The 72,089-nt window shown below is 39.5% G+C and overlaps 3 protein-coding genes across 4 annotated transcripts; 1 reads left to right on the top strand and 2 right to left on the bottom strand.

Moving 5' to 3' along the window:
• Nucleotides 1-7,627: 7,627 nt before the first annotated feature.
• On the bottom strand, nucleotides 7,628-12,487 carry CALHM4 (calcium homeostasis modulator family member 4). Its single transcript, XM_003404269.3, has 2 exons — nucleotides 11,099-12,487; nucleotides 7,628-8,717 (listed from the first exon to the last, which is right to left on the bottom strand). The coding sequence occupies exons 1-2, from the start codon at nucleotides 11,654-11,656 to the stop codon at nucleotides 8,331-8,333; spliced, it is 945 nt and encodes a 314-aa protein (XP_003404317.1). The 5' UTR covers nucleotides 11,657-12,487; the 3' UTR covers nucleotides 7,628-8,330.
• Nucleotides 12,488-20,348: 7,861 nt separating this feature from the next.
• On the top strand, nucleotides 20,349-67,639 carry TRAPPC3L (trafficking protein particle complex subunit 3L). 2 transcript variants are annotated; one of them, XM_003404270.4, is made up of 5 exons: nucleotides 20,349-20,898; nucleotides 23,949-24,046; nucleotides 27,834-27,933; nucleotides 62,830-63,015; nucleotides 66,001-67,639. In XM_003404270.4, exons 1-5 carry the CDS (start codon nucleotides 20,857-20,859, stop codon nucleotides 66,118-66,120), a joined length of 546 nt encoding a protein of 181 aa, XP_003404318.1. In that variant the 5' UTR covers nucleotides 20,349-20,856; the 3' UTR covers nucleotides 66,121-67,639. The 2 variants fall into 2 exon arrangements, with proteins under 2 accessions (XP_003404318.1, XP_064146203.1); XM_064290133.1 differs by lacking the exon at nucleotides 20,349-20,898 and adding an exon at nucleotides 23,291-23,589.
• Nucleotides 54,764-61,513, bottom strand: CALHM5 (calcium homeostasis modulator family member 5). Its single transcript, XM_010597334.3, has 2 exons — nucleotides 59,898-61,513; nucleotides 54,764-55,884 (listed from the first exon to the last, which is right to left on the bottom strand). The coding sequence occupies exons 1-2, from the start codon at nucleotides 60,699-60,701 to the stop codon at nucleotides 55,495-55,497; spliced, it is 1,194 nt and encodes a 397-aa protein (XP_010595636.3). The 5' UTR covers nucleotides 60,702-61,513; the 3' UTR covers nucleotides 54,764-55,494.
• Nucleotides 67,640-72,089: the final 4,450 nt, after the last annotated feature.

Here is a 72,089-nt window from a genome sequence, read left to right as displayed (position 1 = left end):
GACTTCAAAGTTAGCAGCTAACATCTCTGGTGTTGGTAGGAAGAGTAGTACCTCTGGTGTTGGTGGTATTACTCCCCTAACAACTCTGATGCTAATGACCTTGATCCATGTAACAAATGGGAGCCTTGATTGTGGACAAAAACAGAGCAGGAATAACACTAATTTTAAGTGGGCTAACTTCTAACATTACCTCACCCATAAAGACAAAGTATGAGGTGGGCAGAAAAGATATACAATTTGTACATGCACCTTTTCTCTAGCTAGAGCAATGACTATTTTGGTCTTCTTCCTAACTTTCTCATGCTCTTTCTTCTCCTCTCTCTCTCTCTCACACGCACACACAGACACATACACATGCACACACACACACACATGTTTCTTGGGCTTTGGATTTTCAAGGGACTGAAGGGGAAGGAGGTGAGAAAATGAAGGAGCAAAAAAGATATGGAAGAAGATATTTTTAGTGAAATGCAATATAAATAAAAATGTATAGGAGGAAAAATAGATGGGAGTTAAAAGTGCAAAATTAAAATTTAAGCCAAATCCATTTATTTGACTTCCTGCAAGAAAATATAGTGAGGAATTGAGTCTTGGTTACCCCTAAGATGTGCAGGGTCATGGGCAAACCTTTTTTGCATCATCCCCTTCTAGATACAAAATTTGATTAAAAGATTCAAGGGTTCATCTATGACATAGTGATTTATTGATGAAGAAATAGAATAATAGTAAAGAAGAAGTACTAATGCTATTTGTTTATTATTGTTAACCAATGCATGTGAAGATTTTCATAGTATCCAGGCACCATTTCTTCCTGTTCGAGTCATGGAACCATCTCTTCATATATTCTGTTGTCAAATACACTGTTCCTGTCTGCTTTCATATCCCTCTCCATGAGAAAGAGGTAGCAGCACTGTTATTACTCACAATGCCATGTCTCTTTGGAATTTGTATTAAAAAATATACTTCTTGCCTCTGCAATATCTTGATACCATTTATATAATATAATACCGTTAAAATCAAGTGTCGATAGGCCTGCCTTTTTTCTGAAGGTTCTAGGAGAGAAACTATTTCCTTGCTTTTTTCAGTTTTTAGAGGCTGCCTGAATTCCTTGGCTGGTGACCCCTTCCTCCATCTTCAATGCCATTTATTTAATGCTAGTTACATCATTACTGATTGTTATGGATTGAATTGTGTCCCCCAAAATATGTGTTGAATTCCTGATCCTTGTACCTGTGGATGTGATCCTGTTTAGAAATAGGTTTTTTTTTTTTGCTATGTTAATGAGATCATACGGATGTAGGTATCCTAATCCCTTCTGAGTTATAAAAAGACCAGAATAGACACAGACGAACACACAGGGGGAGACAGATGACATGTGAGGATTATCTACAATCCAAGGAACATCCTGGGGCTACCAACAAGGAAAGAATCAGGCCAAGATCCTGATTTAGACTTTGAGCCTCCAGAACTGTGAGAAAATAAATTTCTGTTCTTCAAAGCCACCCACTTGTGGTATTTCTGTTAAGGCAGCAGTAGGTAACTAAGACATTCATTAAGCTCTATCATCCATCGCGATGCTCCCGAAAACTGGCTTCAAATGACCTTCTCAAAGGTTGTTACTGTGCTTCCTTGATGATGACCACAAATGCAAGTCCCACCCAGAGTATACAGGAAATGTGAATACTACTTTGTTTTCTGGTCATGTAAAATTTACATTTGGAATTTTAGAGTGTAAATATAAGAAAACATACTTTCCAACCATGTCTTTTCTTGAAGTCTTTAGGCCATGAGTATGCATTCCTAGAACGTAGAATGAGATTTCTTTCAATGTTGATCCTATCCTACCTTCCACACACTGCCACCAGCTCAGAGGACAGGCGAACCTCGCCTGTGGGTGGAGCTAGGAGAGCCGTTCTATTCTCTAGAAAGGAAGGTCCTTGACAACTCCTAGAACATAGATTCACTACAGCTATTAGAAGCCAGACAGGATAGCGATCTGAAGGGCCTTTTGAAAACCGTCAGAGGAGATAGTAGATGCACCAACCTAGCAACTGCCTGACCTGTGTCACCGAGCTTCACCCTGGGTGCCAGCAGGGGTGGTGCACTGAATAAAGAACCTACCATCACCGTGTTGCCTAGGGTGTGTTATGGAGCTGGCCCTCTGATCAGAACACAGATGGTGCCGGTGCCACCTCAAACCCAAAGGTGGGCCATGAATGTCCCAAGCGCGGAAGAGCATCAGATAGCGCCCAAAAGGGGAGAAAAGGACCCCTGCCATTCCATCTGAGCCCTAGTGGTGCAGTGGTTAAGAGCTACAGCTGCTAACCAAAGGTCGGCTGTTGGAATCCACCAGCCATTCCTTGGAAATCCTATGGGGCAATTCTACTCTGTCCTATGGGGTCGCTATGAGTCGGAAGCAACTGGGCAGCAAAGTTTGTTTTTGCCATTCTATCTGGCTCCCAGGCACCAGAGGGCATTCTAGGAAATTTGGAAGAAAGGGCTCAAAGCACAGGACGTGAGTGCAGGCATGGTTAAATTGAATACTAAATTTTACTATTCCATCTCTGTCAGTAATAACATGAATTGTTTTGTTCTTCTACACAAAATATAGGCCTTTCTCATAGGACCTCATACTCTATTAAATCATTATTGGAGCAAAGGTGCATATTTTCTAGGGAGACGTATTTCTAGCCTTTCACCCTGTCACTCCAACAGTCCTTGACATTCCTCTTCTGTCATCACGTTGCCTTCTCCCTGACTGAATCCTCCTGTGGCTCTCTTACAATGACCTTGCTGTTACATAGGGTCCACCCGGATAATCCAGGATAATCTCTCCATTTTAAGATCCTTACCTTGATCATATCTGCAGAGTTCTTTTTGCCTATAAAGTAACATTCATGAATTCCGGAGACTGGGATGTGGATCTCTCTCTCTCTCTTTTTTTTTTTTTTTTGCCGGGCGGGGGCTTGGGGGGACGTTATTTAGTGTACTAAGGTATGTAAACTCTGAAGTATGTGAGCCTGTGTCTGTGTATATACACGGTTTTTCTGGATCATTTTCTCAAAATGGCTTTCCCCAGAATGGCTCTTCAAAGAGATCTGTGACTCAAGATACATTAATCACCCACTCCCATAATTTACTCACCCTTCTCTATCCTGTGTAGGGAAAATTAAGAGATTGGTTTATATAAGACCATACGAATGGTTGGAGACAATGTTTGCCTGACTCCCATTTTGACCCTTCATAAGTATCCAGTAAAACCAACTGCTGTCTGATTCTGACTCATGGAGGCCCCATGTGTGTCACAGTGGAATTGTGCACCATAGGGTTTTCAGTGGCTAATTTTTCAGAAGTAGAGCACCAGGTCTTTCTTTCGAGGCATCTCTGGGTGGACACAAACCTGCCACTTTTGGATTAGTAGCCAAGCATGTTGACCATCTACACCACCCAGGGACCTTCATAACTATGGCCTACAGAAAACAAATGGACAAATTATAGTGGTGGCCTGGCCATGCCCTATAGCTACAGTGAATAAGTGCTCAGCTGCCAACTGAAAGGTTGGCGGCTTGAACCCACAAGCTGCTCCATGGGAAAAAGGTGTGGTGGTTGGCTTCCATAAATATTACAGCCTTGGAAACTCTATGGGGGCAGTTCTACTCTGCCCTATAGGGTAGCTATGTGTCGGAATTGACTCCATGGCAAAGGGTTTGGATTGGTGTGGCCCATCCCCACATAAGAGAACACCTGAGACGTTTGGGCAGCCTTGGATTAGTCTGGCTAATGGAGTCAGTGCCACTGGGGTTGGGCAGCCTAAGTCCAAAGCTATGCTCCAGTGAAAGTAGACAAGTCACTCTTGAAGAAGCACAGTGTCTTGAAGATGCACTCCTTTGTATGCAGGGACAGTAAAAGTAGAAATATAGGTACTCAGAAGCGATAAGGTACCTTATGTTGGAGCTCAAGATGTTTTAGTTATTCACTGACAGAAGTGGGAGCAGAATCTTCCTAATGCCTGTAAGGTCCTGGCAGGTTGATACGCTGCCTCCATGGCTGTATTCTAGCACGGTGCGCTGGAGAGCAGGTTCAGAAGCCAGACTGCTGGGTTTGGATGCTGGCTCCATCACTTATAGGTATGTGGCCTTTGGCAAATTGCCTGATTCCTTTGTATCTCAGTTACCTCCTCCATAAAATGGGGGTAACTTACTTCATTGAGGTTAGACAGACCTGGATTCCAATTATGACCCATGGTTCACCAGTTAGCTAATACAATAACTATATGAATAAGAAAACATTTTATTTTTATAGGATTTTTCACAAAACTCCTTCACATTCTCTATGCTACTCAATGTCATTCCAGCAAGTTGTTTTCTAATATGTGACTCTGTATGCCAGTTTGTTGTAGGGAGTAAATGGAATGATTCATTTAAAGTAGCCAGTTTATAGCAAGTACTTTATTAAAAAAAAAAAAAAAAACCTTTGCTGTGGAGTCCATTCCGACTCATAAAAAAAATTTAAATATAGTTACTATTTTTACTGCTACTACTATCACCACAGAGTCCCTAAGTGATACAAAACCCTGGTGATTTACTTGCAAAAAATCAGCCATCGAAAACCCTACGGGGCACAGTTCTATCGTGAGTTGGAGTAGACTGGATGGGCAACTGTCTTTGTTTTTGTTTTAATCAGTGAATAATCCAACCCCGGAAGCTGCCTCCAGGATGGCCCCCAGTGATCCCACTGGCATTCACATCCTCCGGATAATCCCCAAATCTGCTCTAAGGCAACTGGTTACTACCATCACCGCCACAGATAGGCGCAGGTATCTGTCTAGACCACTGGGGGGCAGCAGAGGAAACCATACTTAAATCCTTTTACTTTCTGACTTTCTGTGTATTGAAATTAGAGAAATTTAATCTTGGCTGTTAGTACAAAAAACAGTACAAGTCAATAATAATGTTTCTTGCCTCTCTGAAAATGTCATCCATTGCTCTTCTGTTCCGGAGTCACATTACGGATGTGTGTCCCACATCTCAAGGGGGACACTGTGTAGCAGTTGTAGGTCCTTCTCAGACTGCCCCCATATCCCAATATCTGTTCGTTAGTGACCACTGTTAATTTTGGCCGACTTTAGTCAAAAGCTGAAGCTGTGTCTTCTACACCTTGTATTTTGAAATAACAAATAGTTACCTAGTCTTGCATTCAGGAAGACTTTGGTTGGTTGGTGATAATATTTCAAAAAAATTTTAGGATTAATGTGATTTCCCTTTGTGCTACAAACAGAATGCAAGCAATCATTTTGTAAAATCACATTGTTGTGTATCACTGCAATTGTGTATTAGAATCTTTTCTTTTTTTAAAAGGAATTGGAGAAGGAAAACAGAGAGGAGACAAAGAAGATGACAATGTGTAATGTGGTTCCACAATTCAGCATCAGGAAACATAAAGAAAACTGAGTAAAACACATCTAATCTAAGCATTGGAATTGTATTTGTGGGTCCTAGGAAGGAGGTAACTTAGATTGTCATGGTGGAGGGTAGAGGTGAAAAAAATTGAAGTTAAGAAATGAGTAAGTCTGTATATGTGCCAAGCCACAGCACTTGATGTGGTAGCCTAAAGCATTTGGTAGCAAAATGTAAGGTAGCATTAGCACATAATTGATTGTAATTATATGTTTTATAATTATATAAATCCATTAAGCATAAAGGGGAGGAAGTATCATGTTCTTAATGGAAATTTTTGTCTAACTGGCTGTGGTACAAAAGAATACTCTGGACTGAAAAAAAAATATATGGGGAATTTAATTTAATTTGAAATGGATAGTATACAGTGAAACCCAGGAATGTGTACTATCCTTCATATGTTCATGTAGATGCTGTAAAGAACTTTGAAGCCATGTGGAGGAGCCAGAAAATATACAATCTTTTGCTAGAAAGTTATAGAAGAAAATCATTCTTAACAGGCTTAAAATATAAACTGTGTATATCACACCCTTAAAGACTTTGTTGTAGAAAGGGCTTCCAGAAGCGAGTGGAAACAAAGTTTCTTGGTATTAGGGTTTAAACCTGCTGTTGTCCAGTCAATTCTGACTCATAGCAACCCTATAGGTCAGAGTAGAGCCGACCCATAGAGTTTCCAAGGAGCGCCTGGGGGATTCAAACTGCAGACCTTTTGGTCAGCAGCCATAGCTGTTAACAACTACACCACGAGGGTTTCCTTATTTGGGTATAAACAACTATTAACCTTATTTCTAATGATATAATGCTTTAACTTCATACATTCTTAGTTTTTGCTGTTAACTGAAAATCTTACTGAAGAGTTTTTACTGCAGTGTATTCCCAGGACCCTGCTAAACTAATTCTGAGCACAGTGTAGAGTGCTAATTTAAACATGCCAATACAGAGACTTTCAAAAATTCTCAGAGAACTATAGAGTTGGAAGAGACTTTAGAGTGAAACTTAAAGGGGTTGTGACCATGTATATATGGCTAATTTATGTTGGAACAAAACTAGAGCCTTCCACAATATGCCTCTTTTTTTTTTTTTTTTTTTAAATCTCTCTTATAATGTCCTATCAGTACAAGGTATAGAGTTAGGTGACAAACTGAAATAGTTCTCCTTGGCCACTTGAGAAACATCAGTACATTAATCTTCTAAAAATGAAATGCCAATAAATATCTCTGGAGAAAGCTCAGAATCAAACTCATTGATATTTTCCTTCCCAAAAAACCACCTGGGTCTAGTGACAGTCTAGAGGGCTGTACACATATTGACTCATACACGTATAAACATAAACTTAAAAATCTAATTAGATTTGGAAGGTCCTCAAAAACTCATTTAGTTCAGTTTCTTGCTTTCCAGCAGGTAAAGTATGATCATCCCTATTTTATAGATGAAACGATTGAGTCCCAGAAAGACTAACTGATGTGCCCACGGTTAAGTAACTAATAAATAATGGTGAGGGCGAGACAGGTCTCCTGTCTGAGGAAAGTCCTATACTACACAGTCTGTAATTGGTAAGAAACAGAAAACATTTTCTTTCCTTAAAATTCACTTTCTATTTGTTTCTATTAAGAGTTTTACAAAACAGACTCTTTATTCCATAACTGTATAAAAGTAGATCACCAAATAATTAATTGCAGTTTAGATAGTCAAGCTCTCTCTTGTCATTGAAAGTGAATCTTGACAATAAGTTGACCACTGGCAGCTGGTCCATTGCCCAGTAAGAAACCATTACTTTGGCTAAAAAGAAAGAAAAAGCCCTCTGATTGCTTGTTTTGGCCAATGACCCATAGCTTTAATGAAAATGGCAACGATCAGGTACTAAACACTACCCATCAGAAATAATCGAGATAATTTGGAAAGCTGTCAGATACTGGAGGTTCTACTTAGTAAAACCAGGCATAGAAAAGTCAGGCAGGGATTCCCTCTTGGAGTTCTAGGTAATGGATATACAAATATGGGTTGCAGCCTTGGTTCCCCAAATGGATTTTGAGTGCAAAGGTGCAATTTGATAATAACAACTTCGAAAAGGCAGATAGTATCCCTCTAGTGGAGGAGAGTTTGGGAAGTTCTCTGGATAAGCTTTATATGTAGTTGCTATAAAAATGCTCCTAGCTTGTAGGTGTTAAAAATGGCATTTATGATATAACAATGACATAGTGATGCATCGCCTTGCCCTGGTTATGGCAGGATGACTCAAGACCTTCTTGCATGGGCTTCTCCCTCGCATGTTACCATTAGAAAGAGCTGTTTCCCTTACTTCAAAAGGTCATATGTTTAAGCGTGAAGAAAGAGAAGGAGGCAGTAAAGAGTTCCTGGATATGACATAGAGGTAGAAATAGGGAAAATAAGAAAATAGAGACGGGGAAAACCATGCTGGAAGGCATTGGAATGCAAAGAGGAAAGGAGAAACTAACATTTATTAGCACTTATTTTATGAAGAGCACTGTGCAGAACACGTTACATATATTCTCACATTTAATCCTCATAACAGCTCTATGGGGTGGCTACTATCATTGTGCAGATGTCAAAATGACACACAGAAATGTTAATTCTCACACAGCTACTATGTAACAGAACCAAGATTCAAATTTTGATATGATTTCAAGTTCCAGATTGTTTTCATTAGACCAGTATGGGCATTTTAGGCATTACCACAACATCAGTGAAATTTCAAAAAGAGAGAGACTTTGGCACAATTATCGGGTAATTTTGGGTGTCCTTATGTAAATAAATATCAGAGGAGAGGGAAAAGATGAAGTGATTACACTGAAACTCCATCATCATAAAAATAAAGTATCTGTTAAGCCACCTGAACTATGAAAGGTGCTGACATCAAGGTTTTAATTCAATACTTTCTGATTTGCCTCCCTTATTATCTTCATCCACCCTGTCTCCAAGGAAGCTATAGTGACCCTGCAGTTCATCACCCATGCATAGAAAACTAGGTACCGAAATGTCTCGCCAATCCTGACAAGAAGGAATACGGATGTGTCTGACGTTTTCACTCCCGGGAGCGAAGCCAAATATTTTCTTTATGCGCTGCATGATGAGGAGCTTCGAGTGCTGCTCTGCCACTTGTTCAAAGAGCTCCCTCTCGTTATTCAGGTGGGTGGTCCAGTAGTGATGCTGCAGAGAGGTGAGGGGAGAGCAGCACCTAGCCAAACAGCGGGAGACTAGAGCAGCGATGATTGCCAAGGTGATCAAAATCCAGCCCAGCATCTTCACATGGTTATTAAAAAGAAAAACAGAAAGCATTAATACATCGAAGAGTCAAGAAACAGGCATGGCAGGAGAGATTCCTACAAAGCTGAATGCTGAAATGTGGTAAGAACTTTATTTTTCCAGCCTCTATCTAAAATGTAAACAAAGGGGCCCTGGTGATGCAATGGTTAAATGTTTAGCTGCTAACAGAAAGACTGGCTCGAACCCACACAGCTGCTCCACAGGAGAAAGACCTGGTGACCTGCTTACATAAAGACTACAGCAAAGAAAACCCTGTGAGGCAGCTCAACTCTGTTGCATGATGTTGCTATGAGTGAATTCATTCAATGTCACCCAACAACAGCAAAATATTAACAAGAGGAATTTGCTGATCATTTCATGCAGATATAGGTCTGAAAGACTATATATGAAAAAAAAAAAAAAGAAAGAAATCAGTTGCTGTCAAGTTGATTCTGACTCATGGCAATCCCATGTATGTCAGAGTAGAACTGTGCTCCAGATGGTTTTCAGTGGCTGAGTTTTTGAAAGTAGATTGCCAGGCCTTTCTTCCAAGGCACATCTTGGTGGATTTGAGACACCAACCTTTCAGTTTACAGCCAATCGTGTTAATGGTTTGTGCCACCCAGGGACTCCAAAAGAAAATATAGGCCTAGCCATTTCAACATGGCTTTTGGATTACACAGGAATTTGACCAGTTTACTTAGAATCAATTCGAGGTACTGTTCTTGAAGTGAAAGACATTATAACCCACCAAATACGCTTGATGTAAGGTACATAAACTACATTCTCTGCTTTTAGCCCGATCTTACTTCTCAACCATCAGATACAGGCTATGCATTCTGTTGGTGCTTAATAAATACTTGATAATGATGGTGATGAAAATGATGATATGATAGATAATGGTAGACTCCTATAGTGTCTTCAATTATGTTCCAACAAGTATTCATTGATATTCTTCCTGAGTTGCTCTTTACCTCCTGTTTTTCGCCACCAAAGAAGAAAATCAGTAAGGAGAATTTATTTCCCTAGACATATTATTGATAGTATAGTCTTTGTGCCTTGGGGTATCAAACAGTTTTCCTTTCCATTTCCCTCCCCTTTCAAATAGTTGTTTGTTAACCAGTTTTATGATTTGTCTTCTAAACATACTTTGAAGGAAAAATGAACTGGGTTTTTCTGTGACTGTTTAGTGTCTAGGAGTCCCTGGGAGGTACAAATGGTTAACATGCTTGAGTGCTAACCAAAAGGCTGGAGGTTCAAGTCTATCCAGAGGTACCTCAGAAGAAAGGCCTGGTGACCTACTTCTGAAAAATCAGCCATTGAAAACCCTGTGGAGCACAGTTCTACTCCGACACACAAGAGGGCACCAGAAGTAAATTTTTATTTAGTGTCTACCTTTAAAGACTGGAGTGACAGATTCCTGCTCTTAGAAATCTTTTTTTCTTTTTCTTTTTAAAATATTTACCAGTTGTGATGTAAAGTAAGAGAAACAAGTTCTACACATTTAGGAAAGCCAGCAGTGTACAGCCACAGTTTGGGAGATGAAGGTCTTTCTGCAGCTTGTGATTCATCAACAAGCCTGGAATTATCAGTGTGTGCACAGTGGGGTAGCTGTACTCTATGGAGGCTAAAACCTACAAAGTGATACTTCACCACAGCTTAACTTAACAGAGGCCAGCATGGTAGAGGAAAGGCCATCTCAAACCTGTTCCATCAAGTCGATTCGGACTCATAGCGACCCTATAGGACAGAGTAGAACTGCCCCATAGGGTTTCCAAGGAGCGCCTGGTGGATCTGAACTGCCGACCCTTAGGTTACCCATTATCTCAGCAACTATCACTTATTGAGCTCCCATTGCGGGTTGGGCATGGTGCTTGGTTATGGGTGCTTAGATGTAAATAATTTAAGATACATTCATTCTCATCACAATCTTTAAGCCTAAAGAAGGAGATAAACCAGAAAACCAAGAAATATGTTATAGTAAAATAGTTTTTGATACAGTAAACACGGATGCTGAAGAAACACAACAGAAGCGAAACTGACTTATTTGAAGAAGAGTATCAGGGAATACTTCGCAGAGGAAATGATGCTGAAATTGAGACTTAAATTATTAAAGAGAAGTTAGCCAGATGTAAGAAGCTGGCAGAGAGCTGTAATAAGGGAAGAAGACAGAAAAATAAGAGCATGAAGAGTTGATAGAATCTTTAGAAATTTGGATTCATGAGGTCACAGGGATCCTGCAGAAAAGTGGTCAGGGGCCAGATATTGAAAGACCTTGTGTGTCAAATAACACAAGAAGCAGCAGGAAAAAGAAAATTTTCCACTGGCTGTATTTGATATGGGATTGTTTTTCAGAAAAAAAAAAATCAAGAACTTACTTGAGACTGGTATCTGTGCAGAAGAGCCACTTCATCTCTTACTAGGATCACGTCAGAAGGAGCCGATCTGCAACATGGAAACCCAGCTAGGATCTCTTCTCGTTTGCTGGCACTGATGTTGTCAAATGCTGGGTAATGGTCCACAGATGTAAACTCACTTGCTGCGCATTCATAGTAGGTGCCCCTCAGTAGGGTCACTGCCAGCCACGTTAATGGAGCAACAAGTGCTCTCCCGGTGATGCTGAAGAACCTAAGGCAAGCCAGCTTGCGTTCCAGGGGGCTGATTTGGCGGCATGGAGGGGCACAACTACAGCAGTATTCGCTGGTAATTGTCCACATTTGGCTTCTCAGAGCATAGCCAGCAATCAGCAGGATCAAGGCAGGAATAACTAGAAAAGCAGAACCATAGTAGAAATTTTTCCCAACTTGACAGGGACAACTGAATGTGAAAGAGGAGAGCAGTTGTTGCCCACCAATCGTCAAAATAGCGATTAAGGAATTGATAAATGTTCCACTTCTCTGCAGAGAGGATACAATATCATTGAAAGTTGGGCTCATGGTGGGAGGCTCTTACATGAATCAGCTTGTAGTCCTTTCTGATCGTTAGACTCCACCAGCTATAGCCATTTAATGGGATAGTACTGGTTTAACTGGTTGTGTCAAGTGACCCAGCATCCCTACATGTTTAAAGGATGCTAGCATCTTTCCTTGTGTACTTTGTGAATCCTGAGCTATTAAAGGCACTTGAGATTACAGATGGAAGAAATTGAGGGACAGACTCATCTGTATGAGTGAAGAGGGAAAATTTCTTCAGTGTATCTTCCAACTAAAAAGATGGTAGGGTAGCTTGCTTACAAAGCAAACCGCTGCCATCTTCCCATGTGCTACTTTGTATGGCGTGAAATGCTGAGCACCACCAAATAAAACACTGGAAGCAAAACCAAAAATTCTTACCCTTGTACTACACCAGGATTTAGTCACCATAAAGTTACAATATAGAGAACAACAGAAATGACCACATACAAGAGCAATCCAAAGTTTAGGGGTGGCTGGAGGGTTCATGACCTAAGGATTCTGCCAGAAGATCCCAGAAGCTTTCTCAAAGAAAAATAACAAGGCCTGGTCAGCCTTACAGCCAGATCTCTCTCTCTCTCACTCTCTTTCACACATACATACACACACACAAACTCACACATTTTAACTTTGCATGTTATTGTTGTGGTTAGGTGCCATATAGTTGGTTCAGACTCATAATAACCCTATGTACAACAGGACGAAGCACTGCCCAGTACTACACCATCCTCAATCGTTGCCATGCATAAGGCCATTTTTACAGCCGCTGTGTCAATCCATCTCACTGAGGGACTTCTTCTTTTTCGCTGACCCTTTACTTTATCAAGCATGATGTCCTTCTCTAAGGACTGATCCCTCCTGATAACGTGGCCAAAGTACATGACAAGGAGTCTTAGCATCCTCACTTCTAAGGAGCATCCTGGCCATATTTCTTCCAAGACAGACTTGTTAGTTTTTCTGGCAGTCCATGGTATATTCAATATTCTTTGCCAACACCATAATTCAGCAGCATCAATTCTTCTTCAGTCTTCCTTATTCCTTGTCCATAGATTGAAAATACCATGGCTTGGGTCAGGTGTACCTTAGTCCTCAAAGTGACTTCTCACCTTTTCAACACTTTAATGAGGTCTTTTGCAGCAGATTTGCCCAGTATAATATGTTATTTGATTTCTTGACTGCTGCTTCTGTGGTATTGATTATGGATCCAAGGAAAATGAAATCCTTGACAACTTCAATATTTTCTCCATTTATCATGAACTTCGCATAAAAATTTAAGATTTGTTTGTATTGATAAATATTGCTATGTTTTATTGAAAAGTTAAGTTACAGATTTCTTTATATGGTAACTTTTTGTTACATGAAAATGATGTTTGGTTATTAATAAAGTTATGTATCTATAATCAAGAAACAAAATGATCAAATATGTACAATGTTTGATATGTTTATTTAATCAACAAACATTTGTTGTACAGCTTGTATATAAAAGGCCCTGGGCTAGGCTTGGTTGGGTTTATGCAAAGGCAGATAAGATAAAAATTTATCTTCTTAAGTACACTCTCAACTGGACATGGTTAAATACAGAACTAGCGAGTTTAAACATAGTACTGAGGAATTTATCTGGAATACAGTACAAAAAGACAAAGAAACAATATAAAAAGCAGCTATGAGAAATGGAAAGCAGATTAAGAAACTCCATGATCCATCTAATAGGAATTCCAGAAGGAAAAAATAGAGGGGAAATACAGAGAAGTAATATTTGAAGAGAAATAACTGAAAATTTTGCAAAATCAGAGAAAGTGTTAAATGTTCTGAGCATCTAAGCACATCATAGTAAAACTGAAAAGTGTTAAAAATATACAGAGATTCTTAAAAGCTACCAGAAAGAAAAGACAGCCTACAAAAGAATGACAATAGACTGACAGCAGACTTCTCATCAGTAACAATAGAAACCAAAAGACAATATCTTCAGAGTGCTTCGTGTCAGCTAACCTATCATTCAAGATTGAGAGGAAAATAAAGATACATATAAAAAGACTAAGGTAATTTCTTGCCTACAGAATATAGTTAAATATTATATATTAAAGGATATACTTCAGCAAAAAGAAAAATGTACCCTAAGGAAAAACATGGGAGCAAAAATGACAAACACAAATATATTTTAAAAATCCCTTTAATTTTTAACTGTGTAAATAACTACTTTTTATTTTAGAAGATACAACTAAGACAATACATTGCTACAATAGGATACCACTCCATATCTACTAAAATGACTAAAATTAAAAAGACCGACCATGCTGAAAGTTGTTGGTGATAAAAGTTGTTGATGATACAGAGTAACTAATGGTAGGAATGTAAAATGGTACAACCACTTTGGAAACTGTCATTTTCTTAAAAAGTCAAACATATATCTGCAATAAGATGTACAAATGAAAGCATATGTTCACATGAAACTTGTAGACAAGTGTTCATACCAGCTTTATTTATAATAGCCCCAAACTGGAAATGACTCAAATGTCATGAATAGGTGAATAGATCAACACAACTGTACATATACTGTATATTCGTATAATGGGATTTTTTACTCAGGAAAAAGAACAAACTATTGTTATATACAATAAACTGGGTTTATTGTTATATACAACATGGATGAGTTCAAAATAATTTTTCTGAATGAAATAGTTCAGTCAAAGAGTACACATTTTATATTTCTATTTATATAAAATTCTACAAAATGTAAATTAATCTACAGTGAGAGAAAGCAGACTTGTGCTTGACTAGGAAGGGGAGGAGAATGGATGAGAGGAAAGGGGCAGAGAAAACTTTTTCAGGGGATGGAAATGTTAATTACATTGATTGACTTGATGACGTCAGGAGTATATACATATGTAAGGAGCCCTGGTGGCACAGTGATTAAAAGCTCAGCTGTTAACCAAAGGGTCAGCAGTTCAAATCCACCAGCTGCTTCTTGGAAACCCTATGGGGCAGTTCTACTCTGTCCTATAGGGTTGCTATGAGTTGGAATCAACTCAATGGAAACAGGTTTAGTTTTTTTTGTTTTGTTTTGGTTTATATGTATGTCAAAACTAATCAAACTATATATTAATTCTACCTCAATAAAACTATAAAATTTTAAAGATAATCATTAAAAGAATAAAATATAATGAATAGATTATCCCCCGAACAGAGGGAATAAAAAGGGAATATTGACAGAAAAGGAGATGGTAAACAAAGGGAAAAGAATGGTAAAAATAGAAAACACAAAATAATGGCAGTAATGAGTCCAAATACATCAATAATCACAACAAAAAATTAATAGCTAGCAATTACTGAGTGTTTACTATATACTAGGCATTGTTCAAAGAAATTTATATGTATTATCTCATTTAACCCTCACAATAACCTTACGATGAGGTCCTAATGTTATCCTCAGTTTTTCACAGATGAGACAACCAGGGTGCAGAGAGATTAAGAAAGCTGCACAGGGTCACTCAGAGAGTGAGTGGAAGCATCAGGATTAGAACCAAGGTGGTCTAGCCTGAGCTTTTAACCACTATGCCAAGGCTGGATTAAACTGACATGCAGAGAGATTTAAAACATACAGCCATGCTGCTTATAAGTGACACACCCAAAACTAGACCACATAAACCTTGAAAATACATGTAGCTAGGAACGATGATATTTATATATGGCAAAACTGAACTAAAGGCAAAAAATTGTCAAAAGGGATACTTTTAGACACTATCATAACAAAAGAAAATTCATTATGAAGATATGACGATCATCTACGTGTACGTCTGTGACTGCATAACTTTGACATACATAAAACAAAAAGTGACAGAATTAAAAGAAGATATTCTTATAATCACAGAAGGAGATTTTTAATATACCTTTATCAGAAATGAGTTGATCAATTAAACATCAGAAAGGATATAAAAGATGTGAAGAACAAAATCAGCAGGCTTTGTCTATATTTGTATTTATATTCACACTTTATATATTTCCAAATCATAAAAATAAATATTTATGTAAGTGTCCATCACCACATGCCTGTCAGTTTGTGGTACTATGGGGGCTTGCCTGTTGCTGTGATGCTGGAAATTATGCCATCAGTATTCAAATATCAGCAGGGTCACACCTGGCAGACAAGTTTCGGATGTGCTTCCAGACTAAGACAGACTAGGAAAAAGGACCTGGCAGTCTACTCCTGAAAAGATTTAGCCAGGGAAAACCTTATGAACAGCAGAAGAATGTTGTTTGATATGCTGCCAGAAGATGAGTCCCTCAGGTTGGGAGGCATTCAAAAGATGACTGGGGAAAAGCTGCCTCCTCAAAGTAGAGTAGATTTTAATGACGTGGATGGAGTCAAGCTTTCGAGACCTTCATTTGCTGATGTGGCACGACTCAAAATGAGAAGAATCAGCTGCAAGCATCCATTAATAATTGGAGCGTAGAATGTGCAAAGTATGAATCTAGGAAAAATGAAAGTCGTCAAAAATGAAATGAAATGCATAAATATAGATAACCTAGGCATTAGTGTCTTGGAAGAAGTGCAGCCAGAATGCTCCTTAGAAGCAAGGATGGCGAGACTGCGTGTTACATACTTTGGACATGTCGTCAGGAGGGATCAGTCCCTAGAGAAGAACATCATGCTTGGCAGAGTACAGGGTCAGCGGAAAAGAGGAAGACCCTCAACAAGGTGGATTGACACAGTGGCTGCAACAATGAGCTTAAGCATAACAATGATTGTAAGGATGGTGCAGGACCGGCAGTGTTTCATTCTGTTGTGCATAGTGTCGCTATGAGTCGGAACCGACTCGACGGCACCTAACAACAACAACAGACATTAGTGAGCTGAAATGGACTGCTATTGGCCATTTTGAATCTGACAATCATATGGTCTATTATGCTGGGAATGACAACTTGAAAAGGAATGGCATTGAGTTCATAGTCAAAAAGAACATTTTGAGATCTATCCTTAAGTACAATGCTGTCAGTGATAGAATAAAATCCATATGCCTGCAAGGAAGACCAGTTAATATCGCTGTTATTCAACAGCCACTATTACACAACAGCCACTAAGGCCAAAGATGAAGAAACTGGAGATTTTTACCCACTTTTGCAGTTTGATATTGACTGAACATACAATCAGGATAATTACTGGAGACAGGAATGTGAAAATTGGAAACAAAGAAGAAGGAAGAGATGATGGAAAAGCTCAATAGCTTCAGTCAGAACCAGGCCAGGAGCCAACTTTGGATTAGACCATCAATTGCTCATAAGCAAATTCAAGTTGAAACTGAAGAAAATTAGAACAAGTCAAGAAGAGCCAAAGTATGACCTTGAGTATATTCCACCTGAATTTAGAGCCATTTCAAGAGTAGATTTGATGCATTGAACACTAATGAGGAAGACCAAACGAGTTGTGGAATGATATCAAGGTCATCATATATGAAGAAGGCAAAAGGTCATTAAAAAGACAGGAAAGAAAGAAAAGACCAAAATGGGTGTCAGAAGAGACTCTGGAACTTGCTCTTAAATGTTGAGTAGCTAAAGAGAAAGGAAGAAATTATGAAGTAAAAGAGTTGAACAGAAGATTTCAAAGGGCAGATGGAGAAGACAAAGGAAAGTATTAAAATCACATATGCAAAGACCTGGAGATGCAAAAGAGAACAAACTCTGCATTTCTCAAGCTGAAAGAACTGAAGAAAAAATTCAAGCCTCAAGTTGCAATACTGAAGGATTCTATGGGGAAAATATTAAATGACCAGGAAGCATCAAAAGAAGATGGAAGGAATAAGCAGAGTCACTATACCAAAAAGAATTGGTCAACGTTCAACCATTTCAGGAGGTACCATATGAGCAGGAACCACTGGTACTGAACGAAGAACTCCAAGCTGCACTGAAGGCATTGGCTAAAAACAAGGCTATAAGAATTAACGGAATACAAACTGAGATGCTCCAACAAACAGATGCAGCCCTGGAAGTACTCACTCACCTATGCCAACAAATTTGGAAGACAGCTACCTGGCCAACCAACTGGGAGAGATCTATATTTATGCCTATTCCCAAGAAAGGTGATCCCACCGAATATGGAAAGGTGATCTATATTTATGCCTTTCCCAAGAAAGGTGATCCCACCGAAAGTGGAAAGTATTGAACAATGTCATTAATATCACACACAAGTAAAATTTTGCTGAAGATCATTCAAAAGCGGTTGCAGCAGTATATCGATAGGGAACTGCCTGAAGTTCAAGCCTGATTCAGGAGAGGATGCAGAACCAGGGATATCATTGTGGATGTCAGATGGATCCTGGCTGAAAGCAGAGAATACCAGAAAGATGTTTACCTGTGTCTTATTGACTATGCTAAGGCATTCGACTGTGTGAATCATAACAAATTATGCATAACATTGCAAAGAATGGGAATTCCAGAACACTTAATCGTGCTCATGAGGAACCTATACATAGATCAAGAGGCAGTTGTTAGAACAGAACAAGGGGATAGTGCGTGGCTTAAAGTCAGGAAAGATGTGCATCAGGGTTGTATCCTTTTACCATACCTATTCAATCTGTATTCTGAGTGAATAATCTAAGAAGCTGAACTATATGAAGAAGAACGGGGCATCAGGATTGCAGGGAGACTGATGAACAATCTGCGTTATAAAGATGACACAACCTTGCTTGCTGAAAATGAAGAGGGCTTGAAGCACTTACTGATGAAGATCAAAGACCACAGCCTTCAGTATGGATTATGTCTCAACATAAAGAAAACAGAAGTCCTCACAACTGGACCAATAAGCCACATCATGATAAAGGAGAAAAGATTGAAGTTGTCACTCACTTATTCACCCAAAAGACCTCTCTAAAATGTTGAAAAGCAAAGATGTCACCTTGAAGACTAAGGTGCACCTGACCCAAGCTGTGGTGTTTTCAATCACCTTATATGCATGTGAAAGCTGGATGTTGAATAAGGAAGGCCGAAGAATTGACCACTTCAAATTGTGGTGTTGGCGAAAAATATTGAATATGCCATGGACTGTCGAAAGAATGAACAAATCTGTCTTGGAAGAAGTATAACCAGAATGCTCCTTAGGCACAAAGATGGCGAGACTAAGTCTCATATACTTTGGACATGTTATCAGGAAGGATCAGTCCCTGGAGAAGGACATCATGCTTGGCAAAGTACAGGGTCAGTGAAAAAGAGGAAGACGATGGATTGACACAGTGGCTGCAACAATGGGCTCAAGCATAACAACGATTGTGAGGATGGCACATGGCTTGGCAGTGTTTTCTTCCATTGTATGTAGGGTCGCTATGAGTCGAAACCTACTTGACGGCACCTAATAACAACAGTTGAGTGAAAATGAGGTAATGAAAATGGAAATCATGCTATAAACTGTGATGTTTGTATAAACCAGTTGCCGTAGAGTCGATTTGGCTCACGGCAATCCCATGTGTGTCACAGTTGAGCTGTGCTCCACAAGGTTTTCGATGGCTGACTTTTCAGAATTATATCACCAGGGCTTTCTTCTGAGGTCCCTCTGGGTGAACATGAACTTCCAACCTTTTGGTTAGCAGCCTAGGGCACTAATTGTCTGTACCACCCCAGGATGCCGAAATTTATATACCAAAAAAAAAAAAAAAACCAAAACAAAACATGTTGCCATCAAGTGGATTCCATCTCCTAGCGACCCTATAGGACAGAGTAGAACTGCCCCATAGGATTTCCAAGGATCAGCTGGTGGATGTGAACTGCTGACCTTTTGGTTAACAGCTGAACTCTTAGTCACTGTGCCACCAGGGCTTCAAAGTTTATATAAGTGTACATTATTATTAATCTGCTACTGAAAAGCTCCCTACAACCCACAGCCTACCAGAACTGATTTTCCTAAGAATGGTGTCATAGAACATAAGAACTAATGGAAATTTCTTAAATATTATAGAATTACATTCAATATATTCACCTACAAGAAAAATATATAATAATTAGTGCTTTATATAGTACATTATAATGTGTTTTATGACACGCATTGTCTCTTTGATACTCACAATTATTCTGTGAGGTGGTTATTATTATTGCCATCCGGCAGATGGGGAAGCTCAGCAATAAAATGGCTTGCCCACGATCACGCAGCCAGTAAAAGTCAGAACTGCAAATTTTCCTGGGCCTTCCAAATCTCCCTAGGTTCTTTCAACTATACCACAGTCCTCTTCACAGTGTTCACTAGCCTGTCTCTGTATAGCAAGAATTTTCCAGGACAAATAGGGCTAACAGATTCAAGATGTAAGAAATTGTAAGCTACTCTCTTAAACTGAATTTTATTCTCCTATTTCTGGAATAATTTTGATCCCTAGCACCCTGCCGTTGTCAGGATGAGAGGGTTTCTCATTTGAACTTTAAATATCTCTACTTGTGCATAAATAAAGATAGCCTTACAGCTAACCTCTCAGGCACTATTAAAATAGAAAAAAAGGTAAGGGCTTGTTTTCTCTGCCAGAATCATTATACATTATTAAACTGTAGAACTCCAATTTTGAGCAAGAGTTTTATAGGAAAATGTCACCTAAATTCTATCGCTCTTTGACATTACTGCTTATGAAAACAAAAAGGTTATCGGATATAGCTGAATTTTGTCATCACAAAGGATTGGGAGTCTATGTTTTGGGGACAATGTGATATCCATTAGAGTGTTGATTAGGATTTAGTACCTATAAATTGCTGGTTGTGTCTCTCTACTTCATACAACAATCAATACAAAGACTGGATCATGCTAACATTTAGATCTATCTTGGATTGTGAAGGTTTCTGTTTACGATTTTAAAACAATGCCTTGGCATAAGAACAAAACACCACTTTTGACGTCCCTTGGGTTAAACAATTTTCGGTATCTCAGTGCTTCTGGTTCTGAGCCCACGCGATCAGCTTTTAGCCCTCTACAATCCAGCTTAGCCTCACAAGTGAAGCAGTTATTTGATCTGTGGCAAGTTACGTGGCTGCAAGACAGCTGTATTTTCACAATGTTTTTCCTTGTCAGTTCAACAAAAAGCAAAAGCAGTAGAGTGCAGAAGTAGCACTTCTGTCTCAAAGCAAGGAGGAACTGACAAAACAAAACAAGAGAACACAGACCTAAGGTTACAGGCAAAAAGAAAAGAAACTGAAGATCATAGTCGTCATCTACAAGCACTATGTCTCGCCCTGCACACGGAAGACCAGGATATCATAAAATAGTAAGATCTTTTTATATCATATTCTCAGAGATTGTTTTTCTATTTCAGAGAAAATGTTTTCTGGAGTGATTTCTGATTTATTTTGAAAGGTGATGTTACAGGTAGAATTTTTTCAGTGGAGCAAAGGGAGTGTTTAGCAGAGGGAGTCCTGAATGACAACTGTGGGAATAGTTATAATTATCTCTTACACACTGCAGTAGAATCATTAATTCTTTATACATATTTTAGCATGTTCTTTTCTAACTAATTATGTCCATAGAAGTGACAGATTTTTCTTTTGCCTCTGACAGAAAATATAAAAAGATCAAGAAGTTCTTTGCTGCTGCTTCATGAAACAAGAATGTACATAAAACAGTTAAATTGAATAGTATTAGATAATCAGGAAATTAGGTATTAAATGTTTGCCTTTAAAAATACACTTCCTACTCTTAAATATGTTTATTATCATAATTTGACATGCGTTAAATCCTGTGTATATTTCAGGTTCAGAGTTATTTTTAAAAACTTAATGTTTTGCAGATTATATATTCTCTTTTAATCCTCCCATTATTGTTTTAAGCATTAAGAAGTCGCAGATGTGAAAACTCATCATTAAGTTTAAAGCACTGTTGGTTATTTTAGGAGACTGACAGGCATTGGATAAACTTAGGTAAATTCAGCCCAAGGTACTTAGAATTGCAGCCGACCTGCCGTCAGACTCCAGTTGGGAATGCTTTGCAGGCTCCCTCTGTGGCATGTTGACATCTTGATTCATTTTTCTGTGCAGCTCTCAGGCACTAAAAAAATAGTGTACATAATTATTGTATATATTCATGTCATACCTAAATCATTTGACTTATATATTAATTTAAAAAATTATCCTGAGATCTCCAAAGCTCCTGAAAAATTAATGGTATTCTATTTTTTCTATGTGAGAATGGTTGCTTTTTATTGTTTTAAAAACTGTGAAGATGAAGTTATGTCGACACTTCCTGTGGTCAATGGTACGGATTTGAGACCCAACTGGGCATGTAGTCCAAGGTACAGCCCTTGGCCATGAAGCAGAATGAAGTGAACTGAAGCAAACTGGCTTTTATGGGTATTGAACTTGAAACTCAGCTGGAAGTAAAATTTATTTCAGATATATCCATCAGAAAGAGAAAGAGAAGGAATGCCATTGTTTGACCTTGATTCTAAATGGCACAATGCTGAGTCTATGACTTGTAGGTAGGGTATAATTTTATCTCCTTGTGTCTCTTTTTCAAATGCTTTTGTTTTGCTACTAGTGGCAACAAAAGATTTATGTCCCTGTTCCCATGCCTGTCCTTTCTCCGTTTCTCTCTCTCCTTCCTTCCTTCCATCACCTTTGCTTTTTTTTATGCTTATTTTCGTATGTATTAGGTATAGCAATAATTTGTCTCCTGCAGCTCTTTATATGTTAGGCAGATATTTCACTTATCGTTTCCAGACATTTCTTGCCATTTATGATTGGGTTCTTGGGAGATTTAAATGAGAAGAACAAAACAAAAATTGAATACATGGTGACACTTCAGTGATTTGTTTAACAGGATTTTTGCTTATACCACTTGCTTTACATCCCTTGTTTCCTAGTAAAGATATTAATGTACTCATTATTTTCTTATACCTGAATTGTACATGGTAGTGTTCTTAATGTTTTAATTAATGCATATTCTATATACATTTTGATTTATATCTGCCACATAAATTACTTCCATGTGTGTCATCCAAATATTTAACTTCTATCAGTTGAAAATTCATTTAGTGATAATATTCCACCTGATTAAAGAAACATGTTTGTCATGATATAAAGCCATACATAAGGGAGTAGGCACTGGTGATTTGGGGCCAATTTTGGAAATATTTGGATTAAAATTATTAAATATAATATTGAATAAATAATTTTATGGGTTTGTTGAGCCATTGCTGCCTATGATAAAAAGTATATGTATATATATACACACGTATGCATATGTGTATGTGTATATGTATATCTGTATATGTATGTATGTGTATGCATATATATATATATATATAAAGATAGAGAATGAATATGTAGTATCATCCTCTCTACTTTAGACTGTCCATGATACCTGGTGTAGAGGTGAAAACACCTCTTTCAACCTGAAGTCATATTACTCTTTTATGAAAGTACAAGATTATGTTCGAAGTAAGATTAATTTCCTTAAGCAGTGGTTCCTCTTCCCCTCTCTCCCTCCCCTGTTCACCTCGACTCCAAACAGTACCTTGCTTTGTTCACCCCAGAGATAAATGCTGTCAGAGTAGAAGCCTGGAGTCTGAGGCTCCATCCTGGCCCTGCTACTTGCCGACAGTTGGGCAAGTCCTCAGCCCTCCTGAGGCCTCATTCCCTCAACTGTAGGATGAGAGCATTGGAATAAATTATCTCTCAGATCCCCTTCCCTTTCACAGACAATATTCAAAAGCAGAAGCAAAATAGAAAGGCTTTTAAGAATGGGTTGATTGAGCTTTGCAATTTCTGTTTCCTGTATTCTCAACATATCTAAGCTAAGCCAAACCTCATTAGTCCTTGGTTTTATCTTTTATTTTTAATTTACTCTGAAAATAGGACATATTTTGAAGATCTACAAGGAAAGTGAAAATCCCCCTTTGATTTGTTTGTAAAAAGAAGAAGAAAGAAGTCTCACCAAATTATTCCTTCCAACTGAAAACAGGGTAGGCATATATCACAGGCGATTTTAAAACAATAGGAATTTATATTACCAGTTAGTATAAGAAGGGGCTTCCTCCGTGAAAGTATATCTGAATTTACATAATGTAAGCAAATGCACAGAAAGATGTTCTGATATGAAGACATTTATTTCACAGCTACTTTTCCCTCAGCAATGTATCTAAATGTGAGCGCAATTTGTTCCCAAAAGTGAAAGATTGTGGCAACAATTAGTAGGAGGGTGGAAAACATGAACAGATGATCTCTAAGGCTGTTTCCAACTCCAAGATTTTGTAACAAATAAATATAGTAGTATACTGTTTGTAACTTTGCCTATAAAGTGAAATCATCTCTTTTTCTCCAGAGCAAAGACCTTTTTGTCCTTACTTATGGAGCTCTGGTCGCCCAGCTGTGTAAGGATTACGAAAAGGATGAAGATGTAAACAAATACCTAGATGAAATGTAAGTAGAAGGCTTTCATTCTTGTGCAATGCAAGTCATTTCTTAATATCACCTCCGTTTTGTTCTCCTTTGATAACTTCTTTCTCTCCCTTTCAGAAGCTCTTCTTCCATTTCGGTGAATCATCTTAAAACTGAACATAATTTCGTACAACCGCCACTTGGGGTTGATAAAAACCAAAACCAAACCTATTTCCATTGCCGTCGAGTTGATTCCAACTCATAGCGACCCTATAGGACAGAGTAGAACTGCCCCCACAGAGTTTCCAAGGAGCACCTGGTGGATTGGAACTGCAGACCTCCTGGTTAGCAGCTGTAGCACTTAACCACCAGGCTACCAGGGTTTGATAGCATAAAGGAATAGGAAGGAATTCTTTCCATGAATATCCAACATAGAACATTTTCTTTTTAGTTCTTTGCTAGTCACCTAGAAGTAAAAAATGTGGTAAAACACTTATTGTTCTTTTAACAATGATAGAACATCAAATTTGATTCTTCTTTGCACGTTTTTGCTTTAACACAACTCCTTCCAACATAAATATATGCTTATATAAGCATTGAGCACTTACAGAAGAATATGCAAAAAACTGCCCGCAGTAGTCCTCCCAGGGAAGTGACCTATAGGCCTGGGGGCTAAGGGTGTTACTGTTGGTATGTGCCGTGGAGTCAATTCTGACTCATAGTGTCTCTTTATGGCAGAGGAGAACTTCCTCATGTGGTTTCCTAGGCTGTTTTTTAATCTTTAAGGTAGCAGATTGCCAGGTCTTTTCTCCCCTGGAGCAGCTGGTGTGTTCAAACCTCTGGCCTTTCCCCTAGCAGCCCAGCACTTAACCATTGTACCACCAGGGCTCTGAGGGACTGTGGGTAAAAGGTAGATTTGCTTTTCACTAGGTAGGGTTTTTACTGTTTGGATGTTTTTACCATGATGATGCTTTACTTAAAAAAATAAATTAATAAATAGAAAACCTCATTCCTTCCTTTTTTAAGTAAAGCTCATTCTTTATGTATGACTCTTTGTACATAAACTTTAATTTGTTTTTTTTTTCCAAAATAATTATTTGATCATCAGATTATTGCCCAGCAATAAAATATCTATCAACATTTTTGAGCCTCTTAATTGTGGACAGGGCAATGACTGGAAAATGTGTACCGATTAGAAGATTTTTTTTCTATTTAGGTAGGTTGGAGGGGAAGGTTAGCCCACTTGAGCATTTTAGAGCTTTTAAAAAAGGTTCATTGCATTTTCAATTGGAAGACAGAAAAAGACAGCATAAAGGAAAGCTTGAAGATTTTCTTTTTGAACCCTTGATTTCCTCCCTTCAGAAATGCCTTTTCTATGTTTCTTCTTTTTCTATTTAGAAAGTTCTTTTTTTTTTTAATTGTCCTATGTTTGTTTTGGTCCATGTGGCTTTTTTTTTTTTTTGATGCTGTTGTTAGGTGTGGTTAAGTCGACTTCGACTCATGGTGACCCCATGTGACAGAGTAGAACTGCCCTATAGGACCTACTGGGCCTTTCTTCCATGGTGCCACAGGATGGGTTTTAACTGCCAGCCTTTGTGTTAGCAGTTGTATGGCCAGGGCTCCTTTCTTCTCAATTAGGCTGCTTGGCTGAACCGTCTGTAACTGTGGGAACTGCGTAAGCTTGTGTCTGACTCATGACGACCCCATGAGTGTCAGAGTAGAACTGTGCTCCCTAAGGTTTTCAGGGGCTGATTTTTGGCTTCTGTTGTCTTTACATTGTTTTGTGGAATAACTGTAGAAAGCAAAGGAGCTCATTTAGTTGACTAAAAATCATACCTTTTGTTAGCTAGTTGAGTGCACATAAACAAATATGAAAGAAATATTAGGTAAAGAATAAATTTTGATAGGCTACAGAAAAGCCTTGCCTTAAGAAAAAAAAATAATTCACATCTGGATTTCTTCATAGCTTCTCTTGAGAGCATGTAACATTTTTAATTAGATTTATAAAACATCTGTTTTGCAGAAACATTCTTTGAACAAAGCAAAACGTACATGGACGTTAGTTACACTATTCTAGTGTTCGGACTTCCCATCGCTCTTCCCAGAGGCTATGGATATGCCTCGTGGCCATTAGAAAATACTGAAAATATTTTAAAATCCTGATATCACTATTTGTGTACTGTAGACATTCTGTTCTCTAAGATCTCTTCAGTGTGAGCTTCCAGGCTAGATTTATTAAAGCATTTTTTCTTGAAAGTCAAGTAAGCTAAATTGAATATTTCTATCCGTTCAGAAATACAAATAGAATATCTCAATGGAATGAATCAATTAATAAATACTTTGACACCAAATCAATCTTCCCTCAACCATTTGGTCGCCAAAGATCTCACCTCTTTTTAGACCCCCTGGTACAATTCCGGAAACCCTGCTGGCGTGGTGGTTAAGTACTACCGCTGCTAACTAAAGGCTTGGCAATTTGAATCCGCCAGACGCTCCTTGGAAACTCTTTAGGGGCAGTTCTACTCTGTCCTATAGGGTCGCTATGAGTCGGAATCGACTCGATGGCACTGGGTTGGGTTGGGTTTGCTTCTGGCACAATTCTTATTTGTACAACACGGTGGGGTCTTTATCTTGTTGAGCCTTTTCTTGCTTCGTCCAAATCCTTTCGATTGTGCACACACAGCTGTGAAATTGAAAGACCGATTTTGTGCCAATGGATGACAAAAGCAGTCTTAGTCCTTTTTAATTCCACCATTAAGGCCATATTTCTTCAACTATATTGAACATTTTTATTAGACAGAAACAGAGTTTTTATACACCTCTCAGAAATTTCATAGATTCTCAGTCTATCTTGTTGATGGCGTATGGTGAGCCCCCTCAGCTACATACTCAGTTGTATTATCACATTTCGATAAAATGCTTTCAGAATAGTACTTCAGGTACTACCGCATTTGCTGTGGGAAGTAAATAATGTATGTTCCTTAAGACTCACAGATTCAGTTTCCCTGGAATTAAAAATGAATTTTCTGAATTTGGCTTTTTTTTTTTTTTTTTATTAAGTAAAATTCGGAGTCCCAGTTGCTGAATGAAACCTGCTCTGGTTTAAAAAAAAAAAATTATTTCTCTGTGTTCCTCTTCCTGTCCTCGCCAAGCCCATCCTGGACATGCCGGCCCTCCTACCACAATACTATGCTAATGGAAGTAGGAACATGTAGTAACCACACCTGTAGCAGACAGTAAGCCAGCTAGACTCTCACCCCGTTTCTGTCAGTAGTTAATGGTGAGAAAGTTGCCAATAAGAAACATTAAGCTGCAGGTACCAACCTTCTTTAATTTTAATTTACGCTGTCAAGCCTGGCCCAGTCTTGATTCTAGTAAGACTCCTCTGCTTGTAGACTAGTTAATATTTCTTGGGTGTGTTGCTCTGTGCTTCTGTGGTTAGGGTCTACGGGGTAAAGAAACTCACTGCCGAACATCCATTTGACTTGTCTTCTTTGCTTCAGTTTGTTACACATTTCTGCAAGTGTTAAACAGATGAATCCATTTTTAAACACTGATAAAAAACAAAACCAAACCCATTGCCATCAAGTCAATTCTGACTCCTAGAGACCCTATAGGACAAAGTAGAAATGCCCCATAGGGTTTCCAAGGAGTGGCTGGTAAATTGGAACTGCTGACCTTTTGGTGAGCAGCTGAGCTCTTAACCGCTGCACCATCGGGGCTCCAAACACTGATAAAACAAAACAAAACAAAAACTTGTTGCTGACGAGTTGATTCCGATTGATAGATTTACTGATTATTCAGATGGCATTCTTTCCACTATCCACAGGGGATACGGCATTGGAACACGGCTGGTGGAAGACTTTTTGGCTCGGTCCTGTGTGAGAAGATGCCATAGTTATTCAGAAATTGCAAATATAATTGCACAGGTAAATACATTTTAGCTTTATCAGTATGATTTGAAAATCTTTGAATCTTCTTGGTTTTAGCGGGTTTTTGTTCTGATTGGATAGGTTCCATCTATATTCCTTGCTAGGTGCTGAGAGAGGGGATTCTAATCAAAAAGCATTTGATTTCAGTACAGAGATAACTGGAAGAGATAACAGTGAGCTGAAAGAGAAATACTTCCAGGCACTTAAGCATCTATAGATTTTCTTTACCACGTGGTGTGTGTGGAAAGTATGTCTTAGACTGGGGAAAATGGTTTGAGAAAGTAAACAGAAGGAGCATGTTATTATCGTGATTTTTTTAACAGGGCAACCTGTATAGTATCCGTCTTAGTTTCCTAGCATTGCTGTAACACAGATACCACAAGTGGGTGGCTTTAATGAACAGATTTTTATTTTCTAACAGTTCAGAAGGCTACAAGTCCAAATTCAGGGCACCAGCTATAGGTGAAGCCTCTCTGCCAGCTCTGGAGAAAGATCTTTGTCTCATCTTCTGTAGCCCCAGTGTTCATCCTTTCCTTGACAGTTTTTACCTGGCCTCTATCTTTCCCCCCATTTGTGCTTGCTTATCTCTGTGTCTATGCTGCCTTTTTATAACTCAGAAGTGATTAGGCTTAGGACCCTACACTGATATGGCCTCATTAACATAACAAAGAAAACCCTAAACCTTACCTTCACAGGTATAGGGGTTAGGATTCCAACATACATTTTTGGAGGGGGCACAGTTAAACCTATAACAGTGTGTATGCCCCAAGCCAGTTTCTTTAGATAATCATTTTCAGTGTGTGTAAGGAAGTAGTCTCCAGCTGTCTCAAAGGATATTGTTGTAGTCATTTCTGAACAATGTTTTCTTTCCCAAGAGAAAAATAGAGGCTTTGTAAATGCATGTAGTTTAAGTACTTTCACAGCCCTGATGCCTAAGGAGCAACCTAGCATCATCCAGGACCATCTCAAATTTCTTGTATATAAGACAAAATTGGAAAATGCATCTTTAGCCAAAATTCCTTCAAGCTGCAGGCCTATTGCTATCAACCAAGTGTTCATCTGTGGGAGACCAAGAAAGTATGCATGGCTGGGAGGTATTTATGAGGCCCAGGTATGCTGCTTCTTGGTCTTCAGGACTGACCAATTAAGTCGGTCTCATTCTTCTTTTCTACTCTTAACCTTAATGTTATATATTGCCAAACTGATTCTTTACATGAATGGCTGTTTCTGTATAGTGCTTTGTGATTCTAAATGCAGTTTTATGTAGTTTTCTTCTTTTAGTCTCACTATAGCCCTATGAAATAGGCAGAGTAGGAGTTATTATTCCCATTTGGCAGGTAAGAAAATTGAGTCCCCAAAAGAATAAGATGACAATTGAACAATAATATACAGGGGAAAAATGTGCATTCAAAAACACAATCCAAATGAAATGTTTTTTCACTTAGTGTTATTATTGTTTTTATTATTTTATGACTGGTGATTCAAGTGGTTGAAATTAGAATCTATGTTTTCCTACCCTAGTGCTGTGACTTTACCATACTGTCAAGCAGGTTTTAAAAATATTTTTTCTATATTGACAAAATATAACTAAGATACTGAACCAGTAGTTTGAAAATAGAATTTTTTTCCACTAAACCAATTGTCCAAGAATATTAGCTATTTTAATGGAAAATATGTAGTTGGACTATATAAATGTAGATGGTTGTATTTTTTTGTTGCATTTCTGTCCTGTAGTTCTCTGAGGCCTTTTGACTGGTGGAGCACAGCCTTTCTGTAGTGAGGATGGTCAGATTGCTTTGAGAATGACCCACATGGATCCCCCCTCAAATCCATCCCATGGTTTTTTTTTTTTTTTTAATTAAGCTTCAAGTGAACATTTACCATTCCAATCAGTCTGTCACATGTAGGTTTACATACATCTTACTCCCTTCTCCCACTTGCTCTCCCCCTATTGAGTCAGCCCTTACAGTCTCTCGTTTCGTGCCAATTTTACCATCTTCCCTCTCTCTCTATCTTCCCATCCCCCCTCCAGTCAAGAGTTGCCAACACACTCTCCCGTGTCCACCTGATTTAATTAGCTCACTCTTCATCAGTATCTCTCTCCCCCCCACTGACCAGTCCTTTTCATGCCTGATGATTTGTCTTTGGGGTTGGTTCCTGTCCTGTGCCATCAGAAGTTCTGGGGAGCATTGTCTCTGGGATTCCTCTAGTCGCAATCATACCATTAGGTGTGGTCTTTTAATGAGAATTTGGGGTCTGTATCCCATTGGTCTCCTGCTCCCTCAGGAGTTGTCTGTTGTGTTCCCTGACAGGGCAGACATCGATTGTGGCCGGGCACCAACTAGTTCTTCTGGTCTCAGGATAATGTAGGTCTCTGGTTCAAGTGGCCCTTTCTGTCTCTTGGGTTCTTAGTTGTCGTGTGACCTTGGTGTTTTTCCTTTGCCTTTGCTCCCGGTGGGTTGAGACCAATTAATGTATTTTAGATGGCCGCTTGTTGGCATTTAGGACCCCAGGCGCCACAATTCAAAGTGGGGTGCAGAGTGTTTTCATAATAGAATTGTTTTGCCCATTGACTTAGAAGTCCCCTCAAACCAAGTTCCCCAGACCCCAGCCCCTGCTTCGCTGACCTTTGAAGCTTTCACTTCATCTCGGAAACCTCTTTACTTTTAATCCAGTCCAATTAGGCTGACCTTCCTTGTTTTGAGTGTTGTCTTTCTCTTCACCCAAAGCAGTTCCCATCTACAGATTGATCAATAAAAAGCCCTCTCCCTCCCTCCCTCCCTCCCCCCTTTGTAACCACATAAGTATGTGTTCTTCTCCGTTTTTTCTATTTCTCAAGATCTTATAATATAATAGTGGTCTTATACAATATTTGTCCTTTTGCAACTGACTCATTTCGCTCAGCATAATGCCTTCCAGATTCCTCCATGTTATGAAATGTTTCAGAGATTCATCGCTGTTCTTTATCGATGCGTAGTATTCCATTGTGTGAATATACCACAATTTATTTACCCATTCGTCCGTTGATGGACATCTTGGTTGCTTCCAGCTTTTTGCTATTGTAAACAGCTGCAATAAACATGGGTGTGCATATATCTGTTTGTGTGAAGGCTCTTGTATCTTTAGGGTATATTCCGAGGAGTGGGATTTCTGGGTTGTATGGTAGTTCTATTTCTAACTGTTTAAGATAACGCCAGATGGATTTCCAAAGTGGTTGTACCATTTTACAATCCCACCAGCAGTGTATGAGAGTTCCAATCTCTCCGCAGCCTCTCCAACATTTATTATTTTGTGTTTTTTGAATTAATGCCAGTCTAGTTGGTGTCAGATGGAATCTCATCGTAGTTTTAATTTGCATTTCTCTAATGGCTAATGATTGAGAGCATTTTCTCATGTATCTGTTGGCTGCCTGAATATCTTCCTTAGTGAAATGTGTGTTCATATCCTTTGCCCACTTCTTGATTGGGTTGTTTGTCTTTTTGTGGTTGAGTTTTGACAGAGTCATGTAGATTTTAGAGATCAGGCGCTGGTCTGAGATGTCATAGCTGAATATTCTTTCCCAGTCTGTAGGTGGTCTTTTTACTCTTTTGGTGAAGTCTTTAGATGAGCATAGGTGTTTAATTTTTACGAGCTCCCAGTTATCTGGTTTCTCTTCATCATTTTTGGTAATGTTTTGTATTCTGTTTATGCCCTGTATTAGGGCTCCTAGGGTAGATCCTATTTTTTCTTCCATGATTTTTATCGTTTTAGTCTTTATGTTTAGGTCTTTGATCCACTTGGAATTAGTTTTTGTGCATGGTGTGAGGTATGGGTCCTGTTTCATTCTTTTGCAAATGGATATCCAGGTATGCCAACACCATTTGTTAAAAAGACTATTATTTCCCCAATTGACTGACACTGGTCCTTTGTCAAATATCAGCTGCTCATACATGGATGGATTTATATCTGGATTCTCAATTCTGTTCCATTGGTCTATGTGCCTGTTGTTGTACCAGTACCAGGCTGTTTTGACTACTGTAGCTATATAATAGGTTCTGAAATCAGGTAGGGTGAGGCCTCCCACTTTCTTCTTCTTTTTCAGTAATGTTTTGCTTATCCGGGGGTTCTTTCCTTTCCATATGAAATTAGTGATTTGTTTCTCTATTCCCTTAAAGTATGACATTGGTATTTGGATTGGAAGTACGTTATATGTATAAATGGCTTTTGGTAGAATAGACATTTTTACTATGTTAAGTCTTCCTATCCATGAGCAGGGTATGTTTTTCCACTTAAGTGTGTCCTTTTGAATTTCTTGTAGCAGAGTTTTATAGTTTTCTTTGTATAGGTCTTTTACATGCTTGGTAAGATTTATTCCTAAGTATTTTATCTTCTTGGGGGCTACTGTGAATGGTATTAATTTGGCTATTTCCTCTTCGGTGTTCTTTTTGTTGATGTAGAGGAATCCAAGTGATTTTTGTATGTTTATTTTATATCCTGAGACTCTGCCAAACTCTTCTATTAGTTTCAGTAGTTTTCTGGAGGATTTCTTAGGGTTTTCCATGTATACGATCATGTCATCTGCAAATAGTGATAGCTTTACTTCCTCCTTACCAATCTGGATACCCTTTATTTCTTTGTCTAGCCTAATTGCCCTGGCTAGGACTTCAAGTACGATGTTGAATAAGAGCGGTGATAAAGGGCATCCTTGTCTGGTTCCCGTTCTCAAGGGAAATGCTTTCAGGTTCTCTTCATTTAGAGTGATATTGGCTGTTGGCTTTGCATATATGCCCTTTATTATGTTGAGGAATTTTCCTTCAATTCCTATTTTGGTAAGAGTTTTTATCATAAATGGGTGTTGAACTTTGTCAAATGCCTTTTCTGCATCTATTGATAAGATCATGTGGTTTTTATCTTTTGTTTTATTTATGTGATGGATTACATTAATGGTTTTTCTGATATTAAACCAGCCTTGCATACCTGGTATAAATCCCACTTGATCAGGGTGTATTATTTTTCTGATGTGTTGTTGGATTCTATTGGCTAGAATTTTGTTAAGGATTTTTGCATCTATGTTCATGAGGGATATAGGTCTAAAATTTTCTTTTTTTGTAATGTCTTTACCTGGTTTTGGTATCAGGGAGATGGTAGCTTCATAGAATGAGTTGGGTAGTATTCCGTCTTTTTCTATGCTTTGAAATACCTTCAATAGTAATGGTGTTAAGTCTTCTCTGAAGGTTTGGTAGAACTCTGCAGTGAAGCCATCTGGGCCAGGACTTTTTTTTGTTGGGAGTTTTTTGATTACCGTTTCAATCTCTTTTTTTGTTATGGGTCTATTTAGTTGTTCTACTTCTGAATGTGTTAGTTTAGGTAAGTAGTATTGTTCCAAGAATTTATCCATTTCTTCTAGGTTTTCAAATTTGTTAGAGTACAATTTTATGTAGTAATCTGATATGATTCTTTTGATTTCATTTGGTTCTGTTGTGATGTGGTCCTTCTCGTTTCTTATTCGGGTTATTTGTTTCCTTTTCCTGTTTTTCTTTAGTCAGTCTAGCCAGTGGTTTATCAATTTTGTTAATTTTTTCAAAGAACCAGCTTTTGGCTTTGTTAATTCTTTCAATTGTTTTTCTGTTCTCTAATTCATTTCGTTCAGCTCTAATTTTTATTATTTGTTTTCTTCGGGTGCCTGATGGATTCTTTTGTTGCTCACTTTCTATTTGTTCAAGTTGCAGAGACAGTTCTCTGATTTTGGCTCTTTCTTCTTTTTGTATGTGTGCATTTATCGATATAAATTGGCCTCTGAGCACTGCTTTTGCTGTGTCCCAGAGGTTTTGATAGGAAGTATTTTCATTCTCGTTGCTTTCTAAGAATTTCCTTATTCCCTCCTTGATATCTTCTATAACCCAGTCTTTTTTCAGGAGGGTATTGTTCATTTTCCAAGTATTTGATTTCTTTTCCCTAGTTTTTCTGTTATTGATTTCTAGCTTCATTGCCTTGTGGTCTGAGAAGATGCTTTGTAATATTTCGATGTTTTGGATTCTGGAAAGATTTGTTTTATGACCTAATATGTGGTCTATTCTAGAGAATGTTCCATGTGCGTTAGAAAAAAAAGTATATTTTGCAGCAGTTGGGTGGAGAGTTCTGTATAAGTCAATGAGGTCAAGTTGGTTGATTGTTGTAAGTAGGTCTTCCGTGTCTCTATTGAGCTTCTTACTGGATGTCCTGTCCTTCTCCGAAAGTGGTGTGTTGAAGTCTCCTACTATATATGTGGAGGTGTCTATCTCACTTTTCAATTCTGTTAAAATTTGATTTATGTATCTTGCAGCCCTGTCATTAGGTGCATAAATATTTAATATGGTTATGTCTTCCTGATCAATTGTCCCTTTTATCATTATATAGTGTTCTTCTTTATCCTTTGTGGCGGATTTAAGTCTAAAGTCTATTTTGTCAGAAATTAATATTGCTACTCCTCTTCTTTTTTGCTTATTGTTTGCTTGATATATATTTTTCCATCCTTTGAGTTTTAGTTTGTTTGTGTCTCTAAGTCTAAGGTGTGTCTCTTGTAGGCAGCGTATAGATGGATCGTGTTTTTTTATCCAGTCCGTGACTCTCTGTCTCTTTATTGGTGCATTTAGTCCATTTACATTCAGCGTAATTATAGATAAGTAAGTTTTTAGTGCTGTCATTTTGATGCCTTTTCATGTGTGTTGTTGGCCATTTCATTTTTCCACATGCTTTTTTGTGCTGAGATGTTTTTCTTAGTAGCTTGTGAGATCCTCATTTTCATAATGTTTAACTTTGTGTTTATTGAGTCGTTACGTTTTTCTTGGCTTTTTTCTTGAGTTATGGGATTGATATTCCTTTTTGTGGTTACCTTTTTATTTACCCCTATTTTTCTAAGTAAAAACCTAACTTGTATCCTTCTATTTCGCCTTGTATCACTCTCCATCTGGCAGTTCAATGCCTCCTATATTTAGTCCTTCTTTTTGATTATTTTGATCGTTTATCTATTGATTTCCATGATTTCCTGTTGTGTGTATTATTTTGTTTATTTATTTATTTTTTAGAATTAGTCTTAATTTGTTTGTTTTTGTGCTTTCACTATTTGAGTTGCGTTGATATCAGGACGTTCTGTTTTGTGACCTTGTATTGTGCTGGTACCTGATATTATTGGTCATCCGGCCAAACAATCTCCTTTAGCATTTCTTGCAGTCTTGCTTTAGTTTTTGCAAATTCTCTAAACTTGTGTTTATCTGTAAATATCTTAATTTCTCCTTCATAGTTCAGAGAGAGTTTTGCTGGATATATGATCCTTGGTTGGCAGTTTTTCTCGTTCAGTGCTCTGTATACGTCGTCCCATTCCCTTCTTGCCTGCATGGTTTCTGCTGAGTAGTCTGAACTTATTCTTATTGATTCTCCCTTGAAGGAAACCTTTCTTTTCTCCCTGGCTGCTTTTAAAATTTTCTCTTTGTCTTTGGTTTTGGCAAGTTTGATGATAATATGTCTTGGTGTTTTTCTTTTTGGATCAATCTTAAATGGGGTTCGATGAGCATCTTGGATAGATATCCTTTCATCTTTCATGATGTCAGGGAAGTTTTGTGTCAGGATTTCTTCAACTATTTTCTCTGTGTTTTCTGTCCCCCCTCCCTGTTCTGGGACTCCAATCACTCACAAGTTATCCTTCCTGATAGAGTCCCACATGATTCTTAGGGTTTCTTCATTTTTTTTAATTCTTTTATCTGATTTTTTTTCAGCTATGTTGGTGTTGTTTCCCTGGTCCTCCAGAAGTCCCAGTCTACATTCTAATTGCTTGAGTCTGCTCCTCTGACTTTCTATTGCGTTGTCAAATTCTGTAATTTTATTGTTAATCTTTTGGATTTCTACATGCTGTCTCTCTATGGATTCTTGCAACTTGTTAATTTTTCCACTATGTTCTTGAATAATCTTTTTGAGTTCTTCAACAGTTTTATCAGTGTGTTCCTTGGCTTTTTCTGCATTTATCCTAATTTCATTTGTGATATCTTTAAGCATTCTGTAAATTAGTTTTTTATATTCTGTATCTGATAATTCCAGGATTGTATCTTCATTTGGGAAAGATTTTGATTCTTTTGTTTGGGGGGTTGGAGAAGCTGTCATGGTCTGTTTCTTTATGTGGTTTGATATGGACTGCTGTCTCCGAGCCATCACTGGGAAACTAGATTTTCCAAGTAGTCGGCTAAAAAAAAATGCAGTCAGATCCCTATCTGAATTCTCCCTCTGGCTCCGGGTATTCGGATGTTAATGGGGTCGCCTGGGGAGGGTGGGGGAGGGATCTGAGAGCTAGGAGTGTAGCACCACAGAATATAGAGCTGAACACCACGTTCACGTTCCGCCCCCGTTCGCCAAAATCCGGGCTGGACGGGTCCCTGGCTAGGACACTGCTTTCCTTGCTCGGAAACCAGTCACTTCCTCCTGGGCGCTTCCTCCAGTGCGCAGCACCGCTCGTTGGCACTGGGTGGGCGTTTCCTGCACGAACGGGTGGGCCCGCCCCCAGGGTCTATTCAGGCGATTATAATTGGGTCCCGCGGTCACGCCCCACCCGTGCACGTGCCCAAATCCCAGCAGGATGACTTCCGGGTTGAGACGCTGCTTTCCCCGTTCCAGAACCAGTCACTTCCTCCCGGGGACTTCTCCTTCCGGTGCGCCACACCTCTCGCGCGAACTGGGTTGGCGTCACCTGCACGGCCAGGTGGGCCCGCCCCCTGGGTCAATTCAGGGTAATAAAAATGGACCCGGTGCTCACGCCCCGCTGGTGCGCGCGCCCAAGTCCCAGCAGGACGGCACCCAATCTGGGACGCTACTTTCCCCGCTTCGGGACCAATCACTTCCTCCCGGGGGCTTCTCCCTCCGGTGTGCCACACCTCTCGCGCAAACTGGGAGGGCGTCACTCGCACGACCAGGTGGGCCCGCCCCCTGGTTCAATTCAGGGTAATAAAAATGGACCCCGCGCTCACGCCCCGCACGGGCGCGTGCCCACCCAGATCCCAGCGGAATGGCTGCCCGTCTGGGATGCTGCTTTCCCTGCTTTGAGACCAGACACTTCCGGGAATTTCTCCCTCTGGTGTGCCACACCACACGCGTGGACTGGGTGTGCATCCTCCCGCATGAATGTGTGGGCCCCGCCCTGGGGTCACTTTAGGGAAATATAGTTGCCCCCCCCCCCGCTCGCACCCCGTCGGCTTCTCGCCTAACTCCCGGCGGGACGGCACCCCAGCTGGGACGCTGTTCTCCCCCCTCCCAGATCAGTCACTGCCTCCCAGGTGCTTCTCCCTCCGGCTGCGCCTCTACGCCGCCCGCGCCAACCTGCTAGACTTCCTCCCAGGATGGGTTCGGGGGGGAAGGTGTGGGCCCCCTTTCTGTGCCTTCTGCCCCCCTGGGCTCTGCCCCAGATCAGGCTCCGAAGGTCACCTGCCTGGTGCGCTGGCTCCTGGTTCTGAAAACAGTCGCTGTCTGCCCGTATTTGTTCGTTTTCCGTCTCTAAGTCTGTGCTTGTTGTTCAGAGTTCATAGATTGTTATGTATGTGATCGATTCCCTTGTTTTTCCGAGTCTTTGTTGCAAGAGGGATCCGCGGTAGCGTCCACCTAGTCCGCCATCTTGGCCCCGGGTCCATCCCATGGTTTTAGTGCAGATATAGAATATTAAACAAAAAATGTGTCTAGGAAAAGTCAAGCTTGAAGACCCTCATGTCAACAGACCATTGACTCATAATTTGGAGAGTTATATAATATGGAAAATAAAACCTGGCTCTTACAAATTTAAGGTTGCTTGATAGGTTTTAGGCATCTGAAGGAGAAAGTAACTGCAAGGGCTGATTGGAGATTCCATCCTAAAGATCCAGTGAAAGGGGGATTTTAAATCTATTCATCTAAATATACATATATATATTTATATGTATTCTTCTAAATATGTGTGTGTGTGTTGTATGGTACATGTATTTGTCCATTTAATAATATATTCTCTTATGTTTAAAAAGAGATGACTAACAGAACACACACACACAAAAATCTGTTGAGTAAATCACTAGCAGTAGAAGCATATGTAAATAAACCCCCCACTGAGAATCTGGAATTATTCGCTGACACACGTTGGAAGAATGGGCTCCTCGGAAATGTGCTAAATACTGTAAATGCCCTTGATCCGGAGAATATCGGGTGTTTGTCTAACTGAGCCCCAGTCAGAATAGTGCAGTGACATGGGAGGATTCTTCAGTTTTTTCTTACTGTCTATTCCTGGCTCTGAGTACAGACTTGTAGACTCAAAAGGAGTAGTTTAACAAGTTCAGTTTAATCAGAAAGACACAATGGAAGTAGGTTTCTCTAGTATAAAAAGATCAGTATAAGCAATGACTTCTTAGCAGCACCATTAACCTAAAAGTAGCTGCTAACAAATATTCCATCAAAGTCCTTCCCCGATGTAGCTAAATCGATTGGAAGTCTCATGTAAAACCTTCTAGGTACCTGTAATGCTCTGCCAGGATATGTCTCATGTGCTGTTAGCCACAGGAGAAGATATATAAAGCTAAATGCAAAAGTAAATATGCCAATATGGGGTACATGTTTATGCAGGGCCTAACAGCATTTGCTCTTTGGTAGATGCTCAATAAAAATTAGTTGAAAGAAAGGAAAAGAAGAACAGAAAGGAAAACAGGAAGGGAAATGAGCCAAAGGGAAGAGGAGAGGAAGGAGGAAGAAAGAAACGTAAGTGAACTTTGGTTGAGGACCCTTGGGATGGGAGCTCTTTCTCAGCAGGAAAGAGTCCTGGGAATACTCCTCGTGCTGCCCAGCAACAAATTGAAAGGCTCCATGAGGGCTCTGTGAGTCCCTTCCAGTAGAACCTATGCATGTTAGCTGACAGTGAAGTCTTCAGTGTGGGGAAATAGAACAAGGACTCTTTCTATGCACCAGACAAAAGGAGAAAAGACTGAAAAGGAACTTAGTGAGAGTATGGATATAAAAATAATATAAAAGAAAATATTCCCCAGGATCTCCCCCATTTCAAAAGGCATATTCTGCCTTTGAAAGAGTTAAGGTTCTAAAATACTTGACCGTCAAAGAGAGCATATTTTTATCAACTTAAAAACAAGTCTATTTGATGTAAGTGAAGAGGACTTGAAGCACTTACTGATGAAGATTGGCATGGATTATACCTCAATATAAAGAAGCAAAAATCCCCACAACTGGACCAATAAGAAACATCGTGATAAATGGAGAAAATATTCAAGCTGTCAAATATTTCATTTTACTTGTATCCACAATCAATGTCCAGCAGTCATGAAATAAAACAATGTATTGCACTGGGCAAGTCTGCTGCAAAAGACCTCTTTAAAGTGTTAAAAAGCAAAGATACCACTTTGGGGACTGGGGTGCACCTGATTCAAGCCATGGTATTCTCAATTGTTTCAGATGCATGCAAAAGCTGGACAATGAATAAGGAAGACCGAAGAATAGATGAATTTGAATTATGATGTTGGCAAAGAATATTGAATATACCACGGACTACCAAAAGAACAGACAAATTTGTCTTGGAAGAAGTACAGCTAGAATGCTCCTTAGAAGCGAGACTTTATCTTACATAACTATCAGGAGGCACTAGTCCCTGGAGAAGGGTATCATGCTTGATAAAGTAGAGGGTCAGCGATAAAGATGAAGACCCTCAATGAGATGAATTGACACAGTGGCTACATTAATGGGCTCAAACATAGCAATGATTGTGAGTTTCATCCTGTTGTACACAGGGTTGCTATGAATCAGAACTGACTCAACAGCACCTAACAACAAAAATCATTTTAACTTCTCCAGCAGAATGTTCTTTTTCACGTGGGAGTGACTGACACAGATGAAGGGTCAGTCTTTAGGTATTTACTCACCCACTGATGCTTCACTTATAATTAGCAGCTTTAATTGAAAGGCCTAGCCTTTGTCAGCATTGTCTCATTAATCCTCGTAAACTCTCCTCAGAGGAGGTAAGTGTCAAGTGTTAGTCTGCTTTATTGGGAAGTAGGGCAAGGTCAGAGAAACTGCACCTTGAGCATACTGACATGCTGCCCACAGAACATTGCAGGGTCAGGAATAGCAGCACCTAAAGGCTGTGAATTCTGTTTGGCATTTCTCTCAGACCATATGTTTATGCAGAACACCACAATCACCCTTTCCAAGTACTGAGCACCTACATGCTGTGACTTCCACAGAACTCAGAATCTCTGTTCTGGTTCTAGAGAAACAAAAAGGGGGAAATAGAGAAAAACAATGCAACTGAAGAAAATGGAATAGATGATAAAACCTAAGCCCCTATGGGGGCAGTAATTACTTTAAAAGCTAGTGAGTGAAACAGTGGCAGTTAGGAATAAATGTCCTGACCTACGCTCTACTTTACCCTCCTCTGCCTCTGGGAGAGAATGATCGTGTAACTTCAGTTATTAATAATATTATCCTTTCACTCGTTTTCTTCACTGTGCTTTTTCCAGAAGAGAGGTCACTTTATTACTGGCCTCTGAAAATTTTCTTTTGGTAGGTTTTCAACCCCAAATTGCGCCACCTAGTGGTTTGAAAAGAAATCTCATACCAGAGGCCAAACTTTAGCCAGCCTTATGTTTTTATTCGGCTCTGGGTTCGGTTCGGTTTCGGTTTTATGTTTTTACTGGAAACCCTGGTAGCATTGTAGTTAAGGACTACGGCTGCTAACCAAAAGGTCGGCAGTTCGAATTCACCAGGCGCTCCTTGGAAACCGTATGAGGCAGTTCTACTCTGTCCTATAGGGTCTCTATGTGTCGGAATCGACTGGATGGCAACGGGTTTGGTTTTTTCGTTATGTTTTTATTTAGAAAAGAGGTGACAGGTTAATTCTAGAGTCAACTTCCTGTAACAAAAATGTACTCATTTTTATAATATAATTTTATCATGTAAAAGTCTACATATTGTGATGGTTGCCTTGAAGTAAAACTATAAACATCAAATAAGATAAACTACTTTGCAACGATTATCTGCATTATAAAATGATATTAAAAAAACTTTAATAGTATAGAACCTTTCTTCCAAAAAGTTCCTATTATCACAACAGAAGCCTTGTGAAGTAAAAATGGTCAACTATTATTAGCTCCATTTTGATTTCACCATGAACACGATGGAGCCCTGGTGGCGCAGTAGTTCAGAGCTCAGCTAGTTAACTAAAAGGTCAGCAGTTCGAGTCCACTAGCCACTCCTTGGAAACACTATGGGGCACTTCTACTCTGTCCTATAGGGTTGCTATGAGTCAGAATCCACTCGATGGCAATGGCTTTTTTTTTTTTTATGGACACAATAAGAAAAGCCAGCTTAGAATTTAATTCTTCTGAACCTACTCTAATGCTTTTCCCACAAATTGTTTCTTTAAAGTATAACTTTGAAGATTTTTTTCTATTATGATAATTGTTCTGAGAAAAATGTTGCTGTAAATGCAAATGTGGAGTTTGGTGGTAGAGTTATAATAGCTGGTATTAGCTGCAGTGATGAAGTATAAGAGAGTTTACCAGTTACTTAACAGGCATATTTTTTCAGTTTATTATCGAGGCAAGTAGAAAATACAGTTGTACCCCCTCTGATCTAAGATCTAAAAAACTCCTCTAGTTACACAAAAACACATTGCATGGCTTCCAAACACAGCCATGAGAATAGTTTTATTACTGGGAGAAGCTAATTAGAGATAAACTTTATCATTTAGAGTGAGATGATTATAAAGTTTAGGCATGACTAGAAACGTTATAATGTTGCTCTTTCAAATGTAGTTTAAACCCAAGGAACTCATCCAGGTAGCAGCAGATGAGTACTAGTCTAACCATGTCCAACGTGGTGTTAAAAGAGTCCAAATCCTGCGCAGACACGTTCTGACTGTGTGAGCCTGAACAAGTCATTTAGCCTGTCTGAACCTCAGTTTCCATATTTGTCAGAAGAGAGCCTTTCAGCTATAGGTCTCCTGACATTCAGGATACCGCTTTTCCTAGCTAAAGTCTAGTCACTGAGCTGTACTCAGAAGCAGTGGAGCGGGCAAAAAGCCTCCCTCAGAGCACCCACACTTCCTAGTTATGAACAGTGTTTACAACTGTTTGTCCTTGCACAAACTCTGTTCCTCAAACTTGGGAAATCTTTTATTGTCAGGTCAGTATGATCGTTATGCCAAGGGGCATAGAGGTAAGGTATTATTTTTCTGTGAACACCTCACATCATTGGTGCACAGTAAAAGAAAATTTTTAAATGGAGAAAAACACATTGTAAAAAGTCTTGCAAAACTTTAGCTTCTAATCTTGAGGTTAAAAGATTGGAATTCACTAGGTTGTACTTGCTGAGGGAATCTTAATTCTGTAAAGCAAAAATGAAATCTTTTCCTTTTAATAGTATAAACTGAAATTTTACCTTAATTAAATAATGTAAGCAATGATTTTTTGGTGAGTGACATAAAATCAATGAAATGATTGAAAGAAAATATTTATAGGAGGCAATATAAATGAGGATGCCTAACGCAGGGAAGGAACTCTAAGTGGTGAATAATGTAAGCATAAACTCTAGGGCAAAAGAATTGAGGACATAATCCAAAGAGGAATCTAAATGGCAGAGGGATTTTTTTTATTGGATGAGTTTTTTTTATTTCAGTAAAGTGGTCCATGTAAAATTAAGGCTGAGTCTACACAGAATGACTCCAGAAAATCCTACTGGCCATATTTTTTTTAATCCTGCATCTGGTCTGAATGCACAAGAGTGTCTACAGGAGAAATTCAAGCATTTGAAGCCTAAAACTCCTGAAGCATTTTAGAAGGGTAGCAGCTTTGTGGCCGTAGAATTTCTCCCTCCAGTACAGATTTGTACTGAGAGGCATGGATTTGATACTTTAACAAAGATGCCTGCATCATACTTTGTTAGACATTTTCAGAGGGAGTTTCAAGGTTTGAGAGGACTATCAGTTAGGGTCCAGTCAGGAGACAGAAACCACCCAGGGAAGGTTTAATATGAAAAATTATTAAATATCTACAGGGGATTATCTACTAAAAAAGGAAAAAAAAAAAAAAGGCTAAAGAATAAATTGGGCTGAGACAGAGTGCCCCAAAAAGGAACAAATTTTAAAGGAGGCCCCTCCCCAAGGCTGAAATTCAGACCTCATTGGGGAAGGTGCATTTACGGTTCACAGGATAATGGAGAAGTTCACTGGCTGCCCTGCCAGAGTTGATCCACAGTTGCTGGACTGAGAATGGTGGGCAGGAAGTCATGGGTCACAACTGGCAAACAGGAAACCTCTACGAGGTATAAGGCGGCTGTGGTTACAGACAGGGAACCCTAGGTCTGTGAGTGAGCACCGCTGGGTATTCTGTGCTCTACTGATCACCGTTCGCAGAGCTCGCGCAAACGAAGCAAAGGCATGCTAGAACCAGAAAGAGAAAAGCTCCTTCCTCCCACAGTGTTCCTCCAGTACCTTCTACAGCAGAGGAGAAATGTTTGCAAGATTGAGCTCCAGTATCACAAGCAGGGCAGTAGAGGGTGGATTTGGAGCTGAGAGTCAATAAACTGCCAAGCAGCACAGAGGGCATGAGCCATTGTGATTATTACACTTCTATGGCCATTTTTTATTTTGATGGCCTCGTGTTTCACCCTATCCCACCTGCTTGCCCACACGGGAACTATTCTTGCCTCTAAGTGCAACTCTAACTGGCTAGTAGAGACATATGGGGCCAGCGAAGCCACATTCTTTCCTGCCCAGGGTGGTGTCAACTTTCTGCAGTTGAAGACACAAAATAGACCAAACAGCGCAATTTTCAATGAGCAAACATTTCTCCTGAAATAAGGACTTTCATCTATTAAGTGTTGCAAAAATTATTAGATAAATACTTAAGAGCCACTGCCTACTTTTTTCCTAGAAATTACTTCCTTAACTCCTATAAGCGAATCTGTGTTCTCTCTCAATCTCTCTCATGACCGTTAAATCTACTCTCTCTATTTGATTGTTAGAAGTGCTATTAAATGACATATGACCAGGAACCTTAGGATACCACTGGCTGTTAACTTGGACTATCTTCCATGCAAGTCCAGGGAAGTAATATTCAAGGCACAATGGCAGATTGGCACTTAAGATACTGTCCAGTGAAAGGTGTAGTGGGAGCTAGGTCATAGACTGAAAGCCTAAGTGAGGGTCTCAAAGACTTTAAATCAACTGAGTCCACTTTCTGAAATGTCCATAGGTCTCACTCTGCCAAAGTGTAAAAGTTGGTTTGCATTGTATGAGGCAGAAGTTTTAATGTTGAGATAATTAAGTGAAAATGACAGAACAACCTTGAGAAGATAAGGGAACTCAACGATTAACCTTACTTAAAATATTACAAAACTAAAACTACATAAGTCTGATTTTCAGTTTAATGTTATAATCAGCCTGTGAAATACACTTTTATTGTGTTTTGTGCCTGTTTATCTTCCAAGAATTTGCTTTTGACTGGCTTCTTTTGTGTCTATCCATTATCTAACTAGAGCAAAAGCGTTTAACAGAGCGGAAATAGCACAGAGTTTTCCCAGGCTACAGTAAGACACATGAGCTTTGTTTAACTTGATGCTTTATTATATTATCCAGTGAAGTTCCCTTTCGTTTCTGGGAATTTTCTTCCCTATCTAGTTTATAAGCTTTTCAAAGAAAGGGGTAATTTCAAGCATTTTTAGGATTTGGCCCACTGTGCCATGGCAAACCAGCATATTGTAGACACTTATTAAATATTGTTGACGTGAATTTAGAAAACATCGGAAGATCTTTTCACACATATGTGCATTTCTGTGCAGAGGAGGGCAGTAGTCTACATTCATCTCTAAACCTTGGTGGTGTAGTGGTTAAGTGCTACTGCTGCTAACCAAAAAGTCGGCAGTTTGAATTCAGCAGGCGCTCCTTGGAAGCTATCGGGAAGTTCTACTTGGTCCTATTGGGTTGCTATGAGTCAGAATTGACTGGACAGCAGCCAGTTTGGTTTATTTGGTTTTACCCCTTCCTTCCGCACCCTAGTCTCCACCACCTGCCAAAGAGGGGCCAGAGAGGCCCCCTTATGATGACTATATTGAAAATACAGTACTCCAAAAAATATCTGATTGCCCACAACAAGTCCACAATAACAAGATCTGAACTGGAATAGAATTCTGCACACAAAAATAGCTGTTTCTTCTTAAATAATAGATAGTGAACTCGTCTTGATAATTTTATTGAAATTTTTTTTCCCACTGTCTGTTTATATGAATACAGAAAGTTTCAGGAGAAGAGAAAGATTTATCCCTGCTACTCTAAGGTCAATTGTGATTACAAAATGCAAGCATTAAATAGATAATGAAGTCATTAGATAATACATTTTACAGTAATGTAGTACATTTCCATTTACTGTAGAAAATGTTTCAAATGTATTCTAAAATCCATCATGGAGCCAAATTGCATTTAGATAGACTCCTTTCGGTTGCCAGCATTGGGGTTATGTCAGGTCATAGGGGTTTACAGTAAGCATATTCTGGGACGCAAGAACAACTGGACCTCATAGAAAAACAGAAATTGGAAAATCATTTAGTATGTCTTGTTGCCTCAGCAGCAGGCATTTGTGGTTCCCTCTTTGGTCCTCAGCCATTTTGGTGACAACTGTTCTCTGCTTATTTTGTTCTTGCAAGTACTTACTAATATCTTTCTATTCTTTTTCTTCTTTCCACCTCAGTGCCTCTCTGCTCATTCACAGTTTTTCCTGCCTCATGGCTTCTATTTACTGCTTTTTCTCCAGATACCCTTTGTCTTATCAGTCACCCAAACTGTGAATTTCTATGTGCGTTTCATGTTCAAAATCTTACCAAGAAAGGCTCTAACCTGTCCAGTCAACCACTCTCCCCTCAGTTGGATAGAGCTTTCACGGAGAACAGGAGAGTAATTAGCAAAAACTTTGTTCTTCCTGTCTGGGAAATCAGTAACAGTAATTTATGAATCTTACATGGTTAATGTGCTCAGCGCTAACCAAAAGGCTGGAAGATCAAGTCCATCCAGAAGCTCCTCAGAATAAAAGCCTGGTCATCTGCTTCTAAAACATCAGCCATTGGAAACCTTATGGAGCACAGTCCTGCTTTGACACACATGGGGTTGCCATGAGTTGGAATCAACTCAATGGCAACTGTTGTTTTGTTTTGTCTTTTTACTTTACCTACGAACCCTCTGCTTAGTTTATGTATATCACCTATTTCGCCCACATAAGGCAGCCAACAGTTGTGACTCTGTTACAAAAATCCCCCAATCCTAAAATATTTTGGCTATCTTGCCACCGTATCATACTAGAATAAAATGGATGTTTGAGAATTTAGGCGTTATTGTATGTGTCCCCTCCAAAACAAAACATAATTGAAGAGGGACAGAGGCATTGGAATGGTCCAGAGTTCTCAGAGTCTAGGTTGGGCTGGGGATCCAGGCGCTCCTTACCGGGCATCTCAGGGAGTGGAACTCAAGGGGAGAAACCAGATGAAAGGCGTGGTATTAACGGAAAGGGTCTGTCAGATGTGCAGAATGCAGCTGCACAGCCAGCACGGTGGGAACTGGGTGGAGACTAGATCGGAGGGAGCAGTTTTCAGCGCAGTAGCAGCCAGGGGAGACGCCAAGGGCTGAAGCCCCAGCTGTGTCTCATCCTCAGTGTTTTCCTAGGACACTACCTCAACCACACAATGGAAGCCAATCAGATTAAGCCTACATATAACATCTTTCTTCACTATTACTATTTTTCAAAGCCTAACTCACAAATTAGTGGGGGGGGGGGGGCGGCAGGGGAGCGTCTCTTGCATTGCTTTACTTTTTCCCAACATGGTATTAAAATAAGTGGGAGCCCTTGGTAAACGGATTGAATTCCGACGAAGTCACAGTACAACACAGCACAGCATTCCAGAGAAGGCTGGCATCACAGTTAGTTGAATGTCAGGCCATGTTCATACTTAGAAGCACTGCTGAACAGAGAGGAAGGGTGTGGAGAAAATTAAAAAAAAAAAAAAGTAAAAAAACTCTCAATATTTGAAAAATACTGAAAGCAAAACCAATTTGTAAAATGTTTTGAGACTTGTTACCATTTGGGCCAAAAACATGCAGACAGATTATTAAAAATGAGAAGTTTATCTAAACAAACATAATCATCCAGGCTTGATTCTCCCCACTGAGTAGGCAAGAACTGCTTTATATAAACACCCACACACTTGATTCATTCTCCTTCATACTTCTGGGAGGGGCAAAAGAGGAAAAGTGTAGAAAATTTTCTTTTGCAGAAGAGTGTGTGTATGCACAGGAACAAGGTCTGTGGATTTTGCAAACTAGTTGGATCTTACCCAGAAGACCATATTGGCTACTTATGGCAGAGTTCCAATATAAAGAAAAGGCACCTGGAGGGCAATTACCCTTAAACTTTTATTACTACCATATTCGTGTAACATTGTTTTTTCCTTTAGTCACAGAGAAGTATCTCTTAAGGCTCAATTCTCAGTCAATCCTGTAAGTCACTAGGATAACTTAGCACTGCCTCTTGCCTTATTTACGAATGTCCATCTTCCACTTCTGTTTGTGATCAGTACTTTCAGGAAATCTGGCTTTATCTAGGTGTCTTATCTCCTTGGTACTGTTATCAAAGAGGCTCCAGAGAGAACTTTTTACTCTTCCAGATATCTCAGTGCTTGAAAACCTAGGGTGCCCTAAATTTCCACTGGAGATTCTTAGTTTTATTGCTATTGCTTAATTTATTTGGCTGGAACTCATGAGAGGCTTATGAAACAAATCTCAGTGTGTGGATTAAAAATAGCAGTAGCTTTGGAAGCATTTCATTAATATAACTTTACAATGAAGTTTTTTTACAGGTAGATGAAAACCATGGAATAAATACTCTAGGAAACAAAGCCCTTAAGGCTACAGCAATAACCTATCTGGTCTAAGGATCCAGAGACCCGCTGGGAAGGTCAACCAAACTCTGGGTCAGTCCTGCTTGGTGTGATTCTTAGCTTATGGCAGAGTCTAAGACTAACAGAGGTTCAGACTTGCCCTGACCTTTCAGTGATGCTCTAGGACAGTGGTTTTCAATGCTAGCCTCCTTAGAAACACCCGGGAAGCTTTCCAAAAACTCCTGATGCCCAGGCTCTACCCTTGGCCAATTAAATTATTCTGCCTTGGAATAAGGCCCACCAAGCATTGGAACTACTTAGAGTAGCCTTAGGTTGAGAAAAAGAAAGTCTCCTTTGAGAATAAATAACAAGTCTGCCCTCACAGGGATTGAGGACAGAACTCACACTCCTTATGTGGCCCCAATTCAATAAATGGTTCTGGACATGTTGGGAAAAAAAAAATAGATTTTTAATGTAAAGGAAAAAAAATAATAATAATACTTCTACAGAAAAAGTAATAGACTATTTTTGTGAGTGCAGGTAACAAAATAATTAATATAAAAAAATAAATATTAAATAGCATTGACTATATAAGAAAAAAAAAGGTAAATTTTACTGCTTTAAAATTAAGAACTTGTCTGTTTACCAAAGGGTATCCTAGAGAAAGTAAAAGGGCAAGCCACAAACTTGGAAGAAGATATTTGCAATAGGTAACTGACAGAGGACCTGCCAGAATTCTTAAAAATCAATAAGGAAATTTGAATACCCAGGAGAAAAGACTGGCAAAAGACTTGGACAGACAATGAAAAACATTTCAGAAGAAAAACAAATGACAATAAAATGTGAAAAAATGCCTAACTTTATTAGTACTAAGGAAATACCTTTTAAAAATCACAATGATACTCCATATTGTTCCCAAAAATTTTAAATTAATATATTTTTTTAATCTAAACAGTTGAACGAAAATTAAAAAGTTGGAGAATTTAACAGTTGGTGAGTATGTAGAGCAATAGGAACACTTCTCCACTGCTAGTAGAAGGGTAATTTTGAAACAACAGTTTTAAAGACAATTTGGTGCTATGTAATAAATTTGCAGATACATATACCCTATGCTGCAGCAATTCTGCTCACTCCTGGATACATACCCTAGATCAGGGCTTCTCAAATTTGAAGGTACATGCCAATCAATTTGTGATGTTATTAAAATGTAGATTATGATTCAGTAGATCTGGGGAGGGGCGCAAGATTCTGAATTTCTTCTGGAAATTTCTGTGCCTTCCCCAGTACAGGCTGTACTATGCTTTAGAGCAGGGCTTCCCAAAGTGTGGTCCCTGTAGCAGCATCACCTGAGAACTTGTTAGAAATGCAAATTATTTTGTCTCAATCCAGACCTGATGAATCAGATACTTTGGGGGTGGGGCACAGCAATCTAGAATTTAACAAGTCTTCCAGGTGATTCTGATACAAGCTACAGTTTGAGAACCTCTGCTCTAAAACAAAAACCAAACCCGTTGCCCACAAGTCGATTCTGACTCATAGAGCCCATAAAGGACAGAGCAGAACTGCCCCATGGGGTTTCCAAGGAGTGCCTGGTGAGTTCAAACTGCTGACCTTTTGGTTAGCAGCCATAACTCTTAACCACTACACCACCAAGTTTTCTACCTCTGTTCTAGTGCATCTCAAATTTTAAGGTGCATAAGAATCACCTGAGATCTTGCTAAACTGCAGACTTGATTCAGTAGGTTTGGGATGGGATTTGAGAGTCTTTATGTCTAACAAGTTCTCAGGTGATACTGACGGTCTGAAGGCAACATTTTGAAGAGTCAGACTAGAAGACCTGTTTGTTTCTGACTTACTCAGGGCTAATCTATCTTTTACTCCCACTCAACTTTTTCTTAAGTATTAATAACCAATGATAACTTCATGTGCTAGTCCTCCCAGTAATATGTTTAATTAAAGAATTTAATCCACAGCAATGTGTTCCTTTTAAACAAAATTTAAGCAAAAATAATTAAGAGTAGAATTTCAGCTTTTGGTGGAGCTATTTGGGAGAGGTACTTATTCAGCATCTATCAAATCATGCCTCAGAGGATATATTACCAAAAAAACTGAGGAAAAAAAATGAGGAAAATCGCATGCGCAGAAAGAATCTTTCCATAAATCTATGTATAAATCCAATTTGCCTCTAGTTTTTCTCTTTTTGTAAATTCTGATTTTCATCTGTTGGTGTCCGAGTTACCTATTGCTGCATATTGCCACAAAATTTAGTGGCTTAAAACAACTTTTTATTATACTCATGGTTTTCTGGGTCAGGAGTTTGGACAAGCTATGGTGGGGACAGCTCTACAATGTCTGCATCCTCAGTTGGGGTGGCTCAAATGTCTAGAGATGGGCGGGAGGGCTTGACTAGGGCCGTAGGTCTGCGTCTTTGTTCCGGTTGGTAGTTGGGTTCCCCGGTTCTTCTCTATGTCATGTATGATGGGACTGGAATGCTCAAAATGGCTCCTTAACTTACATGTCTGGAACAACTGGAGCTTGCTGGGCCTTGCTCTCTTTCTCCACTTCACTAGCTTGGGCCTCTTCACAGCACTGCAGTGTCAGGGTAGTTGTGCTTCTTATAGGATGGCTTACTCCTCCTGTATTTAGCATGGCAAGAAACCAAGGCATAAATTGCAACACTTCTTATAATCCAGCTTTACTTCTGCTACATTCTGTGGGCTCATTAAGGCCAGATTCAAGGGGAGAATAAGACTCTACCTCTCATTTGGATACTTTGAGCTATCTTTAATTTACCACTATTAGATTTTATTGAAGTGAGACACAGATGCACCACCAAAGATGTACTGAAGATAGTTTAGATAGAAAATTTTTTTTTTTTTTTTTTTAGCTAGAGCCAATATAAATGCATAAAACAGAAGCTAGCTAGCTGTAAAAGCTCCTTTGAAAGCTCATACCACCTCAAGAGAAGCCATCGTTAGCATCTCTTTGTAACTCTGCATTCAGTGACATCACATCGATGGCTTAAAATTACACCGTTAAAATTGGAAAACACTTCAAATAAGGGGTTCCTGCTCCCACCCCAGGGGCCAGTTGTTAACCATTTATCACACCCCACTGTTTGAAATCCAAATAATGTATCAAACACTGCAACTTCACACCCACTACCATCCACACTCCCACTAACTTGCCATATAAAACTAGTAGTTGTCCATTATGGCTACACATTAGAATCACTTTTAAAAGTCTGATGTTCAGGCCTCACCTCAGAACAATTATATCAGAATCTCTGGGGGGTATGGGTTGTTGAGTGGGTCCAGGCATTAGGACTTTTAAAGCTCTTCATGTGATTCCTATGTGCAGCCAGTGTTGAGAGCCACTGACAAACGCAGATACTTTGCAACCAATCTTTCACGTGGAAGTCTTTGATTTTCCTTAATGATTTGGGAATATCAAGAGAGGTCTAAGTACTACCTACAAAGAAAGCTGCATATCCCCTGGCTTGTACAACAGAGAAAAAAGAAAGATATTAGAAAATAAGATATTTGCCTTAGAGAATTCAGAACCACTAAAGTAGAATAAGGAGCCTTGGTGGTACAGTGATTAACAGCTCAACTCCTAACCAAATCTACCAGTTGCTCCTTGGAAACCCCATGGGGCAGTTCTACTCTGTCCTATAGGGTGGCTATGAGTTGGAATCCAAATGGGTTTGGTTTTTTGTTTTTAAAGTAGAATAAATCTTTGAAATACCTAATGAGAAAAAGTGTCAGCTTTCTGCTATCCAGTGATTTTTGTGTCTTTTAACCCGTTTTTTATAGCAAACCAGTGAATCATCAGGCTTTGAAATGCCTAATTTCAATGAATAATTTCATCTTTTTCTTATTAAACGTATACTTTTTCAATGGTACTTCAAAGTCTCAAGTAGGAAACCATACACATTTCTGAAACATTATTTTGGGCACACAGATGTTTTGCAATGTATTGCTTAAAGGTACATTACATAGACTTATGTAATCATATGTCAACCATGTCTTATTTTTGTAATCTTTGTTGAATAACTTTTTTTACCTTTTTACATTAAATATGAATAAGCTGAACGTGTCCTAAAACTACTGAGTTCACTTATTGAGCCTCAACAAAAAAAGTGTGAACTACACAGAAAAAAAGAGCCATATATATTTGCACACATTTTAATCATGGGATAAATTTGACTAAAAATCCCAGTGCTGTCGAGGTGATTCCGACTCCTAGCGACCCTATAGGACAGAGTAGAACTGCCCTATAGAGTTTCCAAGGAGGACCTGGCAGATTTGAACTGCCAACCCTTTGGTTAGCAGCCGTAGCACTTAATCACTACACCACCGTTATATGCCATCAAATTTTTATATAATCTATATATTCCTTGTATGGGAAAGCATCAGGTTTTTTCAAAGACCGTTCTCCAACTGTTTCCTTGTATGTAACAGAATGGTATGGTAGGGAGATTAGCAACACCCACGTTTGGCTCTTTAGAGTCAGGGAATTAGAAACTAAGAAAGGGAGGCAGCCTGGTATGCTTCAGTTCCAGACCACTAAAGAGGACTGTTGTAGCAGTCATTTGTGGGGCCTTTTTGGTGCCCTCTCCAGATCTCTGATTTCAGGGTACCCACCTTCCAGTTGGAAACCCTGCTGGCGAAGTAGTTAAGAGTTGAACTGCTAACAAAGAGGTTGGCAGTTCAAACCCACCAGGCGCTCCTTGGAAAACCTATGGGTTAGTTCTACGCTGTCCTGCAGGGTTGCTATGAGTCAGAATTGACTCAACAGCAACGGATTTATCCCCCAGTTGCTGTGGTATAACATTCTCTGGAGGATTTCTCTTGGGTCACTGGAGGTTCCTCATCAGCATTGCCTGGGAAATACCCTCCTCTGCCTGGTCCTTGGATGGTGCAAATGGTTAAGCAATACCAGCTGAAAGGTTGGAGGTTCAAACCTACCCAGAGGTACCTGGGGAGACAGGCCTGGAAATCTGCTTCTGAAAGTTCACAGTCTTGAAAACCCTGTGGAGCAATTCTACTCTGCATACATGGGGTCACCCTGAGTTGGAATCGACTTGATGTCAACTAACTATAACAGCCCTGGGACAACTCATAGCCAACAGCTGACATCCCAGAGATTCCTGTGGGATCAGGCTAAAACATTACCTGAAACCAGTTCTTTTCTTGTATATCTGGATTACTGGTTTCTCTTGAGAGGTTTATGTTCACTTCCAGTTGATTTTCTGTCTCATACTCTGCTTCTAGAGAATCCAATCTAGACACAACTGCCCATACTTCTAAATTCTCCTCTACTAAAACTGGCTTATTCCTCTGCCTCTGGATACTGGCTTAAATCAAGAACAGACGCCTATTCCTACCCCCATTCTGCAAAGATGTCCATGGGCCATGTCAAGTTTCTTGGACTAGTTTTAATCCTGAGTGAAGTACTTACTATCCTGAAGGAAATCACCACTAGGAGTCAGGATGTGAACCTGTTGAGGTACCTTGCTCCAGAGAGGGAAGAAGAACTCTTTTGCCACTCACCAGGCAACAGTGAAGAGTGCTCTGAGCTGTGGCTTGTTACTAGAGAGCTTGGATGTTCTTGAATGGGGCTGCCATTGCCATGAGTGTAAATTTTCCAACTGCAGAAAGTCCCTGGGTAGCAAAATACATCCAGAATTGACTACCAAATCCTCAGCTGCTTACTAATCCTGTATAACTGCTGTTTCAGTTTCTCACCCACCCCAAGAGATGCAGTGGACAGTCGCCCATTCCCACATACCCTCTCCCAGCTCAGCAGCAGTTAAGGCATGATAGCTCTGAATCAAAAAGAGTTAAATGGGAACATCTGTCTTTGGTGACTTCTGTCTCCCTTCATACTGATACTTCTACCCCTTTTTATGCTTGTCCTGTCCTTGCTTTACACACACACACACACATGCACACACACACACACACACACACACACACACACATCTGACCCTGCACCTCCAAGTTCCCAAAGCTATGTTCTGGGTCTTACACCTGCAGGGTCTTGCCCTCAGTTTGCAATTATGTTTTGTGGTAATTAAGAGTTAATCTCTGGGCTTCTCAAACAGGACAAGGATTCCGGGTAATAAAAAGTATGAACCACAGCATAACACATAGTGCCTCTTCCTTAAGCATCAGTGCCATTCAGAGATTTGCAAAGAATTAAATATGTTATATATATATAAATATATATACACACACACATTAAAAATATACATATATATGTGTGTTGTGTGTGTGTGTATATATATATATATATGTGGAGCACTGGTGGTGCAGTGGTTAAGAGCTCTACTGCTAACCAAAAGGTTGGCAGCTCGAATCGACCAACCACTCCTTGGAAACCCTACGGGGGCAGTTCTATTCTGTCCTATAGGGTGCTATGAGAATTGATTCAACAGCAACCGGTTTTGGTTTTTTGGAATATATATGTATATATTTATATATATATATGAACATATACATGTATAAACCCATTTTTAGTATATATATAAATATATGTAAAATCTGCTGCCGTCAAATCAATTCTGACTCATAACGACCCTATAGTGCAGAGTAGAACTGCCCCATACAGTTTCAAAGGAGCGACTGGTAGATTCAAACCAACAAGCTTTTGGTTAGCAGCTGAGCTCTTAACCACTGTGCCACCAGGAGTCCATATATATATGGATATATTACATAGAAGAATACAAAAATTTGTCTTATTTCTGGCAAACTTGAAACTGTAAAAACATTTTGCACCAGCACTGCTTTGGACAGTATACTCTGACCTCCACTTAGGCCCAACTTACCATTAGATATAGGAGGCACCGTGGTGTGCCTAGGGCCCACGATACTATTAGGGGCCCACAAAAGTGTTTTAAATTGACAACTAATGAACTTTTAGGTTGGAGAAAATGTTTTAATATATAATATTAATATATTCATCTTTATATCAATGTGGTCATAAATGTATATTTTTTTAATGTAGAAGGGGCCCACAAAGGTAAGAGTCCCTAGGGCCAAAGAAGGTCACAATGTGGCCCTGCCTGCAGTGGCATATTTTCAGAATACTGGGAAAACAAGTTAAAAGTTCTAAATTTTAGACATCGTCTCCTTTCAATTGGCTATTTTTGAGAACTGAGATCTTCAGATTCCGAGGGAATGAATTTCAAATGGTAGAATTTCATACATTCTTCAAAAGACAGTAGGATAGATATGCAGGACAAGGACCCCTGATAGTCACACCTGAGATCCTGCTGTGTACTGTGTAGGGCAGTCTAAGTTAAGAGTGCCTCCCTCACTCATGAGACACTGCTTCTGCCCCCAGGTGCCATGCCAATATTTGCAGAGGGTGGCAGATCCTCTTGCAGGTGTCTGAGAACTTGAAATCTTAGAACTTGAAGGGACCTTAGGGGCCACTGAGCCAAAACCCCAACCAATAATGCCAGAGGACTTTTGTCACCATCCTTTACACCAGTCATTCAGCCTCAGCTTGAGCCCATCTGACTCTGTTTGGGTGCTTCAAAGCTGCTTCCTTTGTGTCATTGTCTTGTAAAGAAACACTAAATGGATGAAAATACAGATATACAGGTCACTGTTGATGCAGTAGGAGGATCTTAGATGAGTATACTTTGAGTCAGTGATGGAGGATGAGCTACATTTTGTGGGTGGTATCCGCAAGCACCATTGTTGTCTCGTTTTCCTCAGGGCTGAGATCCAGACCACCCTCCACCATCCTGTGGAGGGTGCTGTAGTGTTGCTGGCTTTGATGGAAAGAATGCAGCTCTGAAGCAGCCTCCCAGGCCGCAAAGGAGGGCAAGGGGAAGGCCTCTGGCCTCTTGTTTTCAAAAAAGCACTTCAGGTTCCTCTCACTCAGCTTGTTGGCATAGTCCAGGAACATATTTTCCAGCTTCTCCTTCTCCTTTTGTGCGTATGTCTTCCAGAAACTCAGCTGAAGGTGGCTAACTTGAGATCGGCAGCGGGCATAACAAGTGGTGACCAGGGAGAAGAAAGATGCAGAACAGATCAGGCACCATCCTAGAATCTTAGGAAGAGAGAAATATTGAGAGCATGTAAAAGCAAAGCTGCTTTTCAGAGGTCTGAGGTAGTGTTATCAGGAAGTGTATGCTAAATGAACTACATAGCCATTGCCATACCTCATTTGAAATCATTCATCTTATTTTTTAAACAAAATTTTCAACTGTCACAATAAAGTTAAAGCTTGCCTAGTCTCTATTCTCCTACCCACTATTGTTGCTATTCAAGGAAATAACCAGAAGGCAGGCAAAAGAAGAATATAGATTATCCCAGAATTGGATGAACCAACCCCTCAAATAGTATTAATTATTAGAGGAAAGAATTCTATGTTTGAGTAAATGTGGTCATTTGGGTAAATGACCAGTTCCTTAATCCAATGTTTTTAGGCATTGATGAACGCATATACCTGGCTAGGTAACCAGTTTTTCTGACATTACTTTGTTTAAATGTATTACATTTAAATGGATTTTACCTGAGAGAAATATCATTATTCGTTATCAGCGGTAAATAGCACCAGCCATAATACATTAAGGAAACTGAAGTTATAAGAATTTAAAGTCTGCTTAGAAGCTGGAAAATAAATTAAGGTCATTCTAAATCTTCAGGATTATTATCTTTCTGAATTTTGGTAATTGGAAAAAAACAAACTTCCCTCAAAATACAAACTGATTCAACTGTCGTTGTTTTGTTTTTTGTGTGTTGTGTTTACTAAATTATAAAACCAGAAGGCTAGATACTTCAATTTATCCTTGAAATATTTTTTGTTCCAATTATTTTTTTCATAACTGGAGTTAATTTCATGTTTGGACAACAAACAAATCTCCTTCAAAATGTCTCTTGACATTTTAATTAAATGATCTTAGTATTTCTCTGCAGATAGGCCAATTTGAAAATTGAAACAATAATATTCAAATGAACCAGTTTCTTCAGAACGTAACAGAACCACAAATAAGCTCCAATGCTTTAGGTCAGTAGTTCCCAACCCCTGGCTCAGAACAGGGAGTATTGTGAAGGGTCTGAGACTCTATACAGGTGCCATGATTGTCTGTACTAGCAGAATAATAAGCTCTTGATTCCCACTGAAAACAATCAAAACCAGTTGCCATTGAGTCGATTTCAACTCATGGCAACCACGTGTGTTATAAAGTGGAACTGCGCTCCATGGGGTTTTCAATGCCCTTGTTTCAGAAGTAGATCACCAAGCCTTTTGTCCCAGGTACATCTGGGTGGATTCAAACCACCAACATTTTGGTTAGTAGCCAAGCGATACCAGCTTTCGCTTTACTATGGTGATCTCTGTGCCTCAGTTTCCTCTATTATAAAAAAGGGGTCACCTATTTCCGATGGTAGTTATGGGGTTTAATGAGATGATATGTATGGAGTGCATAGGGCAGTGCGGACACATATGCACATGCAGTAGCTGCTGGCAGTTATAACACACTGTTACTTTTCAAATGTATATACAGTAAAACCTACAAAAGCTGAAACTTGTATAAGGTGGAAACTTGTCAGAAAAGGAAAACTCAAATATTTTCCACTAAAAGGAGTGATAGAAAAGTGGTAAGACCGTGTACCCTGTCAAAGACGGAAAACTTGAGAGATCCAAAAAGCAAAGCAGTCCTGTTGAGTTCTGCCTCTCATAGGTTTCATTGCGTATTTATGTAAAAGCATTACTGAGCTCAGAGTATCTTTCTGTTATTAAAACTAATGAATAAGGCACAACTGCAGTTAAGTGAAAGTTTTCATATTTATTTACCTTGAATCTCCAGGGGCTGGCTCCCTCAGATCTTCCTCTTTTCTTCATCCTCTGCCTTCCTCTTTCCCCACAACCAGGTATCTCACCTCAGTATTTGAATCAGTTCTGCCTGAGTCACAGACTACTTGATCAGCTTCAGACCCCTCTGCCACTGCATGAACTTAGCATTGACTTTCCCTTGCCTGGATGCTGAGCCTCCTTGTTGTTCTTCAGTTCTTAGTTCCTCAAGTCTAACTAGAGCATGGTGCGTGCCCCTACCCAAATCCTCAATGGTGTCCAATTCCGCTTGAGTCTCCTTGCCTAACCTCTCCTAGTTATCCCATCGATTTGGAATACCTACCATGGACCAAGAACTTCATGCCCACTATCTCTAAACATTCCAACAACTCTGCAAGGTAGGTTTTATTACCTGCAAATAGGAGCTCTGGTGGCACAGTGGTTAAGAGCTTGGCTGCTAACCAAAAGGTCAGCAGTTCAAATCCACCAGCTGCTCCTTGGAAATCCTGTGGGGCAGTTCTACTCTGTCCTATAGGATCACTATGAGTAGGAATTAACTCCATGGCAACTAGTTTTTTATGAGAAAACTGGGGCTCAGAGAGGTCAAATGACTAGCTCTAGGTCAGTATTTAAACTCAAGACTAGCCAACTTTAAGGCCAAGTTTTTTCCACTACTCTACCCTAACTTCCTTAAGAATGGAGAAGTCACCCAGCTGGATTTCTTGTTTCTCCATTCCACCGATGGATAAATGGATGAATGTACTTTTCCCACCCCCACCTCTACCACCCACATACCCAGCTGTTGGCCTGGACTGTACATGGCCTCCTGCCTATCTGAATCTCTGTGGTCAGCACCTGCTGTTGGTACAGCTCCCCTTGTCTACATACCTCATCTACCCTCCCCACTGGAGTCAGCCCCAGGCTCTGCCTCTTCTCATTCTACTGAAAAGTAAACAGGTAAGTGTGCCCAGGTAAGCTATGACAGGATGTACATGATTTCCTTATGCCAGCGTTTAGAGAAGAACCGCTCATACAGCGATAAGTGCTTGAACCTGGTACTAACTGAATGGAGCCTGGTTCCTGAGGGCATCAGTCATAAATCATTTATTGTGTCATAGCATTCCTAATTAATACCTTCCTACAACAAAAGATGAAAGACATTTGGGAGCCTGGCATGTTTTATCTAAGACGTGTTTTATGCATTAAACAAAAGATTTTGCTTTGGAGTATATTTTGACTTATCGGCTTATGAAAATAGTAAGACCAGACTGATAACGAGCTTTGGAATGTATGGTCTTAAAAGTAAAATTTGCCTTGATGTGTTATAAAGGCAAATCTTTGCTGAAAAAACTGAAATTATACTATCTTCAGTGCATTTACTTTGAAACAAATAGCATTTCTGATAAATTCTGGGTCTGTTTGTCTGCTCTTATTGCTTGTTTTGGTTTTGGGAATGCAATCCTACTACTCACAGATAGGCAGTCAGGCTTTTCCTGAGGCCAGGGCAAGGCTGCACATCTGGATTTGTTCTCATGCACTTGGAGGAATGACAAGCTATTTCCCTGCATCATTTGGGTAAAGCTATTATTTCCTTCTGTTAAATAATACAATGCCCCAAACCCTGAGCACCAAAAGTAATATAAGAACTTCTTTAGCTGTACAGCACAAGAGTATAAGACGTAATCTCTCTGGAGAATACAGTCACTTTTCACTGAAGGCTATTTAAAGACTGCTGAGTCCTACTTTATATGGTAAATTCTCAGTCTTGACAATGTTTACATAGGGAGGGCAGTTGCCAGAAATCGTTCGAGGAAATCTCTACACTGATTATACTACAAGCAACTTTAAAAAGTATTAGCTCATTTGATTCAGCTAAATTATAATAGGCAGTTTGAAAGTAATTGAGAGGAGGCAGTAATTTCTAATTGCAGCTTTGCCATTAACACCCAGTTTGTAATTTAGTGCCCTGCATTATTTACAAAGTCAACCCAGAGAGATTGTTTTAAAGTACTTAAGTATTTACGTATGCATAACCCAAAGGATATTTCCTTTTTGGAAATGGAAAATGCATGGTCCAGTCAGCAATTTCATCATGCTATCCAACTTCTAAAAAGCTTTTCCAGAGATTGTCTTAATGCTGCATTATGCTCTAATTTCCATTTAGCTTCAAAATGTTCTGGCAAGGCTCTGCTTCAACCCTGGCTGAAAGGAGCACAGAGAGAATGCTTCCAGCTCATGCTGGGAAAGGCGAATTTGTGCCGTCTTACCTGAGACTGGGCTTGAAGTGAGAGTTTCAGTTCTTCATTGTCAGTGGGTGTCATGCTGGTCTTGCCACAAGATATTTTGTGAAGTTCTTCCCAACACTCTTTGGGCTTGCCCTTGCAAATCAGGTCCAGGAGTCTGGAACTCTTTGTCCCGCTCATGGCACATTCATAAAAAGTCCCGTTGAGCAAAGCCACTGAAAGCCACATCATTGGAGCCACCAGTGAACTCAGAGTGATCTGGCCGAGGACACAGAAGAAGCGGCAGCTGTGGCCCCTGGGGAAGATCTTCCTGGGGTTCACACAGCAGCCTGTGAACAGTCTCCACGACCTGTTGTTCAGAAAGAATCCCAGGATTAGTAACACCCAAGCAGGACCAAAGAGGAAAACGAGCCCATAGACTGTGTTCTCAGTGCTGCAGGGGCACTTAAAAGCCACGAGGGAGAAGAGCCGCTCCCCTCCCACGGTCAGCAGAGCCATGAAGCTATACCCTATAGCAGTTTTCTGGTTAAGGAGGAATTTTAAAACCCCCTGAAAAGCATCCATGTTGGAAGTCCACAAAGAGAGAAAATGTCCTTGTTTATGGGCACAGCAGCTGTGGCAGCAGCCGAGGGTGGAGCTAGCTCTTTCTTCATAGAAACAACAGTCCTCCTTCTCAGACAGAATTCCGCCAGATAAGGAAACAACGTCATCTGCTAGGAATGAGTATTTCCCAACCATGTCCAGAGAATGCCTCCTACTGGTGGACACTGGGTCGTGAAACTGCTGCCTACACACCGACAAAAAGAGTAAATTCAAATTACACAGCATCCAATTTTATATTATTTCCAGGCACTTTGGATAGAGAATTAGAAAGAAATACTCAGACGAATAACAGTCTTGGAATTTTCCAGCTGAAGGAATCAACATTAGCAGAAATGGGTACCAGCCAATTGACTGGGGGCCAAGTCGAATCTCCAAGCCTAGAGTTTCATGATGGTTTTTTTTCTCTTGCTACTTGACTTAAGGTTTGGAAGACAGGAATTTGTTATATAACCTTTTAAACTGCCTAGGGTTAGAGGCTTGAACTAAATTTTAGGATTTGGGGTTTTTGAAATTTATATGGAAAAGTATTAGGGAGGGTTTGAGTTTTGAAGGAAAGACAAAAGGAGACGGTGCCTCATTATTTCTTTCCTAGGCTATCACAGTAACCTGTTGATTGGCATCTCTGCCTTTGAATTCACCACCCACCTTAACCCTCAACCCTAAATCTGTCCTCCATGCCGATACCAAGGAGATTCTTCTAAAACAAAAACCCAAATCGGCTTTAGCTTGAAACACACTAGGGGCTCCCCACTGCTTCCAGGATGATAGATCTCATTCACCTTCCCCTAAACCTCATCATAAGGACTTGTCATGGTATTTCCCATGCCTTCTTCTCTTTGCCTAGAATGCCTCCTCCCCATCCATCTGACAAACTCTCACTCAATTTCATGAATACAGTCCAAGTTTCTTTCTCTGTGAATATTTCCCAGAATTTCTCCCAAATACATTCCTAATTGCTTCCTAATCCATAACATTGTACTTGTAGGACTTATCACACCACTGATGTTATTTAATGTTTGCAACCCCTCTTTGGCTATGAACTCTTGCTGTTGTGGGCCATTGAATTGATTCCAACTCTTAGTGACTCTATAGGATAAAGTAGAACTGCCCTATATGGTTTCCTAGACTGTAATCTTTATGAAAGCAGAATGCTGCATCTTTCTCCCTAGGAAGGGCTGGTGAGTTCTAACTGCCAATCTCCTGGTTAACAGCCAAGCGCTTAACCACTGCATCATCAGCGCCCCTTATAAGCTCTTATAAAACAGGAACTACATCTTATTATATATCCTGTGCCTAATCATGGTCTCAAACACAGAGTGGATGCTCATTTAATAATTTAATTTTTCAGATAGAACTTAAACTCCCATCCTATGCCAGACACTGTGCTCCATAGGCAGTGCTCAGTAAGTACAAGCTGAATGAGTGAATGATGAAACTTTTAGTACTTCTAATTATACCTAATTTGAGGAAATAGTCTCCATCTCTCTCCCACATTACTCTTAATTTAAAAACTAAATTCATTAAGGCATTTGGAAGGGAACAAATTTTCATTACTGAATTTCAAAGTCCAGGCCTTTATGTTTTGTGAAAAGAAATTGCCTTGGACTAGGATGCAAGGAACTAACTTACAGTATGAACTTGGCCATATACCATTTTACTTTTTTGAATCTTAGTTTACTCATTCCTGAAACTAGAGTTGTAAAAGAAATAATCTCCACGATTTTTTCCATTTCTGCATTTCGAACACAGTAAAATGGTAGCTTTTTTTTGAAAAGTTACTTTATCATGTATTTCTGTGCTTCCCACCATTGCCACTTGGTCCTTCTCAGAGACTTATCCTTAGTAACATGAGTTCCACCGACTCCCAAAACTCACTTGAGCCTAGTGTGCCCGTAGCATCCTCTGCTCTGATGGTTACCCTCCTATTGCAGTAGATGTCTCCTGGGAACCTTCTAAGAATTCAGGAACTTATACTTTGCTTGGCTCAATGTGACAAATATGCTGGTATGTTTATGATAATATTTTAATTTCCTACCCTCCTAGATGATATTTATGTTTGAAAAACATTTTTTTTTCTGAAAATAATTCCTTAGTCTGGTGTTTCCTAAGCCATAGTATTGCCACAGAACACTAGTCCCTTAGGATGCTCCCTAAAAATTAAAATGTTTAAAAATTTGCACAAGTCATAGGGTCAATGAATTGTAAAGGTAAGTTTGAACCCGGGCGTTCTGACTACACGCTGTACATGCTCAATGTTGTGTTGCAATGCTGGTAACAGTAAGTTTCCCTATTAATAGATATTTGCTCTTGACCAAGTTTTATTAAGTTTTTTTTTTAATCTTCTTCTCATCAGGTTGCTTTCAAGATGTACTTGGGAATTACACCAAATGTGACCTGTAACAATTTGAGTAGAAATGAGTTTTCTCTGATTCTGGACAAGAATCCTCTAGTGGAGTTTGTGGAAGAGCTCCCCGCTGGGCGACCTTCTCTGTGCTACTGTAACTTACTCTGTGGGATTATCAGAGGTGCCCTGGAAATGGTAAAGAACATACTTCATTGTGCCAAATGTATTAGTTACCTGGAGTTTCTGGGTGATACAAATGGTTAACACAATCGGTTGCTATCCAAAACACTGGCATTTTGAGCTAGGCCAGGGGCACCTTGGAAGAAAGGTCTGGCAATTGACTTCCAAAAAATCAGCCATTGAAAACCCTATGGAGTATAGTTCTTCTCTGACACACTTGGGTTCACCATGAGTCAAAATCACCTCAACAACAACTGTTTTTTTTTTTTCCAGTTATCTATTGCCGTATAACCAATTAACCCCAAATGTACCAGCTTAAAACAACAAACATTTGTTATCTCACACAGTTTCTGAGGATCAAGAATCTAGAAGCAGCTTAGCTGGGTGATTCTGGCACAGAGTCGCTAATGAGATTGTTATCAAGGTGTTGTCTAGGGTTGCTGTCTCTGTAGACTTAACTGGGGCTGGAGAATCTGCTTTCAAGCTCACTCACATGATTGTCAACAGTTAGCCAGAGGCTCTAGTTCCTTGTCACATGGCCTCTTTGGAGAACTACTCATAAAATGGCAGCTGGTTTTGACCAGAAAAAAAATGACCAGAGAAAGAGTGAGAGGGAAAGACAGCGAACCCAAGATGGAAGCCATAGTTTTTTTTATAACCTAATCTCAGAAGTGACATAGTACCACTTCTGCTGTATGCTATTTGCCACAGACATAGCCCTGTTGCAATGCAGGAGGGAACCACATGAGGACATGAATACCAGGATGTGGGAATCATTGGGAGTTGTGTTCAAGGCTGGTTTCCATACTTGGATTATTCATTGATTTAAAAAAGAAAAATTAAGGAGAGGATTTTAGGAAGAGCTAATGATTAACAAGATCAAGTACAGCAAAGAGGCTAAGTAAAACCAGATCTGAAAAACATTTACAACATTTAGGAACCAAAAGTCAGGGAGGACCTTGGTAAAAGCTATTTAAGGTAAGCAGAGGAAGAAGGAGACAATCGCAGATTAATGATCCAAGGGAGCCCTGGTGGCACAGTGGTTAAGTGTTCGGCTGCTAACCAAAATGTTGGCAGTTGGAATCCACCAGCCACTCCTTCGAAACCCTATAAGGCAGTTCTACTCTGTCCTGTAGGGTCACTATGAGTAGGAATCCACTCAACCGCAATGAATGAGCCAAGAGCAGCTTAGGTAACAATCTAAATGATTACAATCAACAGGTCTCATTTTTCCAGAAGTTTAGCTATTAAGAGTGGTACAACCAGATAGTAGCCAAAGGCTAGATATGTGTTGACCTACCCAATAACGAGGCATGCATATTATTTTCAATTATTTGTGATAATTAGTGGAAGGACATAGTAAAACAATAGAAATAATATATTATTCACACATTCCCCATGCTGCTACCCTAGCATTTTTCTAGCTTTGCTCTGCAATCAGTGGCCATGAGAGCAAGGAAAGGAAAGGAAGAGTTCTGGGAGCTTATGTGCAAAGGGTTGACTTAAAACCAAGTCAAAAATAAGATAAAGAAGTCTCCAGTTTTCATGAATAACAGCTGATTCGTATGCTAAATGACAAATAGGCATCAAACTTTTGTGGCCCCAAATACCAAAATAGCTTCAACTTAGCCTCCATGTTATTTTAACTGATTTTCTGCTAAATTTTGACAAAGACACAAAAGATTTTATGGAAAAAAAAATTGAGAGTGAATTTGGCTTCTGTATTTCAAAGTGCATTCTCAGCCTTCTGTTGAGTGGTGGGCATCACAAAAACATGGTTTTTCTTCCCAGTATGAGCTAGATAATTTGTCCCACCAAGGTCTGTTGTTTGGTAAATGCAGCCTGGTTGGACAAGGGATTCTTAGTGAGATAAGAGAATTGAGTCAGATTAAAACCAAAACCAAATCCAGTGCTGTCGAGTCGATTCCAGCTCATAACGAGTCAGATTAGCTTCAATAAATAGTTCTTAATTTCCTACTAGACACAGACACTTTCACGTATTTGCTTTTAGAAAAGAGCCCTGGTGGCACTGTGAGAAAGTGTTTGCTGATCAAAAGGTTGGCGGTTTGAACACACCAGCCATTCTGCAGGAGAAAAATGAGGTAGTCTGGCTCCGTAAAGATTACAGCCTTGGAAACCCTATGGGGCAGTACTACCCTGTCCTATAGGGTGGCTGTGAGTCAGGATCAGCTCATCAGCAATGGGTTTGGTTTCGGTTTTATTTGCTTTTATTGAATAGTTTTTCTTATTTTTTCATATATATCCCAATGACTTAAAATAAGTCTGAATGAATACTCTGCTGAGTGTAGGTCGAGTTCCACGCTCTCCTATGTGAACAAATTGTAATGAAAAAGCGGGGTCCAGGAAGCGGGAAATACTTTGCAGAAGAGACCTGAGCATCAGATATTCAGGTCTGTGATTTCAATCTTTAATTTTATATCCATAATTCATTTAGTTGATTTTTTTTCAAAGCTCTCAAAGCCATAAAAAAAAAAAAAATTAAAAGCCATAAGTGATTGCTAAATGTTAGGATAAATGATTATGTGATTTAGCTAAAAAGACAGAATGATTTATGGCAAATCAGTCTGAGAGGAACCATTTAAGGATCCACTTCTCCTTGGAAGTTCTGCTTGGGCTGCACACTAAATTGAGGCTATCTTTGAGTTGGGAATTTGTGTTCTACTTGAGATGGAGCTGTAGTTCAGCCCTGCACTGTGAGCAAAAATTGGCAGAGGCCCATACCTCTGGGTCTGCCCCAGAACCATCTGAGTTGGGCCAGGTCCTCTAGTGCCTTTCTCTTTCCAGACTCATACCTTGGGGTTGACACACAGCCAGACCATCTCTGGAGGACACATAGTAAAGGGCCCTTAGCACACAGAACTGGCTCTTATTCCATAAATAAAGTCAACTTCTTATGGGATAAGTACAGCTGAAAGCAGGACTGTGAAAAACCTTTTTTTAAAAACTGAGTTACACAAGCCTTTTTTTTTTTTTCCCTAGGTTCATTTGGCTGCTGATGTTACATTCTTGCAAGACAGACTAAAAGGCGACAGTGTGACAGAAATAGGAATAAAATTTCTGAAGAAGCTAGATGAAAAAAAATATAGACAGAAAAAATGAAGAAGAGCATGCAAAATGCCATAGGGTGGCTAGTTGAAGAGTTACTATTAGCTAAATATGTATAGCCATAGACATTTTTAATTGTTTAGTAGCATGAGCTTTTGAAAGTTTATAAATCAGCCAGTATTTTAAATGCTCTGCCCTAAGTTTTAAAGCTCTTTTTCGTTTGCTTATAAATTTTTTTTTTAAATTTCACATATTTTCAATTTGTGTCCATAAGATTTTATGTACAAGTAACTCCTTAGAAGACAGTAAGCGTGAATTCTACATACTGTGCAATCCATCTTAAGAGAGGCTATTCATTTCATTTACTTAGGGTAACAGAAAACACACACATACACACACCACCTATACAAACAGTATATTTACTTTTCTTACCAGGAAAAAGGGTGAAATGATACAGTAGAGAGCTAACTACTCTAGGCAGTTTCCAGATATTGTATATTGCATTCTCCATAGAAACAATTCCATTTGTAACATTTTTCCATATTTCTGAGAAATTGCTAATGTGATTTTTCTCGTATCTTAGCATGGCTGATAGCTTCAGCTTCCTGAAGCTGCTCTTGATTTGTGGTAAGTAAGGTAGGCTATTTATTTGGATGATAATTTTGAAACATTTTAAAACAGCATTTAATTTTAATTCATTTAGTTTTTAAATTTAATTTTTAGGTAGTTGGCATTAATCAAACTCCATCTTTTTCTTATGAAATATTGCTGATGGCCAGGCCAGAAAATCTCTAAAATGAGGGTTAAATAATGTTCTTTGGGAATACTTTCTTACCCCAATGCTTATTCACTTAGAATTTTTAATTATCATTTTTATCCTCTAAAAATCTTCCACTTAAAATTTAAAACATCCTAGATTAAATAAAAAATAATCTTCACTAGACCCTCATCACACACTACAGCAGCCTGCAGAGCTGCCCAGAATCTACCAGACTCTTTAGAGAACGCAACTACAAGGGACGGTTACAATTCATGTGACATCCTCAGTTAAAACTTGTGTAACTGATGTGATAGTGATAGAACTCAACTAGAACTCAGCGTCATGAGGAGGACAAAGATGACTGCATTGAAGAAAAGCCGTCCCTGCTTCTGGACATCTCAGTTACATAAGCCAACAAATTTACTTTATTCTTTAAGGGAGTAGAGTTGGGTTTCTGTTACTCGCACCAACAGAATCTGAAGTACTATGTCTGCCAAATCCCCCATCCTCATCAATAGGAATGTAACAACGTTCATTGTGTGATAAATATGTGATAGGTCAGAAAATTTACAATGTACTGGAGAATATTAAAGAGAATAAACTATTTCTCATTACATTTTACACATGGTTGAGTGTTCAATGAAATAAAACTTATACTCACAGAGCACTCCTCCTCACAGAGAGGAAAAGGTCACAAGAGGGAGCAAATAGACAGAGACTTGCATTATAGCATGTATCTACCCAGCACTCCAAGTTCCAGAAAAGGGAGATTCCACAAAGAGAAGACATAATTTTAAATTAATGATACCTGGTTAAAAGAAACCCAAATTCATACATTTCTGTTTTCTTTAACACATTTCCAGTGGAAACTTAAATCACATCACGAGTCACTTGAGGATTCCAAAATCTAAGTAATTCGCCGATTTCAGGAGCCTCCCAGTACATAAATCTTACAAGCCAGCCAACTACATTTAGTTACTTGCTATTTCAGTGTAGTGTGTGAGTCACATAGATTTTAGTGACTTAAAAAAGAGGAAATGCTGATTCCTAAAGGTCCATATATATCAAGCAAGAAAGTCACCTGGAAATACTGACTTCTTGTTTATAGATTCAATCAACATTTTATCAGATGCCGTGCAAATCAGTATGTGTGTGGCATCTTATTTTATTTTCACAACAATCTTTGAGACTTTAAGTCTGTAACAGAGAGAAATGGTGGCTATGAAACTAAAAAAGAGCTACATTTTCCAGCACTTAGTCTTTACATATGGTGCTGGTGAGCAAAGGGGGTCAGGACTGGTTCTAATCTTGGGGGGCTGAGTGAGAAGAGGTGCCACAGGAGTAGGCAGTTTAGGAAAAAAGTGAACAAACTTCATATATTTTGAGTTCAAGGTGGCTTTGAGACAATCAAACGATACCAGGAGTTCAGAGGAGAGGTCTGAATGGAAGATGGACCTTGGGGACATCAGTACATGGATAAGAGTAAGAGCAGTGGATGTGGATGGCAGCATCTGGGGAAAGCATGGATTTGAGAAAATATAAGAGGTAAAGATGGAGTCCTGGGAAATAACACCATTCAAGGGGCAGCAAGTGAAGAACAGCACAAGTGAGGCTGAACTTTCAGTCAAAGACATAGAAGGGAAAATGTGGTGACAGTGATGTCAAGAGAATTTCAAGGAGAATAAAGTGGTCAGAAGTATCAGATGCTGCTGAGAACTTAAGAAGGTTAGAACTGAAAAGGAACCCTGAATTTGATAATGAGGACGTCTTTGCCTCAGAGCGATTTCAGTCCTGTGGCAGAGGCAGAAGTCTCATTGTAGAGGATTAAAGAGTTATTGGGAGGTGAGACATTACATATAGATGATTCTTTTCAGGAACTTGGCTGTAAATGGAAGGAGAGACAGAATATGAAGTGCAGAGTTGGGAGTTTTTTTTTTTTTTAAGAAAGCAGATATTTGAAAATATGTTGTTAGGTGCCATCAAGTCAGTCAGTTTCCATTCATAGCAACCCTATGTACAACAGAATGAAACAATGCCTGGTCCTTCTCCATCCTCACAATCGTTGTTATATTTGAGCCCATTGTTGCAGCCACTGTGTCAATCCATGTTGTCAACGGTCTTCCTCTTTTTCACTGTCCTCTACTTTACTAAGCATGATGTCCTTCTCCAGGGACTGGTCCCTCATGATAACATGTCCAAAGTATATGAGGCGAAGTCTCATCATCCTTGCTTCGAAGTAGCATTCTGATTGTTCTTCTAAGACAGACTTGTTTGTTCTTCTGGCAATCCATGGTATATTCAATATTCTTCGCCACCACTATAAGTCAAAGGCATCAATTTTCCTTTGGCCTTCCTTATTGTCCAGCTTTCACATGCCGATGATTAAAAACACCATGGCTTGGGTCAGGCGCACCCTAGTCCTTAAAGTAACATATTTGCTTTTTAACATTTTAAAGAGATCTTTTGCATTAGATTTGCAAATGCAGTGCATCATTTGATTTCTTGACTGTTGCTTCCATGGGTGTTGGTTGTGAATCCAAGTAAAATGAAATTCTTGACAGCTTCAATCTTTTCTCCATTTATCATGATGCTGCTTATTGGTCCGGTTGCGAGGATTTTTGCTTTCTTTATGTTAAAGTGTAATCCATACTGAAGGCTGTGGACTTTGTTCTTCCTTAGTAAGTGCTTCAAGTCCTCTTCTCTTTCAGCAAGCAAGGTTGTGTTATCTACATATCGCAAGTTGTTAATGAGTCTTCCTCCAATCCTTATGCCCTGTGCTTCTTCATACTGTCCATCTTCTCAGATTACTTGCTCCACATACTCATCAAATATGCATGGTGAAAGGATACAACCATGATGCACACTTTTCTTGATTTTAAACCATGAAATATCCCCTTTTACTGTCTGAACAACTGCCTCTTGATCTATGTAAAGGTTCCTTATGAGCCCAATTAAGTGTTCTGGAATTCCCATTCTTTGCAATGTTATCCATAATTTGTTATGATCCACACAGTTGAATGCCTTTGCATAATCAATAAAGCACAGGTAAACATCTTTCTAGTATTCTCTGCTTTCAGCCAAGATCCATCTGACATCAGCAGTGATATCCTTTGTTCCATATCTTCTTCCGAATCCAGCTTGAATTTCTGGCAGCTCCTTTTTGATGTACAGCTGCAACCACTTTTGAATTGACTTCAGCAAACTTTTACTTTTGTGTGATATTAATGACATTGTTCAATAATTTCTGCATTCTGTTGGATCACCTTTCTTTGGAATGGGTAAAAATATGGATCTTTTTCAGTCAGTTGACCAGGTAGCTATCTTCCAAATTTGTTGCAATAGACAAGTGAGTGTTTCCAGGGCTCTCAAATGTTGTCATCAATTTTGGGGCCTTGTGTTTCTCCAATGCCTTCAGTGCAGCTTGGATCTCTTCCTTCAATAACATTGGTTCTTGATCATATGCTACCTCCTGAAATGGTGGTTTGAAAACATATGAGAGAAGAAATAACTGATGAAGCAAGGACTGTGAGGCTTGGGAAAGGGCAGGATCTAGACCAAAAGAGAAAGTGCCGACTCTGATCTTCATCAATACTGTGCTCTCCCTGAGAAAAAAGTGATGAAGGTGAGAGTGGTAGATGTGAATGAGATTCCAGGTGTTATGGAAAGACCTTGCAAGAGCTCATAACCATTGGTCTCAATCCTCCCTGTGAAGCAAGATTCAAGGTCTTGTAGAGAAGGAAGTGACAGAGGCTGGATGAGGATACTTTCTGTGGCAGGCTACTATCCATACTCTCAGCCTTCAGGTTGGGCTTTATGCATCCCTCGGGAGAAAATACAGATCACTTTTGCCTCACCTGTGCCCTCATGAATGGTTCCCACCCTCGCACCAACATACAGGGGATAAAACTGACTGGACATGCTTATCTAAGAATTCTCATGGGTCATCAACATGAACATGATCTCTTCCAGTCTGAGAGAGACAGGAGGTTTCATTGCAAGCTATCTTAGGGAGCCGTTTCAAGCACCAATTGGGTGTGTGCCTACAAAGTTTCTCTAGGCACTCCTGCATTCTAAAGCAGTTCGTAACACACATAGAAATGACCAAGAAGGAAGGCACAGAAAGTCACATAACTAAGTCTACTTAGATTTATAAGGTGATTGCCCCAAAGATATAAAAGAAATGACATCACTCCCATTTGGGAAAGATTCTCCTGGGGTTGGCACAGAATTTGCCAACTGCTACTATTGTAAAAATACCTCAGGAAAAGCAGCACAAAAGCTGGAGTCATGAAGTAAAATAGGCCATACATATCTCTGTTACTAGTGCAGGAATGCTTAAAAATAGACAAAGGGAAGAAAACCTTCACTTGTATTACCCGCAGTCCCAAAGACTAACCTATGACTGTCTTGTGATGGACTAAGAAATTCAAGACAGTCTGGAAAAGCTCCATGTCTAAACAATGTACTCTGCAGCCCCCTAGTTAGGTGAAAAATGGTCCTATTAAGCCTTTCTGAACACCTGCTGGTGGAGGCACTCATGAGGATGTCAAATCAAAATGAATGAATTGGGAGAAAGAGGCCCCAAAACAAGTTACTCCAGTTTAGACAGCTCAAGAGTCAATTCTTTACGAAGAAGTCAACTTATCCAGACCCAAGAGTTGATTAAGACGGTATTTCTGTTCATGGATTGGGTCAGCTGTCCCTTGGCGAAGATTTGTCCTCTATAATCTGAAGTTTAACATAGTTGAACAAAGTTTCACTGACATACCTGGGAACTGCCTTTCAGAGACAAAAATACATGTAACAGATTCAACTTGGAAGCGGGGAGATGGACCATGCAGCTCTGAAGGTCCTTTTCAGTTCTGTAATGGTTGACTTTATAGCTAAAATAATAAATATAAAGGTTCAGGACCAAAAAAGACCGTTGAGATTATCTAAAGTATCCTACTTTTTTTATTGTTAAGGTCACTGAGACCTGGGAGTTTGTTTTGCTGTGATGAGGGAAGAGTCCGGGGAGGAGTAAATTGAATAAATTATGACTAGTCTATGGAATTGCTTACTCTTAGAGAGACACAACAGTGTTCTAGTGCCTATCACTTCTTCAGGGACCTTACTTTATCAATTATCCTACCTTCCCCTTACATTGACTCTGGGAGGTGGGGCCAAGATGGAAGAGTCATAAGATGCTTCCTGTAGGCCCTCTTATACACAAAGACCAGAAAAAAAGTGAATTGATTATATATGACAAGCTACGAACCCTGAA

This window comes from Loxodonta africana, chromosome 1, assembly GCF_030014295.1.
Source record: "Loxodonta africana isolate mLoxAfr1 chromosome 1, mLoxAfr1.hap2, whole genome shotgun sequence".
NCBI lineage: Eukaryota > Metazoa > Chordata > Mammalia > Proboscidea > Elephantidae > Loxodonta > Loxodonta africana.
This window is presented reverse-complemented; position numbering and strand designations above follow the sequence as displayed.

Excerpts from the sequence above, each read along its gene's own strand:
- TRAPPC3L (XM_003404270.4), top strand. The coding sequence starts at position 20,857 with ATGTCTCGCCCTGCACACGGAAGACCAGGATATCATAAAATA. Across the intron at positions 24,047-27,833 it reads AACAAATACCTAGATGAAAT|GGGATACGGCATTGGAACAC; the intron begins GTAAGTAGAAGG and ends CACTATCCACAG. Across the intron at positions 63,016-66,000 it reads TCAGAGGTGCCCTGGAAATG|GTTCATTTGGCTGCTGATGT; the intron begins GTAAAGAACATA and ends TTTTTTCCCTAG.
- CALHM4 (XM_003404269.3), bottom strand. The coding sequence starts at position 11,656 with ATGAGCCCAACTTTCAATGATATTGTATCCTCTCTGCAGAGAAGTGGA. Across the intron at positions 8,718-11,098 it reads TGCACAGATACCAGTCTCAA|ATGCTGGGCTGGATTTTGAT; the intron begins GTAAGTTCTTGA and ends AACCATGTGAAG.
- CALHM5 (XM_010597334.3), bottom strand. The coding sequence starts at position 60,701 with ATGCTGTGTAATTTGAATTTACTCTTTTTGTCGGTGTGTAGGCAGCAG. Across the intron at positions 55,885-59,897 it reads CACTTCAAGCCCAGTCTCAG|ATTCTAGGATGGTGCCTGAT; the intron begins GTAAGACGGCAC and ends TCTCTTCCTAAG.